Here is a 65,491-nt window from a genome sequence, read left to right as displayed (position 1 = left end):
CCAGTTCCACCTAAATCGATCGCACATGCACGAAGAATGTCTTCCAGCGTTTGGATAGTACGCTCACTTTGACCGTCCGTCTGTGGATGGTAAGCCGTACTAAAGTTCAACGCGTGCCCAAAGATTGCTGGAAACTCTTCCAGAAGTGAGATGTGTATCTAGTATCCCTGTCGGAGATAATAGACACAGGTATGCCGTGTAAGGCTACAATCTTATCAACATAAAGTTGGGCTAACATATCGGAGCTATATGTCTCCTTAATGGGTAGAAAATGAGCTGATTTAGTCAGCCTATCGACTATGACCCATATTGTATCGTTTCCTTTCCTGGTTTTGGGTAACTTGGTTATGAAGTCCATAGTAACGCATTCCCACTTCCACTCGGGAAGTTCAGGCTGTTGTAGCAAGCCAGGCGGCTTTTGGTGCTCGGCTTTGACTTGAGCACAAGTCAAGCACTTTGCTACATGGGCGGCTACAGACTTTTTCAAGCCTATCCACCAATAATTTGCCTTTAAGTCTTGGTACATCTTATCAGCACCAGGATGGACTGAGTATTTGGAACTATGGGCTTCCTGGAGAACAACATCACGTAGTCCTCCGTAAATCGGAACCCATATACGTCCGTTCAGCCTAAGAATTCCATCCTTGCTAAGAGTCAACTGCTCCTCAGTTACTCCCAGCTTTTCATTAGAATAATTAGCTTCCAACACAGCCTCATGCTGCGCAGCTAATATCCTTTCCATCAAATTATTCTTAACTTCAATGCTCTTGGCATTGATTCGAATGGGTTTTACCCTTTCCTTCCTGCTCAAGGCATCGGCGACCACATTCGCCTTGCCGGGATGGTACCTGATTTCACAGTCATAATCATTCAGGGTTTCCATCCAACGGCGTTGCCTCATGTTCAATTCTTTCTGGTTGAACAGGTGCTGGAGGCTTTTGTGATCAGAATAAATCACAAATTTAATACCATAAAGGTAGTGCCTCCACAACTTAAGTGCAAATACAACGGCACCCAACTCCAAGTCGTGGGTGGTGTAATTCTTTTCATGCACCTTTAATTGCCTTGAAGCATAGGCAATCACCTTGCCCTTCTGCATAAGCACACACCCCATGCCTGTGTGTGATGCATTGCAGTAAACTACGAATTCATCTGTACCCTCAGGTAGTGTCAACACAGGTGCGTTGCTTAGCTTTTGCTTCAGTATTTCGAAGGACTCTTGCTGCTTTGGGCCCCAAATGTACTTTTCTTTCTTCTTGGTCAAAGAAGTCAAGGGCGCAGCAATCCTTGAAAAATTTTCAATAAATCTCCGGTAGTATCCTGCTAACCCAGGAAACTACGGATTTCGGTAGGCGTCTTTGGCTCTTGCCAGTTCATGACTGCCTCTACCTTAGCGGGATCCACTTGGATACCACGCTCACTCACAACGTGTCCTAAAAACTGAACTTCTCGTAGCCAGAATTCACATTTCGAGAATTTGGCGTAGAGTTTCTCACGTTGTAGTAATTCGAGAATGCAACGGAGGTGCTTCTCGTGGTCAGCTTGATTCTTGGAATAGATAAGGATATCGTCGATGAAGACTATGACGAATTTGTCCAAGTATGGCTTGCAAACGCGATTCATGAGATCCATGAACGCAGCCGGTGCATTTGTGAGCCCAAAAGGCATCACTAGGAACTCGTAATGACCATAGCGAGTCCTAAATGCAGTCTTGTGTACATCTTCATCTCTGACCCTTAGTTGATGATAACCCGACCTTAAGTCGATCTTGGAGAAGTAACTCGCTCCTTGCAGCTGATCGAATAGATCATCGATCCTTGGTAAAGGATATCTATTCTTTATGGTAACTTTATTTAGTTCTCTATAGTCGATGCACAACCGCATCGATCCGTCCTTCTTCTTTACAAATAGGACAGGAGCTCCCCAGGGAGATGAACTAGGTCTGATAAAACCTTTCGCCAGCAGTTCATCCAACTGGGTCCTCAGTTCTTTCATTTCCGTCGGAGCTAATCTGTAAGGTGCTCTGGCTATCGGAGCAGCTCCAGGAATGATGTCTATTCTGAACTCCACTTGTCTATCTGGTGGCAAACCAGGTAGTTCTTCAGGAAAAACCTCGGGGTATTCAGAAATGACAGGAAGATCCTCGATCTTCGGCTTTGGTTCTTCTATTATCACCTGAGCCATGTAAATTACACAGCCTCTGTTCAAACACCTTGAAGCTTTCAGCATAGATACGTCTTCGGGCAATCCGTAATGCGTATCCCCTCGAATGGTAAGAGATTCACCACTCGGAGTCTTTAAAACTATTTGCCTTCTGCCGCAAATGATTTGGGCCTGATTACGAGATAACCAGTCCATGCCTAGCACAATGTCAAAACCCGCAAGTTTGAAAGGAAGTAGAGATAAAGGAAAAGAATGGTTCCTAATGGACATTTCACATCCTTCTAGAACAGTAGAGACGGTTTCGATCGTGCCGTCTGCTAACTCTACTTCGTATTTCACGTCAAGGGTTTTGATAGGCATATTTAGTAGTTGGCAAAATTTCTGGTCTACAAAGGACTTATCAGCGCCAGAATCGAATAGTACTCTTGCAAATATATTATTTACGAGAAAAGTACCTGTAAGCACATTGTCGTCCTTGACCGCTTCCTTTGCATCCAAGCGGAAAATTCTCGCATTTGATTTATTCGTCTCTTCCGCCTTCTTGGCATACTTCGGGCAATTACTCTTTATATGCCCCTTTTCATTACAATTATAGCAGGTTGCGTCCTTTATCTTTTTGCACTCCACTGTCTTATGATCCTTGGACTTGCATAGCCCACAGGGTGGAGTCCTTTGTTGCGACTGTGAACCAGACGCAAACCTACACTTCCCGGAGTGAGGTTTCTTGCAGACCTTGCAGTGAGGTCTTCCATCAGCTTGCCCCTCCTTCTTTGCCTCCGACCCTCTCTTTCCTTCACCGTTTCCACGGTGCTTTTTCCCAGACTTTCGTGAGGTATCATCCTCACGTTTTCGCTTTTCGGCCTCCTTGCTCCTTTGTGCCCTCAGACGGACAGCATCAAGTGTAAGAGACAAGGAGAGGTCAGTAACTGACCTGAAGGTCGTTGGCCTAGAGGCCTTCACACTGGCCTTGATCGCCGGCTCTAAGCCCCCAATGAAACGGGCAATCCTTCGAGGTTCTGGTGTCACAAGATATGGCACCAGTCGTGACATAGTGTTAAAGCTTGTCAGATAAGCTTGACAATCCAGGTTTGTCATCACTAGTGAGACAAAATCAGCCTCAATCTTCTCAACCTCGTGCTGAGGGCAGTAGTTTTCTTTTATGAGGGTAATAAACTCCCCCCATGACATTTTGTACAAGGCAGACTTACCTGAAGCCTGCACCAGAGCTCTCCACCACGCCAGGGCCTCACCCTTGAATGACTGGGACACAAACTTAACCACGTCTCTCTCAGCGCACCCGCTGATGTCCACTATCGTGTCCATCTCGTCTAGCCAGGTGATACAGTCAACCGCACCTTTCTCCCCTGTAAATTCACGGGGCTTACATGATACAAAGTATTTGTAGGTGCAACCCTTAGCACTTGACGCATCAGTATATTCCCTATCGCGATGAACGCTGTGCTCAGTAGACGAGTGCTTGTCGTCATCTTTCTTGGATTCAGAGGGTGGTTTGGAGTGTGTCTTTGGTTTAGAGGGTGGTTTTGACACAGTTCTGCCTTGTGACTCAGTATGTTGACGATCAATAGCTGCCTGAACAGCATTGTCAATCAGAGCCTTCAGTTGTGCGCCTGTCAAATGCACTGACGCATTGTCATAGTCATCTTCATTTGTGTGGCTGTTCTCTCCATTGGGATCCGCCATTGTAACTTGAATCTGTTACAGAAGATAACAAAAATTTATTTAGGAGATTATTATATAATTGTCTTTTATGACAATTTGTCAACCATGGTACAGAGACCATATTTGGTTAACTTATTAATTCATTATATATTAGGATTTGAATATATCCTATTTTAACTATATAAATAGTATTGGCGGCATAAAGCCTAATCATGATGATGTTTTATAATATTAGCCGAGATTTCATAGAATCAAAAGGCATAGAGATTTGAACCGTAGTTCTTTTATCTCTTTCTGACAGAGAGTCATAGACTACCACTGCCTTTTGTCTTTATAAGACAATTATTATGGCCCATAGGCACTACACCTCTAATGGATGTCTTAATATGGTTGGCCCGTAGGCACTACATCACTAATGGATGTTTTAATAATATTGGCCCGTAGGCACTACATCACTAATGGATGTTTTAATAATTCTGGCCCGTAGGCACTGCATCACTAATGGATGTTTTAATAATTCTGGCCCGTAGGCACTGCATCACTAATGGATGTTTTAATAATTCTGGCCCGTAGGCACTGCATCACTAATGGATGTTTTAATAATTCTGGCCCGTAGGCACTGCATCACTAATGGATGTCTTAATAATACTGGTCACCTTCGTTGGTGATTTAACCCACGATTTATATATCATTTAGTTGGGTTTTGAAATCCTTAAAGGATTATTGTATAAGAATGACGTGCGTGATTTTAACGAATCACATCTGCCATGAATGTTAACATGCGTACAGAGGTTAACAGGGAATCAGAATCTTTTCAATTAGGTCGTACCATCTTGACTAGATCTTAAAAGACCCCAAGCTAGGTTTCACCTTTTAAGATTCTTTATTTAGGCAGATCAATGTAAAAGGAATGGTTTTGATTTATCCTTATATATATTAAAACAAAATTCACAACATACATTCCAAAAATCACAAATACAGTTACATATTGCCCTAAACGGGTCTTTCAAATAGTACATACCTCCAGAGAGGTTTAAAATAAGTGACAAGTCCACGCAGGGACTAATATAAGATAGGTGTCCATGCAAGGACTAAAGATAAGTCCACGTAGGGACTGAAATACGATAAGTTGTCCACACAGGGACTTATTTTAAAGTAGAAATTACAGTAGTACAACTATTAAGGGCTAGTGGTCACGTTTCTTCTTTTTGCCCTTTAGTAGGTTCGCCAAGCCTTTGAGAAATCCTCGGTGGCTTTTCTTTTCTTCCTCGAACTCTCTCTCCACACGATCTAGTCGATGGAGTATTTCTTCCTGTTCAGGAGGAGAGAATCGTGGTTGTGGCGCTTGATGCGGAACTGGAGGTCTGGGAGGTATTGGATACCCATGAGCTGAGTAGTCCGGTGGTCCCATGTTTCCATGTGTTCCGTCAGGGTAGCGCGCATTATATCTAGCCGACACCACATATGGGTCGCGCTCATAGCCGTAGTTGTATTGTGCTTGTGACGGTTCGAACGGGTTGTAAGCCGTTGGACCCGTGTAAGCTGGTATGGGTTGGTCATACCCAAATGGTGGCGAATTTCGTGCAGCTGGTGCGGAGTTCGCTTCTTGTATAGGACTTGAAGGTCCTTCTTCTTGTAGCGGCGGATAGTGGCTACTACTAGAATGTCGAGGAGTGCTGAAGTGGATACCCCCTCCTCCTCGTGTAGACATACGAGCATTGGTCCTCCTACGCCTCGGCGGATCAGGTATTACTGGTTGTGCCGGTGGCGGAGGTGGTGGCGTAACTGCCTCAAAGCGTGAATCCTCAGAGGGATCCCGTGGATGTCTCGGTTGTTGAGATGTCTGTTGAGGTGGTGTGTAGTACCACTCATGTCGGTCAAACATCGCTTGGAAACTGTCAGGTCCTTGATAGGGCGTTCCATGGAAGGATGACCCATCAGAAACTTCTATCGGATGCGTGGGCGTACCACGAGCTGGCTCAGTTGGATCCTCATCCTCTTCCATGGGATCTTCAGAAAAATGGTCTTGTGGCCCTAGTGGAACAAAACCTGAAGGTTCCTGTATGTAGTCAGCCGGATTAAACTGACCTATGTAGTACGGAGTAGGGTCGTCGTAGTTTCGGTGCGATACCGAACGTTGTAGAGGTATGAAGGAAGGTTGTGGGTTGTTGGGATTATTTTCTGAATCTGGCCCAAAGGAGTGCCGGTAGGATGGCGTCGAGCTGTGCGAAGTGGAATGCCTCGCTGGTTCGTAAAGATCTCTTCGTCGTTGTGGCTCTTCGCTCCTTGTCATCGAAGGATGTCTTGTACCAGATGGTCCAGCTTCTTGATCGTGATGTGTCACGATTTCTCCTCGGCCTCTACGTCCCCTTCCTCTTCCTCGGAATATAACAGGTGGCATTTTCCTGCTCCAAAACTTATTAAAAATCAAATCGAAAATAAAGACAAAAAGGAGTAAAAATCCGAATTTGTCCTAAGTTATTGTCTAGACTCAAGTATGTGCAATTGTGTCACTGAGATTAAACACAATAGGATAGTGTTTAATTCACTCAATGTTGGCTCTGATACCAACCTGTCACACCCCGATTTCCACGTGTCTCACCGGTGGGCCGGGTGGGGGATTACCGTGACGATGTTGGCAACAATATAGTCAAACCACACAATTATATAATGCACAGCGGAAGCATAAGATAAATATATAAATTTCAACCTCTGATTGTAATATCAAAATGTATTACAGGGGTTGGATATATCCACAGTGGATCGTAAATAATCATAAATTATTGTTCCATCAGATACTGCAATCAAGCTTGCGAGGCTTATCCCGACGCTAGGGAGCTAATACCAGCCAATTACATTTAGGTACCTGCACTTAATCTTTTTGGGGAAAATACGTCAGTTTACACTGGTAAATACATTCAACTGACACATTTGAAAATGTTTATTAAAATTGATTTGAATGCACAAGGCACAAACTCTTTTATAACTTGGGAAAATTCATAATGATCTTGTGAACGTTTTACATGTTCTTTTATGCGTTCAGTAGCCCGGGTCGTGCCGGGTTAAAGATTTATAGACACACCACGTTTGCGTAAAACCGTAGTACGAAAACCAACGGCTACGTCTTTTAATTTTAATGTCGACACTTTATACCGGGTGTACGCCTACACCGGGATGTCGATGGTCGTGGCCATTTCGTAAAATGATGCCAAGGATATCCGGGACAACGGTCATTAAACCCCCCAAAGGCTTATAAGCAACAAAACTGTTTAAATGAGCCGATCATATTTAATCAATTAACCACCTAAGCGATGGAATTATATAATGCTCAATCAAGCGGTATTAATATACCGTAACCCAAGCCCATATAGGGGAAATAAGTTAAAGTATTTACCTTTGCAAGTATTAATCCTTAATTTAGATCAAGTCACCGATAGCTTTTACTGGGGCTCCTAATCTGGAACGAAGGTTTTTAATTAACCTCTTAGAATCCTAACGGTCCTTATATTAGCCGTAGCTTAAACCGGTTGATTCCGATATATATAGATATGGTTAATTCGCACGAAAAGGCGAAAACCGAGAATGGAGTATGATTTGGACCCAACAAGTTCAGTGACTTGTTTTATATGGGTTTATAGTTCATACTCTGGATTTTGGGGTTCAAATAATATAATTTGACCCATATCGGCTATTGCACGAAAACTAGTTTCATGAGCCGTACCGTGTGCGCAAACAGGCGAAACGGTTAACCATAAGTGTCCTACGCTTATTTCCTAAGTCAATATGCCTTAAAAGTATTTTGGTATCAGTAGGATACCTTCCGTAATGCCCGTAACGAGTTTAAGTTTATATTATGCCCCGTAGGGGTTTTTCGGTCATTTTAAAGACTTTAAAAAGGCTTTTCGAGTTCTACAGGAAATCTGAGTTTCCCGAACAGCTTATAAAGCTTAAAATACTTTATTTATTATTTAAAACCAGTGACAACTGGAATCGGGTCAAAAGACCTTGTAGAACTCCCGTTTTGGCCAAAAAGGGCATATTCGGTATTTACCGAACCGTAGCCATAACCGTAGGTTATGAGCAAGGTAAAAATTATTAAAAATCTTTAAAATTCCCAAATTATTATTTTACCACAGTGGGTAAAAGTTTTGGTGACGAAAACTTGGTTTAGATGGGCGTTATGCTAATTGCGCCGTTAATTACAAAACTTTCTTAAAAGTGCGCCTTTTAGCATAACCCTCGTTCTAGACCTCGGATTGACGTGAAACTTTAGGGACATGCTTATAATTTAATAAGCAAGGTTTTGGTCCGTTCACGTGTCCGAAATACTCGTTTTAATTTTAAAAGGCCGTTACGGTCAACTTTTAGGCGAATGACGGAATCGCGCAAAAGACTCGGATAACTCATGAACCGACCACAGAGGTTTATACCAACATGTGACCTGGTCCTAAGAGAGTCCTAAGGTATATTTATACCTCACTAAAACGGGTCAGAACTGAAGTCAAAGAAAAAGTCAAACTTTTGCGACTTTCGGCTCCGAACCGGTTCTATATAGTAAATGATCGATTCAAACGAGCGCAAACAAGTTTATATACTTATTATCATGTTTTATGATTGTCAAAACAGGTTCCATAACATATACATTACAGATTATGCATAAATCGCTAAAATAGCTTTCTGTTGACTTTTTAACCGCACGTTTGACTCGACATTTGACATAGTTAGAGTGGTGATCAGAGGGAACCATTTTAGAGGTTTATTACTCACGTAAATACCAACTCATAACCACTTTTGATTCGTCATAAGACTGAACCATTACTGATTTATCGTAAAGTCAAACCGTAGTTACGACGGTTTGGTTTTTAGCTAAAAACTAAGCATAAACTGAATAATGGATGATCAAGGTAACTTACAGAAGTTAGAACTTGAATATGGAGCAGAGATGAGGACTTGAGAGCTCTTGAAATGATCAGAGGTGTGTGTTTTGATGTTGTGAATGATATGTTGCATAAGGTGGCTATTTATAGCAAATGCCAAGCCTCTATGATCATTACAACCACCACAATAGTCCAGAGGTGATGGGTAGGTGTCCCAGAGGTGTATGGGTCGAGTAGGGGGCACCCATGCCTCATTTATTGGAGGTTGATCGTTCACAATGCTCAAAAGTCAAGAAAACACAAAGTTTCTGCATCTGGGCGTCCAATGCGGCCCGCATGGAGGTTCCATGCGTTTACAATGCGGGCCGCCTGGGATTAGAAGATCAGACGCGTAGTTGAGGAGGCTCGCGGCCCGCCTCAACTTAACCCATTATGCAATGCGGGCCGCGTAGGGTTAAGATTTCAGAAATTTTAAATCTTTTTGTAATGATTGCAGAATCCGGCCATTAATAACGAAATCTTTCGTAATGATTTACCTGACCTTTCGGGTTTGAAGGGGTAACTTTGCGGTTTGGCCCTCGGTTATTTACCGATAGGGGCCTCGTGTTATTTACCCGCATTATAAAGTCCCCGGTTTATTTATTTAATTATTCTGAAAGCCTTAACTTTCACTATTGACGCTTTTAACCCTTCTTCTACGAATTCGATTGTAACTTTCTCGTTTCATATCGAAACTTCGCGAAATATATATATATTATTTTAGTGAGGGTATAATACCGTTACAAAGTCTTTGGAACGTTAAAGGGTCACTCAGAGGTATTATTAAACATGTTGACACAGTTACCCCTGTAGTTTGTAATCTCTCACTTTCTTCCGCGTTTTGTTTTTGTACGATCTATAATTTATTCGTTTGAAGGTTTAAGCATTATTTAGGGATACTATACAGTATATTTACCCTTGTTGACATTTATAACCCTCGAATTTATATACTTTCAAGGTTTGTCAAAATTAGTCCTTTATTTATTATAGATGCCACGTGTAAACAAATGACACGTGTTAACACATCATTGGACACAAAAATTCGAGGTGTTACAATAATACTTGCAAAGGTAAATACTTTTAACTTATTTCCCCTATACGGGCTTGGGATACGGTATAATAATACCGCTTGATTGAGCATCATACCTTCCATCGCTGAGGTGGTTAATTTGTATAATGTGATCGGCTCATTTAAACAGTTTTGTTTCTTAAAAGCCTTTGGGGGGTTAATGACCGTTGTCCCGGATATCCCTGGCATCATTTTACGAAATGGCCACGACCTCGACATCCCGGTGTAGGCGTACACCCGGTATATATTGTCGACACTTAATTAAAAGACGTAGCCGTTGGTTTCTATACTACGGTTTTACGCAATGTGGTGTGTCTATTAATCTTTAACCCGACACGATCTGGGCTACTGAACGCATAAAAGAACATGTAATACGTTCACAAGATTTTAATAATTTTCCCAAGTTATAAAAGAATTTGTGCCTTGTGCATTCAAATCAATTTTAATAAACATTTTCAAATGTGTCAGTTGAACGTATTTACCAGTGTAAACTGACGTATTTTTCCCCAAAAGATTAAGTGCAGGTACTATACGAAATTGGCTGGTAATAGCTTCCTAAGCATCACGAATAGTCTCGCAAACTCGATGCCGTATCTGATTGAACAATATTTTATTATTATTTTGATCCGCTGTGGATACATTCGACTTCTGTAATACTTTTGATATTACAACCAGAGGTTGAAGTATATATTTATCTTTAAAGCTTCCGCTGTGCATTTATATAATTGTGTGGTTTGACTATATTGTTGCCAACTACGTCACGGTAATCCCCAACCGGGCCCACCGGTGATACACGTGGAAATCGGGGTGTGACAACAACCATTTCTTACATACTCAAAGGTGCAAGGAGCTCTACAACTAAGCCCGGTGCTCTCGAAAGTTCAAGAACCGCTCTAGATTTCTTTTATCCACCACATTTACATCTTGTTTCTTTCCTAGCCTTGTGCTAGTAGTAAGTGTCTCTAATCATCATCTTGATCTTGTTTATGGTGGTTAATAGATGATTTAATGGTTAAAAATTAAGAACGCTAAAGAACTTCCATTAAAGTCTTGAACATAAGATGAATAAGATGGATAAACAGAAGCTAGTTGTGTAAATCTTGTGAATCTTGTATGGTTGTGATTATTTGATGATGTTTGTTACTAAAAGTGTGATGGATCATCATCTAGTCATACTAGTTCATGTTCAAGAACATGAACTAGTAGTATGTTAGTGTTAGAAATGTGAAAGATGATGAAACCATCCACCATGAACTTGAAAACTCGAATAAACCTAATTTTTCTTATAAAATGAAGTTGTAAACTTGTGGATCTAAAGATCTACAAGTGGTTTTTCGGGAGAACCAAGCGGAAAATAATAGTTTTGTTAAAACCCGGATATTTTATAAACTAGAAGCATTTTTAGTAACTAAAAAAGTGTGTAAACACTTGTGTAACAATGAAATTTCACAAAGAAGTATTTTTGTAAATTATGACAAGAAGTTGTGAAACTTCAAATTCTTTAAAAATAAAGTTTACAAGAGACTAAACTTATTTTTAGAAATCACAAAACCCACTAAATATGATGGTAACTTACTACATATTTTTACAAAACCTTCAAGTTCATGAGTTATGGTTTAGTCTTATTTTTGTCAAGTTTGATGAATAAGTATTATATGTTGTTGATTGGTAAATTGGTTGATTGATTTTACAAAAAGAAAATGATATGCTAAAAGCATGGACACCTCCAGTTACAGAGGAAACTCTGGCGAAATTTTTCCAGAAATATAACACTTAGAAAATATTTTTCTAGCAAGTGTTTTGATGTGTGTCGGTGTGTATATAATTTAGATATATAATTAAGCCCTTTTTTCACCTTTAGCCAAGTTTTAAATTTATAAAACACGATATTCACTAACACTAAACACACATATGGGCAAGTGCACCCATCGTGGACGTAGTATAGTGTTGGTAAGATACCGAGGTCGTCCAAGGACACAAGAGCTTTTAGTACCGGTTTATCCTCAACGTCTAATCAAATCAAAAAGTTAGAAAAATGTTTTTTAAACTAAGAAAGTAAAAACTAACTAAATGCTGAAAAATAAAAATAAAATAAAAACAGATAGACAAGATGAATCACTTGGATCCGACTCGTGTATTAGTATAACCTTTGATTATTTTCGCACTTTTGCACTTGTTTAAGAGATTATCTTAGTTATTGTAGTAGGCCCCTCTTTTGAAGGCGACGTTACCCTCAACCCAGTAGTTTGAGTCAGCAAGGATACAATCCTAAAGGGTTGGATTATTGGAAGATAATGAATTAAGTTATTAATGCAAATTGTGGTAGGCCCCGCTTTTGGCGGTGACGTTACCCTCGGCTAAGTAGTCTGAGTCAGCAGGGATGCAGTCCTAAATAGCCGGGTTATAGTATTAATAGTAGTTAACTTACGAGGGGGTCAAAGAGTTTGGATCCCTGCCATCCAATACCTATGGGCATTGAAGGAGATCCTACTAAATTTGACCCAGGTCCCTTGCAGGACCTCTAAACGCTGAACAAGGGCAAGACCCTTACCAAACCGTTCCCTTAACCCCCGACCAGGTAGCCAACATGCCTCCATATAGACCGTGGAGATATGAATGGTGAAAATCTTTTATTTTATATAGACAGTAAAATAATGCCAAGACACCACGGACAAACGATAAGGAAAGATCACCTTCAACATAAGCAACTAGTTATTAAAGTCATTAATACAAAACCAAATAAAAAGTGCAAAAGATTAAAAATAAAAAGTATTATACTAAACACTTGTCTTCACCAAGTGATGTAAGAGACTTAGGCAAACATGGCCTTGATTGTCAAGAACTCTTACTATCAATCTTGGATCCCGAGACGACTCACACACTCTACGATGGACAATGGATGATGGTGGTGGATGATGGTGTTATGGTGGTGGTGGGTGGTGGATGAAGTGTGAGAGAGGTGGTGTGCCAAGGGATGAGTTGGAATGAAACCAAGCACTCCTATTTATAGGCTGAACAGAAGGCTGGGCACGGCCCCGTGTCCGCTGGACACGCCCCCGTGCCCGTCTGACACTCTCTCTCTTCATTAATTGTAATTCGCAATTACAATTATTGCGCCTGCTGTACTTTCGCCACGCCCCCGTGCTCACTGGACACGGCCCCGTGGTGGGCAATAGAAGCTTCTACAGGTTTGTCTTTTCTGCTGCTTCTTGGGCACGGCCCCGTGCTGGCTGAGCACGGGGCGTGTTCAGGCTTCTGTTTTCTCTTCTTTGCTTGGGAGGATGCCGTTGAGGGTTCGGGCAGTCTACTTTTATTCCTTTTCTTGTATTTATGTTAGAATTAGCTGTCTTTTTGCTTCTTTTGTGAATTTGAGCTCATTTCATCCTGAAAATACAAAAGGAAGACAAAAACACTCTTTTTCCAACATTAGTACTTAAAAAGGGTTAGTTTTATGCCTTATTTGATGTAATTTATATGTTACATTTTACACACATCATGTTTACATATATATTTTTAACTTGTTTTTCAAATATAAACTTCGCCATGATTTTTAGTACAAAAATAACCAAGTACCGGAGGTGGATTTTCATAAATAAAACTTGTTAAATATATATTTAGAATATATATTTTATAATAAGACGCTTGTGTGATTTTGTGATTATTTTGTGAACTAGATATATTATTTTTAGGGTAAAAATAATATAACTTGAAATATCATGAAATTACGACTTCCAAAATAATATCAACGCGCTCACAAAAATAAATATTTAAGTTATATAAGTATCGACATACAACACGAACTTTAAAAATATAACTTATGTATTTTTCAGAAAAATACTCTTATTGGTATATTTTTGGTGAAATATTATTTTGGAAAAACTTATGGAATAAAATATGATATTTTTGGGAAAAAATATACATATTTTGGGAATAAAACATTTTAGACAAAGTAATTAAAAATATATTTTTCAAGTGAGACTTAAAAATATATTTTCGGAATTATAAAACACACATGTATTAATACCCCCATCATTGGGAAGGAATATACTTATTTAATAATTAAGAAGTGGCTGCAATCCGAACTGAGGACGGGTTTTTGGAATAGTTTTCTAACTATTTCCCAAAAACGTTAAACCTTAAGCCAAGGCACAGTCGTCCGTCTAATAGAAGTTAGTACGTGTAGGTCGTCACGCAGCAGGTTGATTTGGGACCGACTATTTCGAGACGCACTTCTGTGAGTTCATGTCCCCCTTTTCTCTTTACTGTTTTCAGTTTTATACATCGGAGGTGAAATACATGCGACAACTATTACAACTTTTATTACATGGTATGGTTAGCTGTCACACATCAACCGATGGCGGAATCATCGGGCCGCGACACTAGGTGAATCAGATTTCTCAAGAGAATCCATAACAACTATATTGCGATAATATTTATTACATTCGTTATCCCATACTAACAAATAATACAATCACATAAGTCATCACAGATTCCTTGTCCTCTCGAACAATTTAAATCCGACAACCTAGATTTTAGGTGAGTTTCTAGACTTCCTAGCTTGATGTGATGAAGACTTCAACTAATCCTGCAACATACGTTAAAATAATGTCAATACAAAAGTATTGGCGAGTATACAGGTTTGATATGTAATAGCGTAATAGATTAAAAAGTGCTGCAAATTTCCACATGCATAAACGTAATACACGAAATATATACTCACAAAACTGATACTACCAGCTAAGTCCTCGATGCTCGATTCTTCGATGGCATAACTAGACCCTGTCGGGCGCAATAGTACTATACTAGTCGTGGTGGGACGTCACGAGTATAAGTCCTAGCACATATGTAACTAGCATTTACGTATATCTATGCAAACAATTATTCGCAAGTGATAAATTGGCTGATTGAATTATTCGTTTGATGAGTTCGGTTTATAAGGAACGTATGTTACACCCAAAATTCGATAAAAAGGGATCAAGTATACTCACAGTGCGTATTTGGTTGGATTGACGGGATAATGCCTGAGAATGCCCTGATTTCAGACTGATTTCATGAGTATTGGATAGCGCGTCAAATTATAACGGAATGCACGAAAACGGATGGTAATTAGATCAAGGCTGACCCGTTCGAAGGGGCTGTCCGATCGGCTAGCTTGTCCGATCGGCTAGCCTGTCCGATAGGCTGGCCTGTTCGATAGGCTGGCCTGTCCTGTTCGATAGGCTGGCCTGTTCGATAGGCTGGCCTGTCCTGTCCGATAGGCTGGCCTGTTCGATAGGCTGGTCTGTCCTGTCCGATAGGATGGCCTGTCCTGTTCGATAGGTTGGCCTGTCCTACTGTATTCGACAATTTTGCAAGTTTTCCGGTGGTTTTGGTCGAGATGTTTGCTGGGACGCGTTAAACAACTGAAATTCCACCAAAACCGGCTTGTTCTATCGGCCGGGAATCACCCCGTTCCATCAGAACTTGTCGTTCTTGGCGGTTTTCCCTTGTTTAACCCGAAATTGGTTGTTTCATCGCTAGGGATCAGATCTTTGACCAACACGACACTAAGAATGAGTAGAAGGTCGGTTTAAGCTCCAATTCCACCGTTTTTGAATACTTTGAGAGTAAAAGAGTTGAAAGAAAGTTGGAAAACCATCCTTCAATCCTTTTATTCGCATTTAGGTGTAGATCTGATGTGGATATCTTGTTTATTCTTGTGGAAATCCTTTAGATCTGAGTTGTTCTTGGTGGAATGTGGCCAACACTTTGAAGTTCATAAGAACTTCATGATGACATCACTCTAGAACACCTCAAATCCGTTGATTTCACGGTTAAAAGTTGAGATTCAAAAGATAGAAAGGTGGGGGAATGCATAATGATCAAGGAAGTACAAGATTTAAGGTAGAAACTTACAAGAATCGCGAGAAATCGAGAGATAAAGAGGTTGGAACTTCTGGTCGAGCAGCAACAGTGACAACAAGTGTGTTGGAGGTGAATGAGGGGTATTTATAGGCAAGGAGGAAGGAAAGGAGGGCAGGCTGGCCTGTCTTGTCCGATAGGTTGGCCTGTTCGATAGGCTGGCCTGTCCTGTCCGATAGGCTAGCCTGTCATGTTCGATAGGCTAGCCTGTCCTGTCCGATAGGCTGGCCTGTTCGATAGGCTGGCCTATCCTGTCCGGTAGGCTGGCCTGTCCTGTTCGATAGGCTAGCCTGTCCTGTCCGATAGGCTGGCCTGTTCGATAGGCTGGCCTGTCCTGTCCGATAGGCTGGCCTGCACTGTCTTTCGGCTGGCCTGTCCGATCGGTTGGCCCAGCCGTTCGGCTGGCCCGTCTGATCGGTTGGCCCAGCCGTTCGGCTGGCCCGTCCGATCGGTTGGCCCAGCCGTTCGGCTGGCCCATCCGTACGGAGGCCTTTCGATCCTCGTTTTTGGTGCGTTGAGATAGTTTGGGCCACATTTCCATATATTTATATTATTATTTATTTATTATAATTAATCACAAAAAAGGGTCGTATATACGTATCTATATATTCAATATTCAGTGCGATGATCGAGTTACGCGTGCCTTCGAGTGCGTTTCTTCGATGTGATGTGCCACAGTGATTATCGGGGTACTACTTGCTCGTATTGCCATCATCGTCATGACGGCTGGAGGCATGGTACTCACCCGATAGTCCTTGTTAGCGTTGGTTGTTTACGTTTTGACACCTCACGACTATCGAGGAGGGTAGAATAGGTCCTCACTCAACGTCATCGTGAGCGTTATTATTTGCGAAAATAGCTTTGTAATAGCGATAGAATATGCGTAATTATTCGATTATACTTCGATTTAGCGATATATCTGATATAGTTACATTATGATCCGAATCTCTGGTGCTAGGCGTAACGAGTGTATCGAGTAGTAACAACGCATGAGAGTGCGGGTTGTTACAGTCTCCCCTGCTTTGGGAAATTTCGTCCCGAAATTAATCCATTAGTAGGGTCGTAAGAGTTGATGCGAATGGGAGTAGCGATTTAATGCGTATAGATAAGCGAGCGATCGATTATGATTCGACGAGCGTGAGCGATGAGAAGATTCGATTTGAACAACCAAAGGCGAGTCCATAGCGTTTTAAATTTACAGGTGGTCGGTTAATCTTTGGTGATGCTTTTAAGAAAATCTCCCACGACGCGGTGTTGACTGCTTCGGTGTCCACACCAGCGCTATAGGAAGGGTTCTTGTTAACTAATTTGGTAAAAGACTTATACAGTTGAAAAGATTCAGCGGTAAAATTAGTTTTAAGAAAATTTTCCTACAACGTGGGTTTCTAGCTGGAACTCGATTGTCGAACCATCGTTTTCGGGAAGATTTCTTTTTGTCATTGCAAAAGTTTTAAGGAAAAACTGGACTTACGAAACTTCCATTGGGCACGGAGCTAAATTGATTCGATGTTTTCTCCAGGTTGTAAGGAAATTTCACTTGTCCAACGGTTTTAATTTTTTTTTAAATTGGTTTTCTTTTATAATACGGAAAAATAATTTATATCGGGCCCTACGTGGCACTTTCCCACGAAAGTTTGTTAATATGATTAAAACACTTATATATAGGAAGTACCAGCGGTGTATCCACCTTGTTTTACCCATATTATCTCTGTTTCGTGAGGCGGTGTCACGCATGCCGATAAGACACAAATAGAATTTCGATCCGTCGGTTTAAGCGATAGAATGCCAGACCGAGTCGTGAATAGGAGCGAGTCAGATGCAAACAAGGCATAGATAGCAAGTGCGAGTAGTTCGATCATACGAAACATTGATATGGTACGCTGGGTTAGACGACGATTGATAAGCGATAGTGAATGACACGATTTGTTGATTCGATTAATGCGATTTCGATTCGGTTCCACACAAAACCCACATGGCATGTTTTCACGAGAGTTGCTAATATGGCGAACGCCACGTTTCCCATATTAGTTTCATCTCGTGAAGCAATGTCATGTACCCTAATACTACACAACCTGCGATGACTTCCAAGCGATACTCGAATATCGATAAGCAATAGACCCCGATAGATGATAAGTGACGATTGTTGCGTTGCGAGCGACATGCGATTCGATTGAGTTGAATACACCACAACCATTAACTGATCATTAGCCCGCATGGCCTTTTTCCACGAAAGTCTGCTAATATGGTTAAAACATCACCATGTTTCAGCCCTATTAGTTTTGTCTCGTGAAGCGAGGTCGTGCGTGCTAACAGAAAACACGTACATCGATAAGTGGTAGCGACATGCGATAAGAGTATCCAGTTGATGAAATAGGCGCGAAATGCGTTTAAGCGAAAAGTGGCGAGTGATTTTCGATACTTGTCTAGCGATCCACAATAAGCGATCCACACCAGGCGGTAGGAGTTCACACAATGGTTGATAACCAGCGGTAGAGATTGCGAGATAAACACAAGATGCGATTGCGATTTCGAGCCATATATCGAGTGATTTAGATTGTGAGATAGATCAAGCAAAACTGCGATCGAGTTGCGTTATAGACTTACGACCAGTCTTGCGTTGCTCCAATTGCTCTTCGGGGTGAACTTACCCAAGTCCATCGATGTGGCAATTGCGTTGCGTACGCAGACTTGCGTGAAGTCTCGCAGTGATGCGACTTAGTTTTGTTACGCCTTGCGATCGATTTGTATTGTGTCAAAATAATCATAATATTATAATAGGTCTAATAACGTCCAACTCCACATGGCACTTTCGTCACAAAACTTCGGTAGTATGGTAAAGCACACCTTGCGTTACCCCTACTACTTATGTCTCGTGGTTTGGTGTCATGCTTTGTTGACATGGCCAAGACGCTTATACCTTGGAGGTACCACGCTTGACAATGCTTTTAAACGTTATGTCACCATTAGAATTTCACTACGATCTCCGTGCACTGACCAAAATAATCCCGTGTGCACACGCGATTAGTTGTTCCTTGCACGTCTATCGTACCTCGTTCTAAGAGTGTTGTAAGGGAAAAATACATTGTATAGTACATAGTGCTAGCGTTTAGATGGTGCGCGAGTATAAGAGAAATAGAATCCACATGCGACGATAGATGAAATAAGTTCCACACATAAAAGAAAATGACGGCGATAAGTCGTATTATTACAACAACATTAGAAGCAAAATAACGTTGTTGTGGAGGCCTTCTGGGGGGGACTGCGGTCGTTGCTGAAATTCCTCAAGGCTGCGGTCCCGTGCGGCAGTGCTGGTGTATGATGACCATACCAGTTGCAATTTGTGCAATAGCGACAATTTGCTCCTGGCGGGTGATGGTACGTGCACGTGAAACACAGGGGACACGTTTCGGTTGAACTGGGACTGTTCGGAGCGGTTCTGGTTGCGGCAGTCCAGTTGTTGAAGAGTCTGGGCTCACGGTCTTTCGTTTGCGGCTAGGTTGAGCTTCCTGAGATGATGCAGTGTCGTTGTTGGATTCGCCTGACGATTTGACGGAGACATTGTCGAAGCAATCCTTAGAAGAACCTTCAGAGGAGTTGTCGGAAGAATCATCGACCGATTCGCCAGAGGAACCGTCGGAAGAGTTGATGATGATTGCTTGATGCGCTTGTTTGACAGGCTTCTTGGAGAAGAACCCGTCCAAGACTCGTTTGCTGTTGATCTCTGCAGCTAAACGGTAGGCTTCTTCGATGGTAACAGGTCTTGCAGCTTCGACAAAATCACCCACACACTCAGGTAAGCCACGGATGTACTTTGGAATGGCTTTTTCTGAAGTGTCGACTTGACTTGGGCATATTGCACTAAGCTGCTTAAACCTTGCTGTATAGCCAGCATTGTCACCTTCGGTTTGCTTGATTTCCCAAAATTCGTTTTCTAGCTTCTGGACTTCGTGAGGAGGACAACATTCTTCCTTCATGAGTTCCTTCAGCTCGTCCCAAGAGAGGGCGTAAGCTGCGGAGATCCCACGTTTGTTGCGTTCGGCGGTCCACCAGTCGAGTGCTCGTCATTGAAATACTCCGGTGGCGCAAGTAGTACGGAAACTATCGGGACACCCACTTTGACGAAGGGTAACTTCGATAGAATCGAACCACTGGAGTAGTTGGGTCACACCTCCTTCACCTGTGAATTCCATCGGGTCACAGGCTTTAAAGTGTTTGTAGAGAAAAGTAGATTGCGGCGCTTTCGTCTTAGAGTCCTTCGCGGCTCGAGAGTTGCTGAGAGAGTGCACTTGAGCGACAATTTGAGGGATGAGCTTGACCACTTCCTTGGTCACAAGCGAGGCAATCCTCTTATCGGTGCTTCGTTTGGCTCTTCTCCTAGCTATTCGTCTCAAGGTAGAGTTGTTGGAAGGCATCTAGATAGAAAGGGATTTGGAATGAGATTCGATCATAATGATTTTGAGTTTACGATGCGATTGAGCGCGATCGAAACTTGTAATGTGCAATATAAATAGACTTCACATAGGAGCCATATAGGAGACACGAAACTTCCTAGACTCTCACACAATAATTTGGTTGTACGTAGATATAGTTAGTTGTAGTTTATACTTACACACACATATTATGGCTTAGAATGCGAGAGGACGCGTTGAGAGAGAGAATGCGAGAGAAAAGCGGGCAATTAGACATTAGTTTTGTTGCGAACATTCAGTCTTTGTTTTGGATTGCGATGGCTGTGCGAGTTGTGCGTTTTGTAAAACAGGGAGCGAAAATCGTAGTTAAACAAATAAAACGTAACTAAGTTCATCAAAACGTAAAATCCGGCGAGTCGTAGGCTTAGTAAAGTACTCGGAGTGCCTCGGGTGTTTAGGCGTCGACTACCCAAGGTAACCCAATCACACCCAACGAATTCGTGCACGCGCGTTGACTTTGGAGACTTATGCTTCCACTGGGACGCAACTCATGGCATTCGTCATCCTAGTCATCGCGTGGCTCGAGTCATTGTGACGGTCGAGTCCCTGGTGAGAGCTTTTGAAAACTATATTAGAGAGTGGAACAGTTCATTAAGGTACGGGTTTCACCCCTGACTTCACAGTTTCGTTCCCAATTGTGGTTGTGCTCATCGAATGAATCCGAGAGCTCCACTAGAAATTCGAAATGGAGGCTTTCGTCGAGGTATGGATATCACTCCTAACTCAACGAAAGTTTCTCATGCTGGAAAAATGCGCTGAGTGAGCAATCCTATCGAGAGTTATTTGTTTTCACACCTGGTCTCGACGGGATCACTCGGTTGCGAGATGCGAGTATTTTCGAAAACATGTGTATTGTGTCAGCCTTAGGAAAGGCTAAGTAGTATTTTAGCCTTAGGAAAAGGCTTCTTCGTGCGAAGTTGTAGTATGCGGGGTTCACACAAAGTTGTAGACTTAGAAATTTCGATCGAAAGCATCAGGTAGGCGCAATACAAACCCTACCGGGTTCGTACGAGTCAGCCTGTGGGTGCTTAGACTATAGACTAGGTCAATTTCTAAGACATCGACCCGGACTAGGTCGAGTCTTGCCTAATTCCCTATAGTTATGGCTTTGATACCAATCTGCCACACCCCAATCGATGGCGGAATCATCGGGGCGCGGCACTAGGCGAATCAGATTGCTCAAGAGAATCCATAACAACTATATTGCGATAATATTTATTACATTCGTTATCCCATACTAACAAATAATACAATCACATAAGTCATCACAGATTCCTTGTCCTCTCGAACAATTCAAATCCGACAACCTAGATTTTAGGTGAGTTTCTAGACTTCCTAGCTTGATGTGATGAAGACTTCAACTAATCCTGCAACATACGTTAAAATAATGTCAATACAAAAGTATTGGCGAGTATACACGTTTGATATGTAACAGCGTAATAGATTAAAAAGTGCTGTGAATTTCCACATGCATAAACGTAATACACGATATATACTCACAAAACTGATACTACCAGCTAAGTCCTCGATGCTCGATTCTTCGATGGCATAACTAGACCCCGTCGGGCGTAATAGTACTATACTAGTCGTGGTGGGACGTCACGAGTATAAGTCCTAGCACATATGTAACTAGCATTTACGTATATCTATGCAAACAGATATTCGCAAGTGATAAATTGACTGATTGAATTATTCATTTGATGAGTTCGGTTTATAAGGAACGTATGTTACACCCAAAATTCGATAAAAAGGCGTCAAGTATACTCATAGTGCGTATTTGGTTGGATTGACGGGATAATGCCTGAGAATGCCCTGATTTCAGACTGATTTCATGAGTATTGGATAGCGCGTTAAATTATAACGGAATGCACGAAAACGGATGGTAATTAGATCAAGGCTGGCCTGTTCGAAGGGGCTGTCCGATCGGCTAGCCTGTCCGATCGGCTGGCCTGTCCTGTCCGATAGGCTAGCCTGTTCGATAGGCTGGCCTGTCCTGTCCGATAGGCTGGCCTGTCCTGTTCGATAGGCTGGCCTGTCCGATAGGCTGGCCTGTTCGATAGGCTGGCCTGTCCTGTTCGATAGGCTGGCCTGTCCTGTCCGATAGGCGGGCCTGTTCGATAGGCTGGCCTGTCCTGTCCGATAGGCTGGCCTGTCCTACTGTATTCGACAATTTTGCAAGTTTTCCGGTGGTTTTGGTCGAGATGTTTGCTGGGACGCGTTAAACAACTGAAATTCCACCAAAACCGACTTGTTCTATCGGCCGGGAATCACCCCGTTCCATCAGAACTCGTCGTTCTTGGCAGTTTTCCCTTGTTTAACCCGAAATTGGTTGTTTCATCGCTAGGGATCAGAGCTTTGACCAACACGACACTAAGAATGAGTAGAAGGTCGGTTTAAGCTCCAATTCCACCGTTTTTGAATACTTTTAGAGTAAAAGAGTTGAAAGAAAGTTGGAAAACCATCCTTCAATCCTTTTTTTCGCGTTTAGGTGTAGATCTGATGTGGAAATCTTGTTTATTCTTGTGGAAATCCTTTAGATCTGAGTTGTTCTTGGTGGAATGAGGCCAACACTTTGAAGTTCATAAGAACTTCATGATGACATCACTCTAGAACACCTCAAATCCGTTGATTTCACGGTTAAAAGTTGAGATTCAAAAGATAGAAAGGTGGGGGAATCCATAATGATGAAGGAAGTACAAGATTTAAGGCAGAAACTTACAAGAATCGCGAGAAATCGAGAGATAAAGGGGTTGGAACTTCTGGTCGAGCAGCAACAGTGACAACAAGTGTGTTGGAGGTGAATGAGGGGTATTTATAGGCAAGGAGGAAGGAAAGGAGGGCAGGCTGGCCTGTCCTGTCCGATAGGTTGGCCTGTTCGAGAGGCTGGCCTGTCCTGTTCGAAAGGCTAGCCTGTCCTGTCCGATAGGCTGGCCTGTTCGATAGGCAGGCCTGTCCTGTCCGAGAGGCTGGCTTGTCCTGTTCGATAGGCTAGCTTGTCCTGTCCGATAGGCTGGCCTGTTCGATAGGCTGGCCTGTCCTGTCCGATAGGCTGGCCTGTACTATCGTTCGGCTGGCCTGTCCGATCGGTTGGCCCAGCCGTTCGGCTGGTCCGATCGGTTGGCCCAGCCGTTCGGCTGGCCCATCCGTACGGAGGCCTTTCGATCCATTTTTTTGGTGCGTTGCGATAGTTTGGGCCACATTTCCATATATGTATATTATTATTTATTTATTTATTATAATTAATCACAAAAAAAGGGTCGTATATACGTATCTATATATTCAATATTCTGTGCGATGATCGAGTTACGCGTGCCTTCGAGTGCGTTCTTCGATGTGATGTGCCACAGTGATTATCGGGGTACTACTTGCTCGTACTGCCATCATCGTTATGACGGCTGGAGGCATGGTACTCACCCGATAGTCCTTGTTAGCGTTGGTTGTTTACGTTTTGACACCTCACGACTATCGAGGAGGGTAGAATAGGTCCTCACTCAACGTCATCGTGAGCGTTATTATTTGCGAAAATAGCTTTGTAATAGCGATAGAATATGCGTAATTATTCGATTATACTTCGATTTAGCGATATATCTGATATAGTTACATTATGATCCGAATCTCTGGTGCTAGGCATAACGAGTGTATCGAGTAGTAACAACGCATGAAAGTGCGGGTTGTTACATTAGCGTAGGGAGGGTTTTTACTACAACTAGATCATGTGAGGGGTGGGTATAACGCTCGAGGCCATTAATCCTCTTTGTTAGGACCGAGGGACACAAGAGTGATAGATCTATTTGGGTGTAGCGAGCCAACACCCGTGAGGCCGGGGAGGCCCATAGAGGTGACTGTGTCTTACAGCCGGAAGCCCGGTACAAATTTGCTACGTTTGAGTTTCCCTGCACTTTCTCACACATACTAGTGGCTTTGCAACCCATTGGTGATCTCTTTTTCCTTATTGCTACATACCAGGGACTTTTATACATACTTCAAAGGTTTATTCATACTCACTTTTACATGAACTCGCTCAATTTTTTGTTGATTTTTCAAATTGCATGTATTTTAGGAAATTAGGGATCTGGCAAGGTATGCTATGTCGTCAAACTGCGTAGGAGAAATGATGTCATCCATGTTTAGGGATTGTGACTTTTGTCTGGACGAGTCACAAGACTTAAACTGTGTTTGTTTCATGTTTTATGGTTGCGTCGTATGAACAATATTTTTAATATGTCTTGTTGTAATCCGTTGCATGTGTCGACTCTTAAAAACAATGTTGTCGTATTTTAACTTTTAAAACTTGAATTAATGGATGAACATCATGGTTAATTTTCATATAGCTTTGTTGTGATTAGGCTATGGTATTAAGAAGTCACACCAAATAAACCCACGCTTCCGCAAAGCCAGGGTGTGACAACTTTATCATTAACTTAAATTGTATTTTCTTTTTATAATTATATATATTTTTATTCTCAAATAAACTATATATATATATATATATATATATATATACATCCATAGATTGAATTTTTGTATATGATATCTATTAAAAATAAACATTATATTTTTAACTTATCCTTGTAAATGTAATTCTGTATTATTTGTGTAGTCTTACCCTTGTATTTGTTTGACCAAGTCGAAGTAGATGTCTACTTGTATTTATCTCCCCAGAATAAATATAAGTGAATTGTTAAATAATATTTCTAATATTATTTTTAGTATAAATATACTTGTATGGTTATTTGCATAACTTGTTATTTTTTACCAAATGTATACTTAGGAAAGTATACATGCTTTTGTGTAATACTCATGTACTTTTGTATTAATGACAAGAATCATTTCTTGTAATTTTTATACTTTTTCGGAAATTATACTTCTTAAAAATAACATATCTCAAAGACTTGCTTGTAATATATATATACATTTCATCATACTAGTTAAATATATATATATATATATATATATATATATATATTGTCATTTGTCCGATTTTATATAATTTCCAATAATTCTAGAAAGTATATATTTTGCTCTTTACATATATATTTGTCCATGTAGTTGTCCGATTGTCCAAAGTCCATGAATTTAATAAGGAATTATATATATGTATGTATGTATTTTGGTATTTTTGTCCAAACTCCCATGTGTGGGTAATTCATGTGTGTATTATACTTAAATATTTCCTTGTGCATTTTAAGCGTGTTTTTGTCGACGTTTCGGTAGTTTTCTTGGTCAGTATTGACGTGTGGATTAAAAGGTACAAGTAGAAGATGTCTTGGTTTACAAGTGAGTAAAGCCCAACGTACTTAGTCATTATCCCATAATGTTTAATAGCTACAGAATCCCAGTATAATATTGCTATAGTTTTTTAATTAAAAAATTGATATGTTACGTGATTAACAGTGTCTAAGGGTGAGTAACAACAGAATCGCTATCCGATACCGAACCGAAATAAAAAAAAACTGAATTAACTGAAAATTGATTAACCAAACTCGAATGAACCAAAAACGGTTATGGATTTTTTTTGTACCCTCATTTAACCAAAATTAACTGAACTGAACCATTCATATTTTCATATATTTCTAACTTTTATACCTCCGGTTCATGTATTTCACATTTACACCCTAGTTTTATTTATTTATACCTTCATTTCAGGTAACTATACATCCATTTCATGTATTTATACCTAAATTTCATGTATTTTTAATCAAAAGTTTTAGCCTAAATTTGGTTTTGCTATTAACCAAAATTAAACGAATCAAACCAAAAACCAAAAACCTTAAATCTAACTGAATAAACCAAACCGATTAACTGAAAACGATTTGGTTAATAAAATAGACTAATCGATGACCTCAATTTCGGTTGAGGATAATAATCTAACCAACCGAACAATGCACACTGTGGCAATGTCTATGTTTCCCGACGAATCGCACGCGCACCTATCGGTTATTAACCAAAATCGGTTATCGGTAAGCAATAACTAAATCGTTAACCTAAACCAAACCGAAAACAGATGAAACCGAACCGAAATCAACCAAAAACTAAATTAACTAAAAACTAAAAACCGAATTAACCAAAAAACAGTTATCAATTTTTTTTTGTACTTTCGTTTAACCAAAATTAGCCGAACCGAACTGAATCATTCATATTTCATATCTATATATTTATCTTTTATACCTCCAATTCATATATTTCATATTTTATATCTCAATTTCATATATTTATACTTTCATTTCATGTATATACCTCAATTTCATATACTTCTAAACAAAAGTTTTAGCTAAACTTTAATTTTTGCTATTAACTGAAGTCAAATAAACTAAACCAAACAAAAAACTGTCAATCTAACCGAATAAACCGAAATGATTAACTGAAAACCGATTACGTAATAAAATAGACTAACTGATGACTTTGGTTTCGGTTTCGGTTGAGGATAATAACCGAACAGACCGAACCATGCACAACACAATGAAATGAATTACCCGATTACTACGCTTTTAATGTATATCTATCTCAATAATGATACAATAAATATTTTACGAATAAGAAAACTACAAAAACGAGTATCTCAATACGATGTGTCACTCCCGCCATATCACGCGAGCATCCTACTAATTTTTAATACTATTTGTTTGTCTGTTGTGTGTTTTAAAGCTACAGATCTCTCTCGACTATTTGTTTGTCAGCTGTGCGTTTTAAAGCTACAGATCTCTCTTGAGGTAGTTTCTTTATTCCTCAAAACATATATATATTTCTTCTTTCCTATCTCTTCTAAGCTCTACCGATAACTTTATATATTTCTTCCGTCTATCCTATGTCTTCTAAGCTCTACCGATAACTTTATAAATAAAAGAGTAAACTGCCATTTTGGTCCATGTGGTTTGGCCAGTTTTGTCATTTTAGTCCAAATCTCAAACTTTTTACATCTGGGTCCCTGTGGTTTGCATTTTGTTGCCATTTTGGTCCAAAAGTGATATTTGACCAGAATCACCAAATTAAAACCTCCTGTTTTGTCCTTACCCTCAGGGGTATTTTTGTCATTTTAAATTATTATAACTAAATAAAAGCATCTTCATCTTTCATCTTTCGCCAGATTAAAACCTCCCCTCTCTCTCTCTAAAGTCTCCCACCTCTCTCCCTCTGTCTAAATATAAATCTAGTTCATATGCTTGCTCCTCCTTCCCCATATCGTCAAAATTAAGGATCTTAACAGGTATCGGCACTTCAACAGACATTGAATTTGTTGTGCACTGAGATTTAGAGGGTGTAGAACAAGAAACAGTGGGGATTATACCTGGGTCATTTGTTGAAGACCATCATGCTCCTCACCTGAAACAATTTCAATAATCACATATTTACATAAACAAAAAACAAAACCATTCAAAACAACCACCAATCAGAAACATCTAGCAACCAAACAACACAATGTACCCACAATCAACACATGCAATCAGTCAAACAAGAAAACAACACAAACCCACCTCAAAACCCCTGAAAAATCAAGATTTAAACAAAACCCCAAAACAAAAAGCCACATAATCTGCAGATGAGAGAGTGAGATGAAAGAGAGAGAGAGAGAGGCGGTGGCATCCGGCGGAGGAACGACGATGATGAAGATGATGACGCGGGTGGTTGGGTGGTGGTGGTGGCGGGGTAGCCGGTGACTAGTCGCCTGAGTTTCTTTCTAGTTAGGGTTTTATTTGGGGATGATGATGATTTATTTAGGGAAACTCGAACCTCCTTCATCATCATCAATCAACGCTGCCGTTTTCCGATGTCGGTTCTCATCGGTGTCGTTTTCTGATGTCGGTTCTCATCACGGTGGTGGTGGTGGTGTTCGACAGAGAGGAGAGAGAGAGAGAGAAGAAAGAGATGGGTGTTTGGATAGAGAAAGAGAGTGTGTGTGTGTGCAGGTTTTAGAGAGAGAGTTCACGGGGATGGTGGTGTTGGCTGCAGTGGGATGGTGGTGGTGGGGGTGGTGGTGGTGTGGTAGTAGTTCAGAGAAGAGAGAGAGAGCTGAAGTCGATGATGAAGATGAACTGATTGTATATGTATGTGTGTATATTAATATATATATATATATATATATATATTAATTTTTGAATTAAGAAAATGTTAAATGAAAAGCAAAATGACCAAAATGCCCATCAAGTAAAAGACAAAATAGGAGATTGCAACAGTCAAAAAATAGGGTTTTTAAATTTTGGACTAAAATGGTAACAAAATGCAAACTACAGGGACCCAGATGTAAAAAGTTTGAGATTTGGACTAAAATGGCAAAAATGCCCAAACCACAGGGACCAAAATGGCAGTTTACTCTAAATAAAAAGTATTGAGTACGATTGTTGTTGTATCTTTAGTGGTCCGTCTTGAGCATACAATACACCCAAAATTATACCCTCGTCACCAATTCTAAAAAGAAATAAATAAATAAAAATACTGTACACGTAACACCGGTCGTAAAACTCGTACCCATCTTTCCATATAATTGGTCCATAAGTTACACCGCCCGCCGCCGTACCGGTGGGTCACGGTGCCTTTAATTTTCTTTACCCCTTTTCACACTCCAACGACATTCCTCACTCCGTTCATTTCGTGTCATTCAAACCTTTCAACCACCAACAAACCCAAACCCTAGCTCCGCTACGGAGTAAACCATGGCGGTTACCGTTCCGGCCACCACAAACATGTGGGACGGAGTGCTAGAAATGACTAAATCTGCTCAAATTAAAGGCGTTGATCCGTTGATGTGGGCGGTTGAGCTCTCGTCGACGCTATTATCGGCCGGAGTGTCCATGCCGTCAACTAAGGTCGCTGAATTGCTCGTTTCGCACATCTGTTGGTCCAATAATGTGCCGATTGCGTGGAAGTTTCTCGAGAAAGCGCTTTCGATTAGAGTTGTGCCGCCAATGCTTGTTCTCGCGCTACTTTCTAACAGGTTTTGTTTGTTTTTATTGGTTTGGCTGATTTTAGTGATGATAGAGCAGTTGTTGTGTTAATTTTGGTGTATTTAGAGAATTAGAGCTTTTGTCTAACAGGTTTTGTTCGTGTTTACTGTTTAGTTTTGTGATGATAGAGTGGTTGTGGTATGTTTAGAGCTTATATTCAACAGGTTTTGCTTGTGTTTACTGGTTTAGTTGATTTTAGGAATGATAAGAATAGTTGTGGTGTTAATTTTGGTGTATTTAGAGGTTTTGTCCAACAGGTTTTGTTCGTGTTTACCGATTTAGATGATTTTAGTGACGATAGAGTAGTTGTGGTGTGTTAAGAGGTTTTGTTTAACAGGTTTTGTTCGTGTTTACTGATTCAGTTGATTTTAGTGATGATAGACTAGTTGTGTTAATTTTGGTGTATTTAGAGCTTCTGCCTGACAGGTTTTGTTCGTATTTACTGATTTAGTTGATTTTTGAAGATCCAAAAAGTGGCCGGATATTGAACAAACCACGATTAGATTTTATACTGCTTGGGAACCTGAACCTGCACAACTTAACAAACCGTTAGGCTCGCCGCAGAGGTGGGAAGGCCACTCTGCGACCACCCTCCAGCATGAGGATAAGTATTTGCTAGAGAGAGAAAATAGAGAGAGAATAAGGACAGATGTTCAGAAAATTGTACTTGTGGTGTACTTGGAGAAGGTATTTATACTAGTTGACTTTGATGACGTCATTCGGTGGGACGCACTTCAGGATGTGCGTCCTTTGTTGGGCAAGGGGACGAACTTTAGGATGTGCGTCCTTTTTATTATCGTCCGGTCTCCTAAGGGAAGTCCGGACTCGGTTATGCATCTACAATTTTAGTAATGATATGAGTAGTTGTGGTGTTAAATTTGGTGTATAAGTGTGATCAAGATTGTGATGCTAGTTTGAGTTTGTTTTATAATCTACAAGGACAGGTAGACGGTTTAGTAAGTTGAACTTTGTGATTCACTTTTAGATACTGCTATGGAAATGGTTGGTATGTTCTGGATGATTGGTTGATTGTTTACCTACCATTAGTACACAATAGCGTTGCCGAAACGGAAGAAGGCTAATTTTCATTTCTAAGGGGCTGTTTGAGTGTGCTAGTTAAAAGTGATTTTTTTTAATTGGCTTTGAATTGGATTACCTTTTTGTTATGAAACATGGTTTGTCAAATTGTTTTTGGACGTGCTATTTATGCGTATGGCGACTTCTGGTTATTTAATAAGGGTATACGAGTTATTCTACTATAATTTTCTGAAAATCAGTTTTGCTTTAGTAAATATGAAATTGATTACTTGATGCCCAAAAAGAAGGCAAAAGCAGATAATTCAATCATAGTTGTTAGTAGCATCCATAGCGGGCGCTATAGCATGGAGAGGCGGCTATATGCCGCTACAAGGTACTTCTTGACCACATAGCGACCTCCTGCGGCGAATTTCGACGTCGGTGCTACTTTCTGTTGGAAACCAAGGAGAAGAAGATAGCGAACCAGGAAGAAGAAGATAGGGGCTGATAATGCGTGTTTTAAACTTTTAGGGTTAAATAAGTTTAGGTATTATAACAGATTGTTGGGCCATCAAGAAAATCCATGCACGAAAGCTAGATGTGGCAGAGATGAGGATGCTAAGATGGATGTGTGGGCATACTAGGTTGGACAAGATAAGAAATGAGGTTTTTAGGGTAAGATTAGGAGTTGCTTGTATTTCAGACAAAATAAGGGAAGGAAGATTGAGATGGTTTGGGCATGTCAGGAGAAGGCAGATGACAGACCCGATTAGAATAGTGGAAACACTCACTGTAGATGGAAGGAGGAGTAGAGGTAGGCCGAAAATGACTTGGGAGGAGCGGATTAGGAAAGATTTGCTAGATCTGCACCTCTTCGAGGACATGGTCGAGGATAGAACTTCGTGGAGACGTAGGATTAAGGTTAAGGACTTTTAGGAGTTTGGCCTGGTTTTTGGTTTAGGTTCTTGTCTTATGAGTTTAAATTTTTTCGTTTTCTATGAGGTGTGATATAGCTTTCTATAAGTTGTCACTTATTCCCGGCGTCGTAGTTTTACTAACAACTACTTATTTATTTATTTATGTGTTTATTTTTATTATTTTTCTTTTCCACATTTTTTTAGTAGTTGTGTGCTTATATATGTTTTTCCATAAGATTATGTCTTGGTTATGGTTTTTTGGAGCCGGGGGTCTCACTGGAAGCAGCCTCTCTATCCCCTTGGGATAGAGGTAAGGCTTGCCTACATCCTACCCTCCCCAGACCCTATCAATAGCTTCGCTATAGGTGGGATTATACTGGGTATGGTTGTTGTTGTTGTTGTATCTTTCACTAGTTTACATTTAGTCCCTAAAACTTGTAATCTTTTTCATAAAAAAGTGTTAAATTAGTTTGTGTATTTAAAAATTAACCCCCTCTATCTTCACTAGTTTACATTTGGTCTTTAAACTTATATATTTATACATAAAAAGTATAAAATTAACATTACATATATATAAGTTACAAATAGGTATTTTTTTTTAAGTTTTAAAATTTTCTACTACCTTATTGCTAAACACGAACTAGCAAGCGCTATTTCGTCGCTATCGCTATGTAGCATATAGAGCTATTTGCTACCGACAACTATGAATTCAATAGATAATCAGATAGTTAAGTTGAAATGAAAATCTTACTTCCTAGAAGTATAGCTTTTTCTAAGGCTTGTAGAAGAACATTCAGGTACCTGCTATAGCCTATAGGTTCATAATTGGTGGTTTTTATAATGTTGTGTATACACGCTATATAGTTTGTACTATGTAGTGTAGGTTCTTGTACAATATAGTTATTTGTTTGGTTAAAATGTTTTTTTTTTTTGTTATCATAGAGTAATCCCAAGTCGAAGAAGCCATCCTGCTGCCTACAGGCTTTATTTAGAGCTCCTTAAAAGACACATTTTTCCATTGGCTACTGAAGTTAACGGTTCAAACTATCACAAGTAAGATTCTTATCCCCATTTAGGTTGGAAATAACCTCTGCTTTTAGAATATAGTTTGTATGGAGTCTACTGTTGTTTTTTAAAGCAATTTTAAATATTGCATTTCTTGTGTCTCTTTTATGCATATGTAACTTGAAAATTTGACAGTCTTTTATGTAATTGCAGGATCATGGAATCTATAGATGATGCTCTTCACCTCAACCAGATATTTGGTTTCCATTCCAGTGAACCTGGGCTTGTTTTGGTTGAATTTTTATTTTCAGTTGTGTGGGAGCTACTTGATGCCTCACTCGACGATGAAAACTTGCTGGAACTAGTACCTGAAAAGAAATCTCTATGGCCAATCAAATCACAAGACATGGACATCGATGATCATAATAATTATGGAGAAAATAAAGTTGATTATCACCAGGGGCTATACAAAATGAATACCATAACAGCCATTGAGATAATTGGAGAAATTTTTCGTAATAAAGTAACTTTCAGAATTCTGCACTTGGCACGCCGGAATATGTAAGGAACAAGTGTCAAAAATTTATTTCTATTTTGGTTTTAAGTTGCGTGATGCGCCGATGCGTTTGGTTTTAAAAATCTGATGCGCGATGCGTGATGCACGTTGCGAGCGCATCACGTATGCGATGCACTCTTTATAAAAAAAATACTAAAAAATTGTTTATAGATAACAACTTATAAAAACATACTTAAACTAAAACGACTGACGTAATAAGAAGATAATAGTTGTGCTTTTTTTTGGTTCAAATCAAGCATAATAAAATGTTTCTAGAACCACAATAAGTGTTTAGGAACCATAATGATCCAAATGAAGCATGCTAAAATAATAATTATTAAAAAAACCCAACCCATTTCATAAAATCTGGAAAAAACATAACAAACAATGTTGCGTGAGTCGGAGCGCATTATCCGACGGGCACTTTATGCGAAATCGGCACAATGTTCTCGCGTCACGTAAACGCAACGCATCAGCTGTGGCGATGCGCACTCATCAGCGCATCGGGCGCATCACGGCGCATTTTAAAACCAAGATTTCTAAATTTTGACCCATTTTCTAAAAATTGGGTATTAGGGTGGATTCGGGTTATGTTTTTCAAGCAGACAGAAAACAAAGTGTCTTTAACACCATTAAGTCTTCGTTTTCTTTTCATAAGATGGCTTAGTATTGAAACATTATAAATTGGTTTAATTATGTTTCGTACATTAATTGTTTATAGAAAGTAACATTTTGGATGAAAAATGTTTCGTGTCAAACCAATCAGTTTCTACTTGTGGAAATATATTTGTTTTGACCAGAACTGGCAATTTTGGCACTTATATTTGTACATTTAGACTTTTGGTGCTTTAGATGGCTTAGTATTGAAACATTATAAATTGGTTTAATCATATTTCATACATTTTAGTTGTTTATAGAAAGTAACATTTTGGATGAAAAATGTATCGTGTCAAACCATTAGTGTAGTCCTTTTCCTGATTATATGGTTGACATGAGTCATATCTGATCTGTATTTTTTTTTTATTTCTAATCATAACTTCTGAATCTATACTTTTAGGCCTGCACACTGGGGATCTTTTGTGCAACACTTGAGGCTGCTTGTCGGAAACTCCACGGCTTTAAGAAATTCCAAAGATATTACTCCTGAGGCTCTTTTGCAGTTAACATCTGATAACCGTGTACTACTATCTAAGGAATGTAAAACATCATCTCTGCAACAGTTCCATGCAGTAATGGCTTCTGGATCACTTGTATCATCTGCAGGGCAAAGTTATGGTGCTTGCCGTTCGGCTATTTGGCTTCCAATTGATTTATTTCTTGAAGACACCATGGATGGATTTGTAGTGGCTACTACCAGTGCTGCTGAAACTCTTACCGGTAAAATTTAATTTTAAGTTCCACATTGTCACATATATAATATATCTCATTTGTAATGCCATGTAAACAAATGGATTTGTATTTTAGATCTCCTGAAAGCCCATCAGGCAATTACTCAGGCCTCTTGGCAGGACACTTTTCTTGGCTTATGGATTGCAGCTTTGCGACTTGTACAAAGGGTAAACACGCATAACCGTACATATACCTATAAATAATATATAAGTATGTATGTGTATACGTTTGTCTTTTTTAATATAAATTTCACCAGGATCAAATGAGAAACAAATATTCGTGAGAAGTAAACTGATTCACTACTTCTAACATCAATTCACAATTTTATGAGTCATCTCAAATATATATAATTGTGAAATAAAGTTACATAATTAATGAATCCGTTTGTTTTCCACGTTTCTCATGAAAATTTGGTTTCTTTCTCACTGGCTCCTAAGTCCATATCTGTAAATATAGATGTGTGTGTATACACACTCATTTATGTACTGTATACACACTTATATAACACAGATTGCATATTTTATTTCTGAGATCTTACTAAAGGGATGTTCTAGTGTGTTGAGTAGAACAGGTGTAAAAGAGGCATTTCACAAGTTTATTTATTGTATTTTTTACATGACCAATTAATTAGGTGAAGACATTCTAATAATTTTGGTAGACTTCCTGAATGTGTAGGTTTTCATTGTCAATTCAGCGTACTTTGATGTCTCATAGTTGTTTTTCCTTTTTTTTAAATTTGGTTCTTTAGGAAGGGGAAGCTGCCGATGGTCCAATACCTCGCCTTGATACATGTTTATGCCTACTATTATGCACAACAACTCTTGCAGTTGGTAATATTATTGATGAAGAGGAGAACACTTTGCTTGAGGAAAATGATCATAAACAAATGCATCAAGGGAATGAAATGCAGGCTCTTGGAAACTGTCGCAAAAGCCTAGTTTCTAGCTTACAACAATTGGGTGATTTTGAAGGTTTATTGATACCACCATCGTCAGTTACTTCTATAGCAAATCAAGCAGCCGCAAAAGCTATTTTGGTTGCCTCCGGTATATCAGTTGGAAGTGGTTACCTTGATGGTGTTAGCTTAAATGATATGCCAAACACTTGTGGTGAGTAATTTCTTCTAAGCTCTATCTTACTGTTTCTTCTTTATTCTTTATGAGGTATTTATCTTTCATCAGTGTTAGAGGTGGCAAATACCACCCAGTTACTTATAAATGGGTTAATATGGGTTTTGTTTTTTCTCAAACGAGTCAGATAGGTAAAATAAGAAACTTTGCCTTAAAGGAAACGTCCAAATTGTAGTTTCAATTCATAAAACATTGTAACTCATTTCAATTCAAAGTTTACTTGTATTGAGCAATCTCTTCTTACTTTATTTCTTATGTTTTCTTTTTGAGGTATTTGTCTTGCATCAATATTAGAGGTGCGGCATTTACTTAGGGATAAAAGATAGTCAAAATGAAACGAGTCAAATTGTCGAGCGGGTCAAAAGTCACCCAATTTGTATCATCGATGCATAAAACCTCCCAAATTATTGTCTACCAAGATGTGTTGAAATGATATAACTTCTATGGTTAGGATTTGGCTACAAAGTCAAAATATCCTAAAAAGTGTGAGAAGCCAGAAAAGTGTGACATGTGGCAATTCTTAATAATTAGGGTAAAGGGTATAAGAGTAAATTGGTCAATTCCTGCAAAATAAAACACTATGTACCTGCAAAATAAAACACCATGTACTCTTTGTTAACAGATAAAACACAACATGATGAACCCTTTGTTACATGCAAAATAAAATACCATGTACTTGCTACAAATAAAACACCATGGAATAAAAACACCTAGCTGAAACGTATTTTTTTCAACATGTATATATAGCAATACGGTGCTCATATTAAAGATGAAAAACTCTCGTTTTTATGGTGTAATTTTGTTTAAAAAATCACGTATAAAAATTATTGATGTATTTAAAGAACGGGGGAAACTTGCATGTGACTTGCATGTTGGTTTATGAATTTAAGACATGCTGAATTTACCTTTATACCCTTAATCCAAGAAATCAATCAATAAACATATATTACAAAATTGCCACTTCTTTATCCATCAAAATCACTCTTTCTATAATCGTATTTTGCATGCTAGCTACTTATAAAACTAAAAGTTTGGACGGTGACCGACCCATACTAAAATACAAATTTGACCGTTTCCCAATCTGCTTTATCCACCCATCTTACCTTGTCTAATTAAAAGAAATGCTAACATAAGTGTTCTGATCGTATATTGAGATGAATATGCTTCCTTCTGTGTCCCCGAGTCTTCTATATCATAAGCTGTAATCTGTCTCCATGTCTTATTTTAATTGTATACGTCGATACTTGTATTGTTTGGTCATGATTGGACATTTAATTGCAGCCGGAAACTTGAGGCATCTTATTGTAGAAGCTTGTATTGCAAGGAATCTTTTAGACACATCAGCATATTTATGGCCTGGGTATGTCAAGGGACACAGTAACCAAATACCTCGTAACATTTCTGGTCAAATGACTGGCTGGTCAACATTGATGAAGGGGACTCCTTTGACTTCTCAAATGATGCATACTTTGGTCTCAACACCAGCTTCAAGGTATGCTCACACCTTTTATTGATAGTACTGATTATATGTTTTTAAGTTTCTAACCCTATGCAAACAGACGACAGACAAGAACGTTGCATAGAGGTAGGTTAATTGATTTCGGATTTGATAGGGGGTGTTTGGATGCGTGTTTTGAAACTGATTATGTGATACTGAATAATCAGAATCAGATAACCAATCATAATAGAACGCGATGCAGGATATGGTGTTTTGATGTGCTTTGGCTCCCTGAGTGTTAGGCAAATCCTCATATATTTACGTAACTAATGATATTAATGACCAAGAAGGATGTTTTATATATTTGTTAAGGCATATAATCAGTCATAGTAATAATTTTTACCAATATTATATTAAAAAATACCAAAAAGATCAATATACAACGGAATTGCTTCACTTGACCGTTTCTTGTTGGTTTTTGATCAGAAGATGAAGAAAACTGGTAATCAGAATCATAATCACTTTATCCAAACACTAAAAACTCATTATTGTGGCTTGGATTCGCAATTATCAGATAATCACTTATGTCCAAACACGTAAAAAGAATGGGAAAATGAGTTAAAAGTTGCCCCCAATGTTATATTTAATACATAAAACCTCCAATATCATTTTATTAATATATTCAAACTTCTATTAAAATAATATAACCTTTGTAATTAAATTGTCTGTCTAAACCAAGTATTGTGCACCCCTATTATATGAGCTGTGAAGTGTTTTGGGTTAGGCTCACCTGACTTGTCTGACCTGTCCATTCCGCCACTTCTATGTTATTTTTACTTATGAGCAAGATCAAATAATTCTGTTACCTTAGCAGACAGTATGCATGACTACCATGTATGTAAATAACTAAATAAATAGGCTTGTGTAATTTTCATATTGTAAGCTGTGGTTTAGCAACTGAATTTAAGCTTTTGGATTGAATGGAAGCTTAGCAGAAATTGAGAAAATATACGGAATTGCAATCAATGGTACAGAAGAAGAGAAGATTTTTGCTGCAACTGTCTTATGTGGAGCATCGCTAACTCGCGGATGGAACATACAGGTGGTTATTTCTCAGTTCTCACTCATGGATTCTTTCTTCTTTCTTAGTGTTGGCAATTTGACTCAATTTCTTTTGAATGGGACTCGGTGTTATGCTTAAAGGGAACATTCAAATGGGCTGAACGGTCGAAACTCGAAAGTAGCCCCAAGTGTATTTTAATGCATAAAACTCATTTTACTCACAAATATGGATTGATATTGAAATTGAAATAAAAGAAATGTTACTACTTTTTAATCATTTGATACACTAATTGGTTATGCAATATTTACAATTTTGGGGGAAAAAAATGCTTCAACCTGACCCATTACATTTTTAGTATTTTACCCAACTTGCCTGTTTTGCTACGTATTCCTTCACCTCCTGGCTTTTTGCAGTTTTAACTTTTAAGCCCTTTTGTTGAAAATGTTAACAGGAACATACCGGATTCTTCATTATTAAGCTGTTATCACCTCCAATTCCTGTGGATTATTCAGGGAATGAAAGCCATTTGATTGTTTATGCTCCCCTTCTCAATGTTCTTCTTATGGGAATATCAACTATCGATTGTGTTCAGATTTTTTCCCTACATGGTTTGGTAAGTACACTTTTGCTGAGGCTATCTTTTATATATTCCATTTTTTTTTTCTTATACTGGATTTCATCTTTAGCCTACTGCCTACCCTAACTTCTTTTGGATAGAGGACTTGAAATCAAATTTCGACCGGTTACTTGTGAATAGGTTTATTCGAGTTGTGTTTTATCTCTAAAGCTATCACCAATGCAAGGTGCTAAGTGCATCCATAAATGCGTCCAGTCAGCTGCCACATCTAATTTATACAAATGCACCAAAAACACTCATTTTCTCTCCAACCCTACAAACACTCTTATACCAATATTTTCATTTTCACAACATCACCACATCTTACATTTTATTTTCAATAGTCAATTTTTTGTTGTTTATAGTTAAAGTAATTTTTTCTATTTTCGTATTATAAAAGTATATTTATAATAAATAACTATGATTGTAACCATTAATTATAACTGAAATAATTAAATATAATTAAAATAAGTGAATATAATTAAGACAACCAAATAGATTCTTAAATGTTTAGGTATTGAAACTAAAAAATTAAACACCACATGATAAATAGAGGTGTGTGCTGTTGAAAGATAAATAAAAAAGAAGCTTTTTTTTTCTCTATAATCCATGTAAATGTTGAGGACATGGGAAAAATCAAAAGAGTTTTTTTAAGGCAGGGTGACCACATTCCACATTTAAGCGCACATAGCTACGCGCGGTTTTGCAAAAGGCATCCTCCATCAACACATTCCACATTAAATCATATTTTGCGGACTAGTTATTCGTAAAAATGATTTTTGGACAACTGTTACGGCTTGACTCACTCGTACAAGATTACACCATGTGACCAGATCACATAGATCGAGTGAACCATGCAATATTCCTGCACTTATTTGTCTTGTACTTGTTCGTGGGTGTTTATTTGGGTCAGATCTTCTGATAGTTTATTAATGAATCTGTGTAAAAATTTGGTTTCGAATGTAAGTTATCTAGGTTTTAAATTAGATTCTGTTCCATATTTTTGGAAAAATATGTGGAGGATGAATAGTTGTTTGAAAATCAGTTTTTAAAGCTTTGTTTGAAGTTTCATAACCTGGATCTTAATTTGGGTTAAAGAGATGTATTATAAAGAAAAGGATAAATGAGTGAAGATGAATATAATGTAGGGTTTAAGAATGAGAATGTGAAAGATAATGGTGGGTCAAGTTATTCTACAAAGGCTTCTAATTGTAAGAAGTGTAAGAAGGATTTATAGAGTGACAAGTGTCCACCCACCCCCCACCCCACCACCACCCAAAAACCTAACCCCCCCCCCCCCCCCCCCCCCCCCAAAACCCCCAAAAACCTAAAAAAAAACTAAACACCCACCCCCACCCAAAAACCTAAACCCCCACCCCTCCACCCCTCGGCAAATTTTTTTTTTTTTTTTTTTTTTTTTTTTTTAGGGTGGGTGATGTGGGGGGAGGGGGGTTAGGTTTTTGGTGGTGGTGAATGTTTAAGGTTTTTTTTTATTTTTTTTTTGTAGTGGGGTTTTTTTTTGTGTAGTGGGTTTAGTTTTAGGTTATTGGACACTTGTCACTCTATAAATCCTTCTTACACTTCTTACAATTAGGATCCTTTGTATTTGATCCTAATCCAGATAATGGTAATTTGAAATCTCAAAAAGTCCCTTGGGGCTTAGCGATTATACTAACTGGCAGTGGGACCAAATCCTCAACAAACTTAAAATATACGGACTAAAGGTGTAATTTCTGAAATTCAGTGAGTAGTTCCATAATTTTCTATATACCACAGCTATCTGTTTTAGTAATTTACTTCCAAGTTTTATGCCACTACTTTGGATTTGTTCTAATGCATATGCTATTTTTCAGGCTCCACATCTTGCTGCTGTATTGATGCCCCTATGTGAGGTGTTTGGATCATGTCCACCGGCAGTTTCATGGACTCTCCCAAACGGGGAACATTTATCGCCCCTTTCTGTGTTCTCAAACGCGTTTATTCTTCTTTTAAAACTATGGAGATTTCACCAGCCACCTCTTGAACATTTCATGGGTGATGTCACTCCTGTAGGATCTCAACTGAATCCCGAGTTACTCTTGCTGGCACACAATTACCCACAAAATAATCAAAAAGCCCGAAGAGGACATTTTAGCAATCTGTCATCCACAGAACCAATATTCTTGGATTCTTTTCCAAAACTAACATTTTGGTACCGACAACACCAAGCGTGTATAGCTTCAACCTTATCTGATCTTAAACCTGGTACTTCTGTGTACCAGATTTTTGACGCGCTTTTGAACATGATGTTTAGAAATACTAAAGCTGGTCAGTCGTTAAGTCATTCTGCATCTGGAAGTAGCAATTCGTGTGGGTCCATACCTGAGGATTGTGCCAGTCGACTTAAACTTCCTGCTTGGGAGATTCTTGAAGCTGTTCCTTTTGTGCTTGATGCTGCTTTGACTGCTTGTGCACATGGAAATTTGTCTCCCCCTGAACTTATTACAGGTTTGCGTTTTTTATTAAAGCATCTACATAAACAAAAAACAAACATACCCAGTAGGCCAGTATTAGGGCTGTAAACAAACCGAACATTCAGCGAACAATTCGTGAACCGTTTGGCGGGAAGTTCGTTTATGTTTGTTCGTTTAATAAATGAACAAACACGAACAAGAAATTTTGTCCGATAAGTTAAACAAACGAACATGAACAGAGGCTGCGGTCGTTTGTTTATGTTCAGTTCGGTGATGTGTTCATTTTTGTTCACTCGTTTATGTTCATTTGTGTATGTTCATTTAAAGGTTTTCTTATGTTTTATTTTTATTTTAATAGTTTTAATTTAAAAATTTGAAACCATAGTTATACTGTATGCCTCCGCCAACATCCCTGATTTGACCATTGCAATTTTAGTTTGTGTTAAAGCTTGAGAAACTTCTTAATTTTTGTGTTAATTATGTTTATGATAATTATGCCAACTATGTTCGGATAGCTTTGTTAAGTATTTGTTTATTTTTGGTGGATTTTTCATAATCTTTCAGATGAAAAATGCGGATTTTATTTATATATATATATATATATATATATAGGGTAAGGTTCATGCGAGAACCACCCTTATTGCGAGAACCGCGAGAACCAATGTGAACACAAAATAAAATCTAAAAAAAATCAAAAAAGCACTCAAAATTTTTTTTTATTTTTTTAATATTTTTTAATAAAAAATCGCTATATTTCGTTTCCATAAAAAAAAAAAAAATTTTTTTTTCGAGTAACAGTTATCCATGCACATGTGCATATGTATCATTACTTCAACAAATTCGGTAATACGTTATCAGGAATAGACAATTGCACTTTAATTTACAATACCATTAGTAATACACTACTTTTTACATTACCAATATTCAAAATGCACATGTGCATAATTAGGTATAACCATGATATAACGTGTTTTGGTACAAAAAGTTTGTGATTTTGAATGGAGAAGTAGACCCATATACATGTTTTTTGGTTAGTTATATCTAGTGGTTGATGGTTTGGTTATAGTTGTCAATTTTTTATGTAATATGTTGATTGGATGGTATAAATGGTGTTTACATACATGTAATAAAGTGAAAATATTGTTAATGGTATTGTATTATGGATGGTAGGAGGTAATGGTATTGTATTATGGATGGTATGACAGATGAAAGGGAAAGTGTATTCAAAGTGGTGTACCAAAACACCTTATTTCATGTTGATACATATAAATGCACATGTGCATTTCTAATATTGGTAATGTAAAAAGTAGTGTATTACATATGGTAGTGTAAATGAAAGTGCAATTGTCTAATATATGTAATGAATTACGGAATTTGTCAAAGAAATGACAAAAAATGCACATGTGCATGCTTGTGTATTATGGATGGAATGATAGATGAAAGAGAAAGTAGTGTACCAAAACACCTTATTTCCTGTTGATACATATAGATGCACATGTGCATTTCTAACATTGATAATGTAAAAAATAGTGTATTACACATAGTAGTGTAAATGAAAGTGCAATTGACTATTATTTGTAATGAATTACGGAATTTGACAAAGAAACGACACATATGCACATGTGCATGGATAACTGTTACTCGAATTTTTTTTTTTTTTTTTGAAATTTTTTTTATTAACAAAATATAGCGATTTTTTCAAAAAAAAATAGTAAAAAAATAAAAAAAAATTTTTTTGGGTGTTTTTTAGATTTTTTTAGGAATTACTGTTTGTGTTCACACTGGTTCTCGCGGTTCTCGCAATAAGGGGTGGTTCCTAACGGATCTTTGTCCTATATATATATATATATATATATATATATATATATATATATAGAAAAAGTATATCGTACATTACGGCTTAACATACTTCACGTACGACAACATGCGTGATTTGTTCTATAACATGCGTGATTAATGTTTTTAATATGCGTGATTATTGTGTTTCAACATGCGTGATTTTTGATTTTTGAGTTATAACGTGCGTGATTTTAAAATGAACGTGCGTAATTACCTGTCGTGCGTGATGTAGGTTAAGCCGTAATGTATGTTAACCTTCCTCTCTCTCTCTATATATATATAGAGAGAAAGGTTAACATACTTCACGGCTTATCATACTTCACGTAGGAGACAATGGTAACCATTGGATCAGGGGTATAATCACGCATGGAACATATAATCACGCATGGGACCACATAATCACGCATGAGACCACATAATCACGCATGGGATCCAAAATTACGCATGTTATTTTGGTCAAAAAAATAATTACGCATGTTATATATTTCGTGAAGTACGTTAATGTACGTTAAGGCGTGAAGTACATTATACTTTCTCTATATATATATTCATGAACATTTATGTTCATGAACATTTGTTTGTGTTCGTTTACATTCGGTAAGTGTTCACACCCAGTTCATGAACATTTTCATTTCCTTAATCAACGAACACACAAGAAATCTCGTTCGTTAAGTGTTCGTGAACCGTTCATGATTATGTTCATTCCTTATTGAACGAACACAGACATGGTCTTGTTCGTGTTCGTTCGATTCGTTTACAGCCCTAGCCAAGTATAATTCCACTCATAATTGTGTAAATATCTGATTATATTGATGTGAATAATAATCTCAGGACTCAGAGAACTTGCTATTTTTCTTCCTGCATCAATGGCAACTGTTGTAAGTTACCTTTCAGCAGAAACAACGCGTGGTCTCTGGAAGCCAGCTTCTATGAACGGGACTGATTGGCCAAGTCCTGCAGCCAGTTTAGCCATGGTCGAGAATAACATCAATAAAATATTGTCCGCCACTGGAGTTGATGTTCCAAGCTTATCTGCAGGTATCGCTTTTCAAAAATTACCTTGTCTTTAGAACGCATGGTATTAGGGGTATGCAAAACTCGGTCCTTACTGACAAACGAACCGGGGACAGGGCCCAGCACCAGCTATGTTTGGCTCTGCTCTACATTTTTTTAGAGTAAAATGCCATTTCCGTCCCTGAGGTTTGGCCAGTTTTGCGACTTCCGTCCAAAGGTTTGTTTTTGGCCAGTAAAATGCCATCGCTGGTTACCATGCCTGGTTTGGGGCTGAAACCAAACTGATTCAAGTCATTTTTGTTCTTGGTTTGGTTTTTTCCTTTTCCGGTTTCAGTCCCGTTCCAGCCGATTGCAGAGATCTATCTTATAGTTTGTATCTAACATTCTAACTGCATGTTAATAACACATTTCTTCCTTGCAGGGGGAACCATTCCAACTCTTCCTTTACCCCTAGCTGCCCTAGTAAGCCTCACAATAACTTACAAAGTTGACCGGGTCTCTGAATCTGTTCTAAACCTAGCCGCCCCAGCCCTAAACACCCTCGGTGCGAGCTGCCCGTGGCCATGCATGGCCATCATATCTGCACTTTGGGTCCAAAAAGCCAAACGTTGGACCGATTATCTCATTTTCTCCGCCTCACGAACTGTCTTCCACCACAACAGTAACGCGGTGGTCCAGCTTCTTAAGATGTGTTTCAAATCAGCAATCGCCCAACCACCTGTCTTTTCCAGCGGTTGTGTTGGTGGTCTTCTTGGTCACGGGTTCGGCTCCCACAGTTCAGGCGGGATTTATCCTGTGGCCCCTGGTATTCTCTACTTACGGGTTCACCGTAGTGTTGGAGATGTCATGTTCATGACTGAAGAAATTGTGTCATTGTTAATGCATACGGTCAAAGATATTGTGTCTACTGATGTACCGCTTGAAAAACTAAAAAAGCCCAACGGGCTTGTGATGAGATATGGTGAGGTTTCTTTATCTGCAGCCATGACTCGTATCAAACAAGCAGCCTCACTGGGAGCGTCATTAGTTTGGTTAACGGGCCGGTTAAATTTAATACAATCTTTACTTAAAGAAACGTTACCTTCATGGTTTATATCGGGCCATAAATCTGATCAAATTAAAGGTGATTCGGGCGGGATGATCGGGATGCTAATGGGTTATGCTTTAGCATATTTTGCGGTTCTTTCTGGGGCGTTTGGTTGGGGCGTGGAGCCTGTTTCTTTGTATTGTAAAAAACGGCCCGTCATTCTCGGGCTCCACTTGGAGTTCATGGCAAGTGCACTTGACGGGAAGATTTCACTCGGGTGTAATAAAGCCACGTGGAGGGCTTATGTGTCGGGGTTTGTGAGCTTGATGGTGACGTGCGCACCAAAATGGGCAATGGAGGTTGATGTGGCAGTTTTGAAGAGGTTAAGCAGGGGACTACGGAAGTGGGATGAGGAAGAACTGGCTTTGACTTTGCTTGAGATTTCTGGGGTGAATGCCATGGGTTCAGCTGCTGAAATGATTGTTGAATCTTTTTGTTTAGGGGACTGTATTTTGAAGTAGATTTAATTTGTGTACATATAAGCGGGTTTTGGCTCCCGGACGCTTGTGGTCATAGTGACAAGTCGGTTACCACGCCGAACAGATTGTTAGTTAAACGTGAGTAGAAACATAGTAAGATCTACATGTGATATAGTAGTTTCTTTTGCCTTGCCAATAACTCGAGCCAGTGTAGCTCAACGAGTTGGTTTGTGCATTTTCTTTAATTATTGATGATTTTGTATCCTCCTTTTCATAGAAGTCCTACGTAACATATTAAGAACATATCATACTATAATAGTGTTTATAGTATCAAACTAAAGTATACATAACTATACAAGGAGTCGGTATATTTGAACCAAGTCCCAAAGAATAAGTTACTAGAGAAGGTTTTTAATTTTATATGCAAAAGAATGAGCTACTAGAGTTGAATCAACTTGAGTTTATGTATAAGCGAGCTACTTTTTACTTGAACTAGGCTCGGACATTCATATGAGCTATCGAACTTGAGCAAATCCGGCTCAAGTATTCAACGAGCAAATTTATAATCGCCGAGTGTACAACCCTAGAAAAGAACATTGGAATTGAAGACTGTCTCCACCAACTGAGCCTATACCATATCTGAACAAGGCAGCAAAAATGCCACGACTCGTGGAATGGTTATCATCATCTTGGTCAACCTTCAAACACATGGATAAAATTTTGCTTTGAGAAAAAAGCTTGGTGTATCGTGCTTTCTAATATGGTTAACTCTAGAAACCACCATTAAAAGATAAAGTGAACTTAGATCATCATGATACAGATTTAGCTGTAGCTATATGATGCATGTATACCGATAAATGTTGTGAATTATCCCCTTTTTTCAATTGCAATGAGTAAAGTAGCTTTAATGGGGCATGGATATACGAGACCTTCCTACCATCAAGTTCGTGTAAATTTGTTGAAAGATGCTAATTAGTCTATGAAGCTTATAGTTGATTCAATGCAATGAATGATGTGCCAAATCAGGTGGCCCCGGGACGGATAATTTCTGTCCAACCGGGTCTTTTTCCCAACCAATTTAGAGGCCACTTATGGTTGTAGATGAAAACTGGAATCCGTGATGCAAATTGGATCAAAGTAGACACATCTTCCATTTCTGAAACATCCTTCAAGATCAAATTGATACGGTGAGCCGCACAAGGAGACCAAGAAATCAATGGATATCTCTTGGCAAAATTTCGGGATATACTAGGTACTTTTGGTCGATCTATTGCTATGTCTTCCGTAAAGCTTGAGCGTCCCGGTTAGTCTACTTAATTTTTATTTACGATATAAGTTTTATATATTATAACAAAATTATATTTTTATGTTAATTGTATGTTTAGATGAGTGGTGGAAAGCGTTTGGTGGAGATATACCGGCGTTGCAAAAATTTGCCATAAGAATTTTAAGTCAAACCGCATCCTCTTCCGGATGTGAACGGAATTGGAGTGTTTTTGAGAGAATTCACACCAAAATAAGGAACCGCTTGGAGCATCAAAGGCTAAGTGATCTCGTATATATGTGCATTACAACTTACGTCTACAAATTAGGTATGATATAAGCACAAACTTTACTTATTATTAGTTTTTGATTTTGAATAAAAGAGTTTACATTTAAACTTGTTAGGCTAAATAAGAGCAAAATGCCATACGACCCGGTTGATTACCAAAGCATAGATAAAAACGAATTCTGGGTGGTGGAAGACGAGAAGGAATCCGAGCTTAACTATGAGGCCAGAGGGTGTGAGGACGCCACCCAGGCCAGCTCATCGACCATAGCGCCCCAAGGTGCTATACATCCACACCGAGGAATTCAAGAGAGGGCGCCATTGATGGGGCTCCATCATGGTAACGAGGGAGAAGGGCTTTATCAGGTGGGGCCCACCTGATTTAAACCAATGAAATCTTTTTTTTAAGTTTGTTTAATAGGGGGCTCCATCCCACACCATGCAAGTTAAAGGGGGGCGTGATAAAGCCCCATGGCTGAGGTGGATCCTACGTGTCGCTTACGTGGCCTGATAAAGCCTCTAGGGGGCTCCAACCACACCCTCCCGCCTGATGATTTAGACAATATGCTCGATGAAGAGCTCCCACTTGACCTTGATTCAAAAACACAACCATCCGAAGGTTAGTATTTTCTTTTTGATATATTGATTACTAAATGATATTGATGATGCATAATTTTTTACATCAAAAACTATATACTTAGATTTGTCATTTTTTAAATTTTAGGCCAAGAATACAATGAAGAAGATAATGTGGTTCAAGGTGATTAGTGTTGGTGATGGCGATTTTGATGACGATGATGATTCAGATTCGCTAGATGATTGGTAGATTTGTATGTTGTTGGATTGATACTTTCATTTGTTGTTGGTTTTGTATTTTTTTATGTTCTTCGATTTGGTACTTTTGTATGTTTTTGGATGACTAATGTTCGTGTTTTTAGTTCCTTAACTATTTGGAATTTTATCTATTTTTTCTATATTTTCTGTATATTTTTATATAATTTATGACGTAATCCGGGTCTTAAATCCGGTCGAACCGGTCCGACCTTTGACCCCGTAAGGCGATCGGGTCGACCTCCGGTCCGATCCTTAAAACATTGGAAACTATAAAATTATACAGAGGTTGAATGCCTTGTTTTTAAGTTATTTTGGTTTTCAACAACTTTTGTATGGTTCTTGAAAATATTATTTGATTTGAAAGTCTGTTATCTGGTTCTAATGGATGTTAACGCATTTATTGTATGTCTCTTCCCAATCTTCAGCTGAGAGTTTGTTTTCACTATATGTGGGTGCGTGTGTGAAGCATTTGGGGAATACTCGGCCCTAAATGGGAGGGAGCAATGTTCTCGCGCCAACTTGACCTCTTTGTTTCCTTTTCAAGCTCGACACCGCCCACCCTAACTTGATTGTATCTTGTGGTTTAGCGCCGGAGTCAATAGATCACTTGCTTGTATCTTGCTACCTCGCAAAAGAGGTATGGTTAGTTGGTTACAAATTAGTCGACGGTGTAAAGTCCCATAGATCATGGAGCCCTAGGTTTGTGAAGTTTTGGAGTTCCCATAGTGGTTACAAGTCTTATCTGCCCATAAAAAGATACTATATTCTTGACATCCATGTGCGTATTTGAATAACAAGGAATGAAAAAGTCTACAATACGAATGTGATGTGCCCCTCAAAATTAATGCCAATTTAATCTTTTGGTTATACGTTTTTTTATTTCGCTTACGTTTTTCTTTAACGCCAGTGTTGTAGCAATCACTAGTTGCTAGTCGGAAGGTAGGCTGGGGCTCGCGATTAATTGTGATTAATCGGGGATTAATCGATGTCTAGTTTGGATTTTTACAACCGTACTTAACGCTAATTTTTAGAACATATACCATTGCGGCGTGCTTTTCATTATCTACGTTTCAACGAGTTTAACCATGTCAATGTTAATGCTGCAATGTACGGACCCCGCCAACTGGTCAATTTTTTTTTAAATAAGTAGACTTTATAAAGCTAACATTAATGAAAATTATGGGAGGAAGAGTTTTATACACACCTATAAACTTGTGAGTTATCATGTATACTTAGCTCGAACTTAAAATATTATATATTAGGTTAGAACCCCGTGTATTACACTGGTTGAATAAATGTAATTTTATATATTAAATAATAAAAAGTTATATTTTTATGAACCTCGTATATTGTACGGGTTAAATAAATGTAATTTTATATATCAAATAATAAAAAAAGTTATATCTATAAAAACCATGTGTATTACACAGATGAAATAAATGTAATTTTGTATACTAAATACTAAAAACGTTGTATCTTTAAAAAAGCCGTGTATAATCGGGTTGAATAAATCTACCAAATAATAAAAAAATTACATCCTTAAAAATCCTGTATATTACACGTGTTGAATAAATCTAAAAAAAAGTTATATCTTTAAAAACCATGTGTATTACACATATTAAATAAATGTAAATTTGTATATTAAATACTAAAAACGTCGTATCTTTAAAAAACTCGTGTATAGTTGGGTCGAAAAATCTACCAAATAACAAAAACATTATATCCTTAAATACTAAAAACGTCGTATCTTTAAAAAACCCGTGTATAATTGGGTAGAAAAATCTACCAAATAATAAAAACATTATATTCTTAAAAACCTCTTGTATTATACGTGTTGAATAAATCTAATTTTACATAGCAAATGATAAAAAGTTATATCTTTAAAAACTTCGTGTATTATACGGGTTATATAAATGTAACTTTGTATATCAAATAATATTAATTTATTATTTATATATTTAATATAAGATAAGTAGGAAAGAGAGGTATTTGTTTTAAAAATATATTAAATTAACAATTTAGATTTGAGGATAATATTTTATTAAAATATGATAAGATTTAATATTAATTTATTTAGTTAATATAAGATAACTATAGATTTGAGAATACCTTCAATGAATGACACGTGTCCAAAACTTGGTTTCTTTTATTATAACTCTTTTTTACCTAATCTCATTAAAAACAATTCAAAAAATGACCATTTTACGTTTATTTTTCTAAAGCCTTATAATTCCATATACCCATATATAAGCTTAGGATTATGATCAAACACAAAGTGCAAAATAAATGAGAAGGGTGACAAGAATTCTAATCCATTAACTTTAGATTTGGAAGGCTGGAATTAGGGGCGCAAACGAGCCGAGCCGAGCCCGAGCCTTACCTTAATCGAGCTAGGCTCATTACAATTTTCTGAAGCTCGAGCTCGAGCTCGGCTCGATTTGAGCCTTGGATTTTGTTCTCGAGCTCGGCTCGTTAGTAAAACTTAAAACTCGAGCTCGGCTCGAAAGCTCGAGCTAAGCATCTATGGTGCGAGTTAAAACAAGTTAAAGCTCGATTCGAGCTCGTTTTTGGCTATTAATGAGCCAAGGCTCGAGCTCGACTCGATAGTTTGAGAACTTAATTAAAAAGAAAATCTAGATCATTCAAAAAGTAATAAATAGTTTAAACTCTAAAGTATATTAAGCTCGATAAGGCTCGTCGAGCCCAAACGAGTTACACATACAAGGCTCGAGCCCGGGCTCCATATCTAATCGATCCTAATTTCAAGCTCGGGCTCGGGCTCGAGCTCGATAAGGCTTGGATCGTTCGAGCTTTTTATCGAGCCGATCTCAAGTAGCTCGCGAGCCGCTCGGCTCGTTTGCACCCCTTAGGGGTGTGCAATAACTGAACCGTTAACCGAAACCGAACCGAAAACCGACAAAACCGAACCGAAATTAACCGAAACCGAATTAACCAAAAGTCGGTTAACGGATATTTTTTACCATCGGTTAACCGAAATTAACCGAATCGAATCGAACCATTTATTTCTTTATAAATTTCTAGCTTTTATACCTCTATTTCATGTATTTCATGTTTTATACTTCCATTTCATGTAATAATATCTCTATTTCATTTATTTATGCATTCATTTTATTTATTTATTTATACTTTCATTTCATTTATTTATACCTTCATTTTAAGTATTTAAACATCTACTCATGCATTTATACCTCCATTTCATTTATTTATACATCCATTTCATGTATTTATAAATCTATTTCATGCATTTATACCTCCATTACATGTATTTCTAAGCAAAAAAAATTGCCCTTGTTTGAAATTGGTTATTAACCAAAAATTAACTGAACCGAACCGAAAACCGATGAATTAACCGAACCGATTAACCGATGACTTCGGTTACGGTTACGGATAATGCCAATAACCGAACCGAACCGTACGGACCCCTAGCACCCCTAGTTGGAATTAGTTTTGGGGAAAAATTAGTGAAAAGACATAAAGGGAATATTGTAACGCCCTGCGTTTTCATACTTTCTATAATTGGAAACCCTCATTTGTTATTCTATTTTTGGTAACTTTGTATTCTTGTAATCGTTCGTTTTTTCGTAATCGATGTAAAATCTGAGATTTGAAACAAAATGAAATTCGTATTTTCATTACATTTGTGTTATATACGTCTTATACATGTTCATATGTTCAAAAACATTATTCATGTGACACTTTATTCATACTTTGTGCTAAACATGTCAAACTTGCAAACTTGTAAACTATATGCTAAACTTATACAATTTCGATACTTATTTACGACACATACACGTGCTTATACTTGTTTTATGTTGAATATGAAATAATTACATTCCATACCCTTAAACATGTTTCTTGTACCTAAAATACCCTAAAATACACTCAAAACAGTGAAACTTAGAAGTTAAGGGGCTAAATTGTAAAAAAATCAAACTTGGTCCATCAGATCTGCTCACGGCCCGCGAGAGAAATGGGCTTGGGCTTCGCGGCCCGCGAGAGCAGCCCAGCGCGTAGAATCACTTAACCAACTTCGTTTTGAGCGGGATTTCGAGTTTATTTGAGTTTTAAACGAGTTTTGAGCATTAATTACACACCTAACACCTAACCAACTCTTCCCTATATAAACCCAAGTGCCTCCAAGCCATTTTCACTTTACAAACACTCTCACAACTCTCTTAAATCAGTTACAAAGATGCTGCAAATAGAAGTTTGAGCAGATTCAGCACCCTTCACTAAAGTGAGCATAACTCACTCAATTCTTAACGTTTTTCATCCATTCTTCTTCCTACTTGCTTGGATTAACCTTAGGAACGTTTCCATAGGTTTTCCCTGGAAAACCAGAGCCTGGGACGTTGCCAAAAGGGCTCCAAAGTGGACTGATCTTACTGTTTATGTTTCAATCTTTGTTAAACTTAGTTGAACTTGAGTCTAACTCATCTCAAACCTATGTCCTTAAGCTTATAACCTCATCTATGGTTAGTTAGGCTTAAAAACAAGGTTGAGACATGTTAAATTAGAGGTTAAGACCTCACAAACATTCTGTTTTGTTCAAGGGTTTAACCCACAAGTGATGTTCAAGCCTAAGGTTTGATGATTGTGTGATTTAGGATTAGCTTGGGCTATCCTACTTGAATATCAATACATTGCTTGATGTTTTCCGTAGATTAGATGTTCATATTTCATTGTTTCTTGTAAGTTCATGACCCTCCTTGGTTTTTATAACAACAAGTGTAGTGGTGAACAATGGAGGTACCAAAATGGAAGACTTGAGTCTTCCTACCTCATGCATGATTTCTATGATACTAAGAGGTTTCTAAATGGGGGATTTATCCCTCTACCTCATGCTTGACCAATATGACATAATAATATTCATATAACTTATATAATATATTCGACAAACCGAACTCTTGATGATGAACAAATGGACATTGGTCAAGATAGTAAGTATATCATCTTAGGCATTGATAACTTGTCACGATTCTAATGGGTTTTGTCCCATGAAAACATTTAAACTCGTTCGAGTTACATAGTGTCAAGAACAAGTGTCAAATGTGCTAGATGATTATTTTCATATGTTTAGTTTCATGTTATTCAAACGTCAAATCCCTAAACCATATGTAACCATCTCGTAAAACTCCAAATCGAACATATTTAACTTTCTAGTCTCAATAACTTCGTCACATTGGATAATCGGAAAGCATATGTAATTTTATGAGTATACTCGAACCCATTTTACTTTTAACACTCTTGGGTGCAATATGTATTCTATATATAAACATACGAAACACTTGAGACTATTTGAATCACTCTCTATCCATGTTAAACATGAAACTATATGATGCTTGTTAATCTCGTATCTTATGTAAGCTTTTCGTGTCTATATGCTCATTAACTTCGTACAAGCCTACCTTAACAATTATAGCGCTATAGGAGTAATGCACCACCCACGAGTCTTGGGGTATTGTTAAGTTAAACATGTTACCTCCCGTTATTCTTTGGGATAGGCTATTTTAACGCATTGGATTCTTGGGTTTGAACATATACTTGACACCGTTTCAACATACTAGTAACTTGCATATTGTGATTCATGTTGGATACGAGCCGTTAGACTATTTTAAAACTATTTTTATGCTATGTATCAAACTTGTATACTCGCCAACTTTTTGTTGATCATATTTTAATACATGTTGCAGGTTCGATAGACAAGATGATGCTAAGTGAAGAAACAAGACTTAAGTGGACTTAGAAACACACTTAGATTAATCTATTTTGTATTATGTGTTTGAAACAATGTTGTTCGTATTTGATTCTTGTATGAAATTTTAGCAATTTATGAAATTTGAATTTAAACTATATTGTCACATAGTGTTATGAAGTTTTGAGCAATTTGTTCGTCTCATCCCGATGTTTCCGCCATCGGTTGGGGTGTGACAGATTGGTATCAGAGCCATAACTATATGGAATTAGGAAAAGTAGGAATGCTTTTATCTAGTCTATAGTTTTAAAGACTTATTTTTAGGTCTTGCTTGAAACTACTTACATGCTACTTTATTCACTTCTTATTTAGTCTCTTTGATCTTTTTAACATATATATGTCACTTATGTGTAACACTTGACATGCTATTCTTATGTGTTAATACTTGATTTATTATGTGTTAACACTTGTTTCATTGTCCCATTCTTTTGTGCTATTCTTTATATGCTTTCTTGTGTGTTTATACTTGTTTAATTTATTCCTTTAACATACGCCTTCCTAGGGCATTTTACTCGATTTTACTAAATTCGAAAACACTCGTACTATACAAACGAGACGAGTTTACCAAAATAGGCATGAAACCCACAATTTGGTAAACGACCCTCATTCCGCTTGATTCTATTTTTGCACGAAATCCCCCATTAAGTTAGCAGTGAAATCCACATCTTAATGGGGAATTTCAATTTCAAATTCTAGTGGACCCTCATCAACGTGTTGAAATTTAATTTTGACCCAATGAGTACCAACCACACTAAGGGTACGAAGTCGTCAAGTTAGGGGTGAAACTCACATCTCGTCGACTAGTCGCACTCCTTAATTTTTATAAATCCCGCCAAGTCTCGAATTTTCGATTGAAGGGGGACATGTAGTAACCGGAAGGGTAAATACCGTTAACCGACGTGTTGGCGAGAGTATTGTCACACCCCAACCGATGGCGGAAACATCGGGACGCGACACTAAGCGAATCAGATTGCTTAAGAGATTCCACAACACTAAATTGTTTCAATAGAGATTAATCCGGTTTCATAAAATTTTCTAAAAGTCAACACGATCCATAGTCATATAAAAACATAAATTTACATCATGCTTCAAATATTGTTCAAAACTCTCTAATTTATCTAGATGAGTTTCTAAGCATCATCCTAGCTTGTTTTTCTTGAATCCCATCTACTATCAACCTGCAACATGTATTAAAATACTATCAACAAAAATGTTGGCGAGCATACAAGTTTGAATACGTAGCATAATAGTTTAATGACTCACATCCATCATGTAAACATAAAGTAAGTTTCACCATGCTAGTTTACGCAGTCCAAGTGATAGCCCAAGTTTCCAATGCGTTAAATTCCTTTCCCAAAGACTAACGGGAGGTTAAATGTCTCATCCTAACAATACCTCAAAGACTAACGGGGAGGTGCATTACCCCTATAGCGCTACCATTGTTAAGGCGGAACTACACACAAGGATTAAATGTTCACATAGCATAAAAGTCTCAAGTATCAAGTTTCATGTTTAATGAGGATAGAGTATGTTTCAAATAAGTTCAAGTGTCAAGTGTCTTGATATATAGAATACATGTTGCATCCCAAAAGTGTTTAAAACAAAAAGGGATCGAGTATACTCACAGTGGGTGCTTAGAACCAAACACTGTTAGATTGGATCGAAGGGAGCGCTGGATCAGCCTGCGTGTACGGAACAGAGCATAAGTCCTCTAAGTGCTGACCCGGTCGGGAACAGAGTGTCGAGTGGTGTGAAAATCGAGATAAAGTGTCTGACAGAATACCTGAGCTGATAGTCATCCGGACGGATGGTCATCCGGTCGGATGACCATTCGAACAGATGGACTCCATCCGATCGGATGGTCATCTGGACAGATGACCATTCGAATGGATGGCCATTCGAACAGTGGTTGTTTGCGAACTGTTAAAGTTTAAAATGTTGTGATCATAGTGTCCTGTAAAACAAACAAGTGTCATGATAATCAGATCATCTGGACGAATGGTCATCCGATCAGATGACCATTCGGACAGATGGTCAGTGAGTGAGTTTTGTGAATTTTCTAAGTTTCGGGTCAATGGAGACGGTATGACGACGTGCCAAACAACGGAAACATGCCAAACCCAGCTCGTTCGATCGGTTGGGAACCACCCCTTCTCGAACTGACGAACTTTTTATGGTGAGGTTTCATGTTTGGACCTGTCAATCGGTCCGTTCTACGGTGGAAATCAGCTTTCAAGCCGGCTTTTGACTAAGGAACGAGTCAATAGCCTGTTTGAGTCCGATTCCACTATTTTTTTGTATAAAAATTGAAGAATAGTCCGAGAATCAGTTGTAAAAAGGTGATGTTCATCAGATCTGAGCCGGAAACAAGTGACATTCCATCAGATCTGATGTAGAAGTGTGAGTTTCCTTTAGATTTTGTGTAAAACTGTGAAAATCCTTTAGATCTGAGGTCGATCTTGATTAAATGATGCTCCACAATAGTTTGAACAAACAACTGAGTGGAAAACACCTTCAAGAGACCTAAATCGGTTAGTTTTCATGAAAAAGTGGAAGTGTTCGTGTGATTTTGATGAAGAATCTTGTGTAGAAGTGATAATTGATGAAAGTTGTACAAGAATTGGGAAAGAATACTTACGATTTGCCTTGAATCTTGCTTAAAATAACTGATAGTGTGTGTGGTCGGATGACAGAGAGTGAAAGGTGAGAATGAGAGTTCAAGGGGTCTATTTATAGTTAATGTGGACAGCTAGGTCGGTGTGTGTGCGCAAATGATAGAATGGCGCAAACGATAGAATGGCTATTCGGACGAATGGCCATCCGATCGGATGTCTATTCGGAGAGCCAATACTCGTTTGCTAGTTTTCCGACTTTGGTTCATTTTGCGAGCTAGATTAAGTGTTGCATTGCGTATAATTGTGTGTAACTATTACATGATAATATTATATAAATAACACAAAAGTTTCCGTGTTTTAAGTTGCGTTCAAGCTAGCTTCACGTCTAATAGGTATCAAGTTTCTCGTTCAACAAAGTATCAAAGTTTCTCGTTCAATAAGTATCAAGTATCAAAGTCTCTCGTTCAATGAAGAATCAAGTTTCTAATTCAATAAAGAATCAAAGTTTCTCATTCGAGAAGTATCAAGTTTCTTGTTTAATAAGTATCAAGCATAACAAGTGTCAGGTTTCAAGACTCGAGTTTCAAAGTATCACGAGAGTCTAGTATCACAAGAGTCAAGTATCACAAGAGTCAAGATTCATGCATAAGGTATCACAAAAGCATCATAGAGTAAAAGTTTCGTGTAGTTTAACATAATTAAGACTCAAATAAGTGTCAATAAGCATTACAAGGACAAGACTTGCCAAAAGATAAAGGTTTCGAAACGCAGGGCGTTACACGTATTTCACCTATTAGGCCAAAGCATGCCTCTCAAATTCAAAAGACCTTTCGACAACTTTGGTTAGTCAACGTTCCGTCTTGGAACCATCCAAGTTTTAATCGAACTTACGCTTTATTATTTTCGATCCTTTATGATGAAATTCTCTCTTGTCAAATTTTGAACCTTTTGAGATTTCACTTTTGCACATACATCATACTATTACTTTTCATATAACTATACATTATTAACCTCACATAATTTTATTTATGCTTTTTGCAACAACAAATGGAGACATGTCACCAAGATAGGAGTGATTTCCTTACCTTGACGACTAACTTCGTTTTCTTTCTCACCTTACAACGACCTCACCAACGAGTTAGGGGTGATTCCCTTACCTAGGTGATCGTTACCGAGACTTTCTTTTCATAGAATCTATTATGTAAACACGATCATGCTTATATCCACATCTTTCATCATTAGTCAAATTCCTATTCATTTCAAAATGCATTGTTTATCTAAACGTACTCTTATCCTACAATCTATTTTCACATCACTCGCATACACAAAATTTTAATGTTACCATAAACGCTTGATCCTCGATTTTCAAAATGTTACAAAATGCACCGCATCAACTTAGTCGGTCTAACACATCCATTGCCTACGAAAATTTCGTACTCAGTGTAATTATTAAAACACGTTCTTCTCATTATACCAAATATTTTTTTTTGAAAATCAAACCAACTTTTCGTACACACATATAAAATATTACAAATATCGTTCGATCGTTCTCTCAAACTTTTTACAAAATCCATAAAATATTTTATCGAGAACACTCTTCAACAATCATCAAATTTCTTTCTAAGGATCAACATTTTCACAAGGACCTCTAAACTTCGAATTTCTTCTTTAATACAGGGTCATCTGGAATGACGCAAACTTACTAATTTCCTTGAACCTTTTCAACACCACTCAATATGTTAATTTAATTCAAAACATGTAGGCAAGAAAACTTCACGAGAACCGACAATTTTTAAACTATGTGAACTCTTTTAAAGCCATAGTAGCATTCCCATTCTTTTACAAGGCACAATTCAAATAATCAATAAATGTTTTATACTCCCTTTTACAGTCACAAACTAGATTCTACGTCCCATATCAATTCAACCTATTTTGATACAATGAAACTCCATGTTTTGCTAAAACAACAACACGTGCATATCATTTTACACGTTTTAGTCAATGTCTCATACTCAAAACTTCTTAATCTTTTACATATCTAAACTCATGCACTTTGATATATACTATAAACAAAATCATTATTTCTTACATTCGTACTCGTACATTTTATGTCTACACTTATATTCATACTTACGTTATGCTCGTAATTCAAATTCATACAGTTTACGTTATGCAATTACGTCGTATTTATACTACATTCGTATTCATATCCACATTTATACATTTTACGTTTATACAATCACATTTGTACCTATATTCGTATTCATATTTATATTCATACTCATACATTTTGCTTATACTTATACATTTATGTTTACTTTAATATTCATATTCATGCTTATACCCATACATCCTACTCATACCTATACAATTATGCTTAAACTTATATTCACACTCATACATTTTATTCATACTAAAACAATCATGTTTACACTTATATCCGTACTCGTACATTTCATCCATACTTAAACATTCATGTTTTACACTTGTATTCACGTTCATATCTATGTTCAGGCATCTTATGTTTATACTTATACTTATACACGTATTCATGCTCACACAACTTGTGTTCATACTTATATTCATATTTGTACTCATATTTATACTCACATTCATACAATTTATGTTATACTCGTACTCTTGTATATACTCTCATTTATACAATTTATGTTTATACTCACATTCGTTCGTTTATGCTCAAATTTGTACTCACATTTATACTCACTTTTCATACACGTTATGCTTGTACTTGTACTCATACTCTTGACATACGTTTTGTGTTTATGCTCACATGCGTATTTATATTTAAACTTATACTATGCTTATGCTTCTATTCATACTCAAAATTTATACTCTCGCACCTATACGCGAGCGAAACCCGAGGGATTCGCTTACGTTGGTCTTAAACTATTTGGAACACAAACAAGCTTATATGCTATATTTCTATACACATGCAAACTTACTCTCAAAATTAATGTATACCTTAACTCATACGCAACTAGTACAAGCTATGCGGATCATGCGACAATCAATATAATCGCGGGTGCACACGGGATTATAATGATAGACGTATGAGAACCATAGAGTGTACTACTGCGTATGGTAAGACACGGAACGTAACATTGCACCAAATAACGAAACAGACGTACCATGGTCGAAACATGGTATGGATACGCCGCCGGTACATCCTATGTAAGTGTTTCCGCCATATTACTAAACTTTCGTAAAATGTTCCATGAAAAATTTGGTGTTTCGCAGACCTTTTTGGACCTAATACAAACTTTAAACAACTCACAAACGCATTATAACCGATTATCCACGACGAGACTTTATTCTTAGCACGCTACTTTCGTCTATCCAATACTAATGCCAATCTTATACTTGCATTCATTAAGAGTCAACGTTCACTTCCATACTCCTATCATTCTCCATTAATCCTTTCTTTTATACGAACCTAGTTCACAATCAAGTCTGTTTAAACGTCCGAATCCTAACTTATCTCCTTACCTTTAAAACCGTCTTCCTGTTCCTTATTCTGGTGCAAACATACTTAGTAGACCTTTATCACTTTATTTAAAGTACCAAACCTTCTCATTCCTCTCAATAAACAATTTTTAAAAATGTGCGATTTTATACTATCCTTAAAACTTCCTATGCAAACTACCCCATTTTCATCAAAATACAAACCGCTTTATACAAGATTCCCCTTCCTAATACGACACATTTTGATACATATCCAATTTAGGATTTTCAAACGTGTTTAAACTCGCTTTACCCATATACATACCTATACGTTTTCAATTATGTTTCGTACCTCAAACCATTCTAGACAAACGAACTCCTTTGCAAACCTATCTTTTCGTTCTTCAAAATTTCATATTTTTTACGTTCCAACATTTTTAGGTCTCAATTTTAAATAATCACCTTTTCTCCAAAACTCTTTCAAGTCTTCCTCTCGAATAAATTTCGGGACGAAATTTCCTAAATGAGGGGAAACTGTAACGCCCTGCGTTTTCATACTTTCTATATTTGGTGACCCTCATTTGTTATTCTATTTTTGGTAACTTTGTATTCTTGTAATCGTTCGTTTGTTGTAATCGATATAAAATCCAAGACTTGAATCATAATGAAATTCGTATTTTCGTTACATTTGTGTTATATACGTCTTATACATGTTCATACGTTCAAAAACATTATACATGTGACACTTTATTCATACTTTGTGCTAAACATGTCAAATTTGCAAACTTGTAAACTATATGCTAAACTTATATAATTTAGATACTTATTTACGACACATATACGTGTTTATACTTGTTTTATGTTGGTAATATGAAATAATTACATTCCATACCCTTAAACATGTTTCTTGTATCTAAAATACCCTAAAATACACTCAAAACATCGAAACTTGGATGTTAAGGGGCTAAATTGTAAAAAATCAAACTTTGGTCCATCAGACCTTCTCATGGCCCGAGAGAGAAATGGGCTTGGGCTTCGCGGCCCGCAAGAGCAGCCTAGCACGCAGAATCACTTAACCAGCTTCGTTTTTGAGCGAGATTTCGAGTTTATTTGAGTTTTGTTAGGATCGATGAATCGATCAAACGAGACGTTCAGAAGAGTTCTAGACCAAATCAGAGGCGGAATTCATTGACTTGATCTTCATTCAGCTTGATTAACACTTAGAAGTAGATTAAATGTCGATTGTATTGATTTCAGAAGGTTTTACAGCTTGGAGACACTTTGGCAGAGCTTCGCTACCGGAATCACAAAGTTACAAATGAAAGACCCAAGACCTCTATTTATAGGAATCTCAGACCGCACGAAACTGTCCCATGCGACCTGGTCCAGGTCGTGCGAATTGGCCAGTTCGCACGAACTGGTCACTTCGCATGAACCTGCTGGTTCAGCTCAGTTTCCCGTTTCTCTCGAACTACGTGTCCTGATCTATCAATCTAGTTACAAGACTCGATACAAGACGAAGTCGACAGACATATGCACCAACAAACTCCCCCTTGGATGTTGACGACTCTTCGGTACGAGTCTTCAGTATGACGAGTCTTCAGTCTTCATCAGTCTTCTTGCTCTTTCCAAAATGTCTTTCTCTGTAAGCATCCTTCAATCTTTATCTTCTCTTCCTCAGAATCTCAATCTGGCTCTTTCCTCTCTCTAAATCTCTTGATCAGATCTCTTGATTTTTTTTAAGATTGACAGCATCAGTAGCTTCTTTCTTGAGCTTTGTTCCAGAATCCTGAGTCTGGCTCTCTCAATCTTCAAACTCCCCTTTGCTAAAAGACTCCCCCTTAAGTTGTTCCGGGATCGCAATCTGACATAGCTCTCGTTCTAGGTTCATAACCTGGCTCAAACTTTGCTCAGGCTTAGACACGGGGATCTGCACAAATCTCTACCCAAAAATAAATTTCACAATTATTATGATTTAACAAATTTAGAATCTCTACTTACCACTTGTATTCGAAACATTCAAATTTGGTTTCAAATTAATGAACCATTTAGTCATTTCAAAATCATTTCTCATTTCAAACAAACTCTCCCATCCCACTGTTGTTCATCATGTTTAGCACTTGGAATTTTGAAAATCAGCTTTTCAAACATCAGTTGTCGAAAATAAGATGAAATAAAATCTTTTTGATTTTTCAAAATTTTATGCTAAAACACATTCTTTTTGAATTTTGTTTTAATGAAAAGAAGTAAAAAAGTATTTACAGACAATATTTTTGTGAGTTTGGTAAGAGGATCATATCAGTTTATGAGACAAATCACTACCACCGTTGAGCTTTAAACACTTTAAGTTCTAAACAATTCACTTAGATTGTCAGTATATTGATCCACTTAAATTTTCACACAAAGTTCAATTGTTTCGAGATACGAGATTAGTGTTTTAAGCACTTAACTTATTCGCGTGTCCCACCTCAGAATATACTCCCGTATCCAGACTCCTATATTCAGTCTTATAGGTGAATGTACACTAATGATATTTGTAAACGGGTAATGCGAGACCATGAGAGCTCAGGTTAGAACTTCCGTTCAGACAAAGAGATGATGGCTCTACTTTAGGTGTGTCCCGTTTAGGGATCTTTTCTTCAACAGCACAAGATTAGCATTTTTCAATGTTTCATCATCTTTTATGCTGAGGGTAGGCTTTATGATTAAAGCAGTGCAGAATATTATACGAGGACTAGACTATTGCTTCCACAAAATCAGAAGTCCTGGTATAATACCCCAGATATCATCACGCACAAAGACCTAGTATGTCAGAAATAGAAAGCCCTTCAAACAAGATTTCAGGGGTTACCTATATATCCGAGAGATGTTCCCCACGAAATAAGTAAGCTATTCGTATTTAGGTTTATATCTTGAAAACAATCTACTGAATGTGTAAAAACTTACTGGTATATCATCAGTGAGACCGTTTATCACATATTTAACTTTCTAATTCTTTAGCATGCTGTGATTGTCTACTGATGTACTATCATTTCCTCTTTTTCACAACAAAACTCATTTTTAATTTTTCGATGTTTTTGGCTTTTTAGATTTTATCATGTTTTTAGATTTTTCAAATTTTCAAAATTTTTAATTTTTTACTCCCCCTAAAATCAAAAATATGTTTCAATTTTTGATTTTCCGGGAAAATTTGAAAATAAAAAAAATAATAAACTGTACAAATAAAATGGCAAACTGATGTGAATTGCTTCAATTCGCCATCCACTTGGCTTAAACAATCAGAACTCCCCCTGACAACAAACTATTTTCCCATTATGATTTCAAAACACTTAAGTTTGTTTTAATCAAATGGTTTTTCCGGAAAATTAGTTTTGTTTGTCATTTCACAAATATGGGGTTTCATCACATTGTTTTTCAAAATCACTTGTAAAATCTAACACTTTTAGGTTTTTCACAAAAACATTTTTCAAGAATGATGCCGACTCAAGAATGAAACATTTTTCGATGTTTCATCACAAGTGGTATCAGAGCTCAGGAGGAAGAGTTCTTACCATTTCAGCTTGTTTTCAAGGAAAAATCTGATTTCTACTCGCTTCTACCCATGTTCTACATTTTTTCTTCAAAATTTCAACGTTTTCACGGATAAAATGATCTGAATTTCACATATAACACGTAAAACTCGGTTTTAATCAATCCTTGAACAAATCAGACCTAAAATCAACCTAAAACTTGATAAATTTGACCAAATCGTGTGAAAAACATACCAGTTCGTTCGAAGATTCTTCAGATTGCACGAGCTGTTCATCCATTTCGCACGAAGTTGTCTCCAGGTCGTGTGAAAAGACTCCAGTTCGCACGAATTGCTCCAAGTCATACGAAGTGAAAACCAGTTCACACGGTGTGGTTATCAGGTCACACGGGGTGCTTGAAAGTTCACTAGGTCGTTTGAATTTGTTGTCCAGGTCGTGCGAAGTGGTTAAAAGATCTCCAGGTCGTACGAAGTTGAGTTCAGATCGCGTGAAAAATCACCAGGTCGTGTGAAAACTTACCAGTTCGCACGAGGTGTTCAGTTCGCTTGAAATTCACCAGATCGTATCAAATTCAGATCGTACCAAGTCCAGATCGTTTGAAATCTTCCCAGTTCGTTTGAAATTGATAATTTGTGAATACCGAAACATGGAAAACGAATACTATAACGCAGTCTTTGATCAATCACCAATCGATAGCAGTGATGATGAGGAAGAAATTAAACAAATAAACATTGGTAAAACTTATCTATCTTCTGAAAGTTTCAAATTTTATTTTGCAGATAAATTGGAGAAACTAAAGGAGAAACGAGCAGCAAAAGAAAAGAAAAAGGTAAAATGTGAGAATGTTGTTCAGGAGGACGAGAAGAATGAACAGAGTGAAGAGGTTAAAGTTGGTGAGAAGATTGTTGAGATTGAAAAGATTGTAGAGGTTACAAAACCTTGTCTGAAATGTTTGGAACCATGCAAACATTGTGAAGAGAAAGATAAGAAGTATAGTGAGCTAGACGAGATGAAAGAAAAATTATTGTTCGATGTTAAGTACGTAAAAGAATCTTATGATGTGTTGAACAGAACAGTCAATCAGTTGGAAAAAACAAACTCAGAAAGAGAAGATGCTTTGACAATGATGAATGCAACAATGATGTCTAAGCAGAAGGCCATCAATCACTATATTGAAGAGTGTGCTGCGTTGAAGCAGGAGTTGGAGATTGAAAAAATTGAGAATGAAAGAATCAGACGATTGCTAATGGATTATTCAAGTTCTGATTACTTGATTGATAGAATCTATCCAACAGTGGCAGGTTTTGAAGCTTTTCAAGATAAGAAGTCGGAAGAAACGGATACTGGTAAGAAACAAAGTGCAAATTATAACAAGTGTCCGCCTCCGATTGGGAAGGTTATTCTCCCAGAAAACCAAATTCGGAACAACTCAAAAAGGCAATCAATATAAAGTTAAAGTCTGAAACAACTGATGAGTTACCAGAAAACATTGACGTCACATTCACATCGTCTGACACTGATCATGAGTCTGAGTTAATAAAGAAAGTGGTCGATCAGGTGTCGGATAAGGATGAGGAGTCAGAGTCAGAGTCAAAGTCTGAATCTGAGAGTTCGAGTTCATTAGTTGACAGTTCGAAATCATCGGTCAAAAGGGTTTACAATAAAGAATTTCTGTTATCAAAAAATAATTTGAATGATGAACCAATCAAGGTGGCATATACTTTGAATGTTTCAGACAAATTATATTCTGATGAGGAATTTCCCATTAAAAATGTGAAAATTGAAAATATTAAAACAGTTTTTAAATTGAAAAAAATAAAGTTTTCAGAAATAAAAGATAAAATGGGATTTTCAAAACCTAAATATACTTCTAGAGTTCAACAACGTTTAAACAAGAAGAAAGGTTTCGGCCCAGGTCATCAAAAGAAACCGAATCATAAAAGCAATTTCAAAAAGAAGGGTTTGGGTTTTGATGTTGAAAATAATCAAAATATTAAAGATTTTAAATCAAAAACTGTATTTGTTTCAGGTGCAAGTTCTGAAGAAGAGAAAAAGAGCTCATTCTGGAAGCAATAAAACAAAGCGTTTATTGCAGAAAAACAAAAACATGAGAGGAATGAAGCTAATCAGAAAAAGGAGACAAGAACCTGTTATCGATGCAAAAGAGTTGGTCATATTGCCTGGAGCTGTCCAAAAGCAACCAACATACAACAGGAAGTGTCTTCTAAACTCAAAGAGAAAGTTGTTGATAAAACTGAACCACCAACGGAGAAATTCAAAGTGTTCAAAAATTCAACATATGAAGTTGGTGAATGTTCTAAAAGGTTTTATAAACGAAGAGTGAATCTTAACAACCAAACGTGGGTTGTTAAGAAATCAGATGTTAAATCTGGTGATGAATCTGACTCGTCAAAGTTAGAGGAGCCACCAGTTGAACTAAAGAGAGAAAATTCAGTTCCGCCAATGGATGACGCGAACTTTCCACCATTGCGGACTGAAAATTTTAAACAAAAGGTTGGAAAAGTGGAAATTTCGAATCAATTCTATTCTGAAAAGAAAGAATTTGATGTAAAAAAGCGTGTAATGGCAAAGTGAAACTTATTTTTGGAAAAATGGTCGATGGTAGGGAAAAAGGGGTAAAAGAA

At 37.8% G+C, this 65,491-nt stretch overlaps 1 protein-coding gene across 1 annotated transcript; it reads left to right on the top strand.

The window, feature by feature from the left end:
• Positions 1–28,663: 28,663 nt before the first annotated feature.
• LOC110884144 (mediator of RNA polymerase II transcription subunit 33A) lies at positions 28,664–45,352 on the top strand. Its single transcript, XM_022131821.2, has 12 exons — positions 28,664–29,127; positions 32,014–32,124; positions 32,290–32,637; positions 33,690–34,009; positions 34,097–34,188; positions 34,770–35,130; positions 36,433–36,643; positions 37,577–37,691; positions 38,104–38,265; positions 40,122–40,755; positions 43,392–43,598; positions 43,996–45,352. Exons 1-12 carry the CDS (start codon positions 28,847–28,849, stop codon positions 45,120–45,122), a joined length of 3,969 nt encoding a protein of 1,322 aa, XP_021987513.1. The 5' UTR covers positions 28,664–28,846; the 3' UTR covers positions 45,123–45,352.
• The last annotated feature ends 20,139 nt before the right edge of the window (positions 45,353–65,491 follow it).

The sequence above is a fragment of the Helianthus annuus genome, chromosome 10, assembly GCF_002127325.2.
Source record: "Helianthus annuus cultivar XRQ/B chromosome 10, HanXRQr2.0-SUNRISE, whole genome shotgun sequence".
Lineage (NCBI taxonomy): Eukaryota > Viridiplantae > Streptophyta > Magnoliopsida > Asterales > Asteraceae > Helianthus > Helianthus annuus.
Note: the sequence above shows the minus strand (reverse complement) of the source record. Positions and strands in the feature narration are given on the sequence as shown.

Excerpts from the sequence above, each read along its gene's own strand:
- LOC110884144 (XM_022131821.2), top strand. The coding sequence starts at position 28,847 with ATGGCGGTTACCGTTCCGGCCACCACAAACATGTGGGACGGAGTGCTA. Across the intron at positions 32,638-33,689 it reads CACTTGGCACGCCGGAATAT|GCCTGCACACTGGGGATCTT; the intron begins GTAAGGAACAAG and ends CTATACTTTTAG. Across the intron at positions 35,131-36,432 it reads TGATATGCCAAACACTTGTG|CCGGAAACTTGAGGCATCTT; the intron begins GTGAGTAATTTC and ends ATTTAATTGCAG.